Source organism: Emys orbicularis, chromosome 18 (assembly GCF_028017835.1).
Source record: "Emys orbicularis isolate rEmyOrb1 chromosome 18, rEmyOrb1.hap1, whole genome shotgun sequence".
Classification (NCBI taxonomy): Eukaryota; Metazoa; Chordata; order Testudines; family Emydidae; genus Emys; species Emys orbicularis.
Genome location: NC_088700.1, coordinates 18,090,142 through 18,162,230, shown reverse-complemented (window position 1 = coordinate 18,162,230; position 72,089 = coordinate 18,090,142). Strand labels below are relative to the sequence as shown.

The 72,089-nt window shown below is 44.1% G+C and overlaps 1 protein-coding gene across 1 annotated transcript; it reads right to left on the bottom strand.

Annotated features, from left to right (window-relative positions):
* Positions 1 to 30,322: 30,322 nt before the first annotated feature.
* On the bottom strand, positions 30,323 to 52,202 carry TNFSF15 (TNF superfamily member 15). The gene is made up of 4 exons (XM_065418949.1): positions 52,005 to 52,202; positions 39,377 to 39,428; positions 36,980 to 37,021; positions 30,323 to 30,750 (listed from the first exon to the last, which is right to left on the bottom strand). Exons 1-4 carry the CDS (start codon positions 52,200 to 52,202, stop codon positions 30,323 to 30,325), a joined length of 720 nt encoding a protein of 239 aa, XP_065275021.1.
* Positions 52,203 to 72,089: the final 19,887 nt, after the last annotated feature.

Here is a 72,089-nt window from a genome sequence, read left to right as displayed (position 1 = left end):
AGAATTGACTAGAGAATGTTAACCTCACTATATTGCTTTTAAACCAGCCCATAGAACATTGTTTCTCAAACTGGGGTCGCCGCTTGTGTAGGGAAAGCCCCTGGCGGGCCGAGCCGGTTTGTTTACCTGCTGCGTCCGCAGGTCCGGCCGATCGCGGCTCCTTCTGGCCGCGGTTCGCCGCTGCAGGCCAATGGGAGCTGCTGGAAGCGGCGTGGGCTGAGGGACGTATACTGGCCGCTGCTTCCAGCAGCTCCCATTGGCCTGCAGCGGCAAACCACGGCCAGTGGGAGCCGTGATCGGCCGGACCTGCGGACAGGGCAGATAAACAAACCGGCCCGGCCCGCCAGAGGCTTTTCCTACACAAGCGGCGACCCCAGTTTGAGAAACACTGCTGTAGAACTATATGCCTCTTACATGCTATAGGGTTTTTAGGACTAATTTCTACTGAACGTCATTCAATTTCTATAGAAACTTATTGTTTTCATCCTTATGAGATTCCATAGGTTGGTTAAAAATCTCTACTGAATGAATCCCACTCGCTCTCAACTCCTATAGGGTTTTTTAAAGCGCGATCTCTATAGAACCTTATGCGAGCAGTCTGATTCTGAAGGTGATTTGGAAGGGTGACCCTGCAGGACCTCAGTCCCAAGGGGAAGCTGGGACTGAAAGGGTTAAGTTGCTCCCAAGTGCGGGTGTATCGAAATAGTCCTTAACCATTTTGCCTTTTTGACAGCGATGCTTGGAGAGTTCTTCTTTTCTCACCTACCTGCCACGTGTAGCTGTTTCTATTTACCTGTGAGACTTCCTCTTTGTATGCAGAAAAGCAAACAGGCTCAATCCTGGAACATGCTCTCTGTTCCCACTAAAGTCATTCTTTTCTCACTTACACCATTTTAACAGCAGGATCGCTCCGTTTGCCTTCCATGGAATTGCTCCCGATTTACGTTGAGATAAGTGAGATCAGAATCAGGCCCGACGGGAGCTGAAGTCTGGTGTGCTGAGATTTTCAGGAGTGCTCCAGAGAGGTAAGAGCCTAAATCCCATTGAAAATGGAGGCGATTTGGGTGCCTAGCACCCTTAGATTCCATTAAAAATCCCAAGAAGTGCTCAGCACCACATATAAGAACATAAGAACAGCCATACTGGGTCAGACCAAAAGTCCATCTAGCCCAGTATCCTGTCTTCCGACAGTGGCCAATGCCAGGTGCCCCAGAGGGAATGAACAGAACAGGTATTCATCAAGTGATTCATTCCCTGTCGCCCATTCCCAGCTTCTGGCAAACAGAGGCCAGGGACACCATCCCTGCCCATCCTGGTTAATAGCCATTGATGGACCAATCCTCCTTGAACTTATCTAGTTTTTTTGGGGGGCCCTGAGTGAAAGAGGAAAACATTTACTGTAAGTGATTGCATGAGGGGAAAGGCAAGCTGGACTGGAAATAAGATCACATTTTCATTTAATCAAGAATCATTCAGCAATTCCTTTTTGGCCCCCATTTGGTTTGTTCTAGCTTATTAGGATGTAATCAGAGCTGTTATATCCGCTTCCCTCTCTTTATTTTTTGGAAGTGGTTGGCTGAATGTATGGGTAGATTTTACTGCATTAGGGGAAACATATCTGACACATTCAAAGCCCATCTGGATGTAGTTTAAGGCATTGTCTTACACACAGCAATACTAGCATGACACCTCTGGACACAGATAAGGGGAATGGCTTATTGAAAATGACTGAGCACAGGGAACAGAGATTTGGAGTACAAGCCCAGTCCAAAGGCGCATTTAGCATTCCCAAGTGAGAACATGTAAACTTACAACATCATCAGATGGCAATTAGGGAAGGATGAACCTCAGAGGGTTGAAGTTTGGTTTGAATTAGCATAAAATCGAACTACTCTCATAGTGTAGACATACCCTTAGGTTTTAAATAGCGATGGGGAGAAGCTACATTAGGATCTTGATTTGGATTGTGAGTTCTGTGGGTCAGTGGTTTTGATTCAGCTCATTTTAAAGAGAGGGATTGCTGACAAAATGCAGATTGGCATCTGGGTTCAGATATTTATTTCCTCCCTGCCTTCAAGTTATGGATGATTTGAATCCAGCTTTTGGTTTGTGCCCTTTATGTGACCCTTGTGAGAACTTTCTGAGTTTTTTGTTTCATCAGAATTCAGCTGGAAGATTTATGAGAATTAGAAGTTGTTGATGGCTGCATCCACTGTTTTCACGACAATCCTGAACTTTTGCTTCTGCTTCAAATCCCAGTTGAAGCCAAGAATTTCAGGGTATGAGAGAGATAGGATGATTAATGACTTTTTTGAGCCTTAGAAAATGTGTGCTTCAGGTTGTTTTTGAGTTTTACACAAAGGGTACGTGTGGACACCGGAGATTATTTGATCCCAAATGGTTCACCAAGATGGATCCAAGCCTCATAACGTGGATATAGATCTGGATTTCAAACCTCAACATTTGTGTTCCTATTTAGCCTGAAGGACATAAATCCACACCGTGTAGAGGTCAAAGCATAGGGGTTTATTACACACAGCACTGGCGGAGTGTCACCTGGCTTATTAGGCTCAGAGACACTGTCAATCAATTGATTACAATGAAATATATAGATTTTCCATGGGCGGGGAAAAGTGACGGGGTAGGCAGTTTCACACCCCAGGATAGGTTTTGCAGCAAGACAAGATAGCACATTAGCCAATGGTTAAAAGGTTACATAATGTCTCCGCCCATGGTCTCAAATTAGCAAGTTAACATTTAATTAATACTTTGATAAAATGTTATTAGTATAAAATATATATGTTGAATTCTGATTTGGGGTCCATAGGAATGGAGCAACTTCTTTGATTGTTCAACAGGTACATTCCTAGGGGTTAAAGCAAAGAAACAGTGAAAGGATATGGTAATACAGATTGTCTCCTTTATGCCTTAAGGCAGGGCACTGGTCCCTGGGAAGGGAGGTGGAAGGATGCCATATCATTATACTGACATGTGCCAATTTTTCATAAACTCAAGGTTGGATCTGTGGGAAGACCATTTTCCCTTCAGGAGAAACACAATAGGAACAGGGATTCTTTGTTCAATTTGAAACATTGGATGAAACATAATTATTCAGTTATTGCCTTAACATCTGGCATTTCTACTGACCAAGTATATCTTAGCAAAGGCAATGTTATTTTGTTTACCCCAGCTTTCTCTTAGCTGATCACTATTAGCTAGGCCTCTGGTCTCCAGACCAAACTCTGGACTTTGGGTCTGGAAAAGAGCTGGCATAATTCATATACCAGGTTGTTATATAACATGCACATGGATTTTAACCCTTCATAGCCCATTATAAAAATAGGGACCGCTTGCAAAATTTGAATTCATATTACAGGTTGACCTGTCTGTCCAGCCATCTGTGATGCAGTGTATACCCCACACTAGCAAAGAAAGAGTTAACTGGAGCCAGGGAGCAATTAGTGCCCCTGTTGCTCCTGGAGGGTGGGGCCAGGCCTAGTGTAAATTTAGGCACAGCTGGGGAGGGGCTGGGTGACTGAATTAAGGATGAGTTGCAGCTGAAAGGAGCAAGGAAACCAATAAAGGAAAGTTATAGGGCAGTAGAAGGGAGCCTAGAGGGATACGAGCCCTTGGGATTCTCGCTCAAGAAGAGAGCTCTGTCAAAAGACCAGCAAAGATCCTAGGAAGCAAGAGACGTGAAGTAAAGTTAGCTCCTGTGGTGAGCCTGGACAAAAGGGCAAAGCCTCAGGCAGGCAGCCCAAGATTTGGGTTTCTGGCAGAAAACATGGGGAGAGGCAGACAGGAGCTGTGCCTCCAGGGAGCGAAAGCCTTGGTAGATACTGCTTGGTACAGGAGCTGGAAAGAACTCTGCAGAGCTTGGGAAAGGGTGCAGAGTCTGGAGGAGGGAGTATGGAAGGGGCTGGGTAAAAGGGCCTAAAGACAGTCTGATTTGGGAAGTAGTCCAGGGAGGCTGCATTGACTCTGAGGGACAGACCTTAGCTGCTTGCTACAGGGTTCTTGGACTGGAACCCAGTCTAGAGGGAGGGCCTAGGTTCCCTTACTGGCAACTGAGAGAGGTGGCATGAAAGCTTCCTGATATAAAAGGTGTAAGGACCATTGACCATTGGGCTGGTGTAAGGACAATGGACTACAATTTAGTGGGATTCTGTTACACCAGATGGGGTGAGAATGAACGTGACCTGACTGGAGGCCATGTGATGAGAAGACACAGACCACTGCAGGGCCAAAGCAGCTGTTGGCAGTGGGTGCCAGAGGAGAAGCCTGCTGTATCAGACCCAGCAAGAAGGGGGTGTGCTAGCCAGTGAGTCATTCTTCTATACCCTTCATCTACTTGATCTAGTTAACCTGTCTAGTGCCCAAGCTACTGTACTATCCTTTCAAATCCTACACCTCCACACTAAAGTTCAATGAAGTTTGAATCCAGGCCTATAGTTTAGACCACGTCTCCAGGTCTTCTTCCAATTTTATTTGCTCAGGAGAATATTTTCTAGTAATCAGAAGTCCAAAACAATAGAGTATTTTAAATGCACTGTTGAAACCATGTTTCTGAGCTCATGTTCTCCCTTTCCATCTGATTACAACTTTCTTTCTCTTGCCTAGAGACGTGTCTTGAGTTTCAATTGACTAAAAAAATAGTTGAAACAAAAAACGTAATTAATGAAATAACAGCCCCTTTAATTTGAAATGAATTATTTTACAATAATTAAATGACATGGGCCACATCATATCTGAGAGCCAATCAGAAGCACAAAAGCACGTTCTATAAAATTCCTAGTCAAGCACCAAACTAATGTAATTAGCTCAGCTGTGTGTTTTGTCACTGTCTTCCTGCTAGATCAACGGCGTGAGCAGATAGGCCAGCAACTAATTTAATTTAATGGAATCATTTACTTCTCTCAGAACTAGGCCATGCTAATTTCTGCTAAAAACAGGACTCACGAGAAAGTTGGTAGCTTTTCTCTTTCAGTTTTTCTATTCCTAAATGCTGCAGGATCCTTTTAAATGTTAAAGAACATCCAACCAACAGATCTTCATAAATTCTGCTGCTCGGTGGGGTTTGAAATCCTAACAAATTGTTTCCACTCTAATCGAAGTTTGCCAGGATTGTCCTGGATAGAACAAATCAAGGCCAGATCAGCGGCTGTAGTTCAGAGTAGCTCCACTGCCTTGGGGGGAGGGATAGCTCAGTGGTTTGAGCATTGGCCTGCTAAACCCAGGGTTGTGAGTTCAATCCTTGAGGGGGCCACTTAGGGATCTGGGGCAAAATCAGTACTTGGTCCTGCTAGTGAAGGCAGGGGGCTGGACTCGATGACCTTTCAAGGTCCCTTCCAGTTCTAGGAGATGGGAGATATTTATTTATTTAAGTGTGACATACAGGTGGAAGAGAATCTACTGAGACGTATCAGAGGGGTAGCCGTGTTAGTCTGGATCTGTAAAAAGCGACAAAGAGTCCTGTGGCACCTCTTTGTCGCTTTCTACTGAGAAGATTACTCAATAGTTCTCTTCTGTGATGGAATTGAATAGGTGCCAGTCTCTCTCCTGTCATTTGTGTTACTTCTGATGCATGATTAATCCCTACGTGGGATGAGCTTTGCAACCGGAAGGGAGAGGCAACGCGGGGTTTGACTACAAGTTTGATGCTTTGTCTGGATGGCACATGCACAGTTTCGCTCTTAGGTGTTAGCCGTGAGTTTCTTTGAGGAAGCTTGTATTGGGGAAACTGAACAGATCACAAAGCAGGGTGCTCACTGCTGCCTATGCACTTGTGTCTGTGGTGTCTTTGTTGTTTCAGCCAGCACTTGACACTTTCTCTTCAGAAGTTGCTAAGTGTGGGACTAAAATTAACCCAAATCAGCTATTTAAAAAAAAAACAATCAGGATTGAAGCTGGGTGAAATTTTTCAGATGAATAGATTATTTGCTGATAAATGCAGTTTCAGGGCAACAAAATCATTTGGAATTCAGCCAATAGTTTCAGTGAAAAACATTAAAACTTTTCATTTAAAAATCTTTTGTTATCAAATTTAGCTAGATGTATTTATTTTTTTTAAAAAGGGGTATTCCAAGTGCTGACATGTGGCCAGCATTCCCTTTGAACAAAAAGAATAGGGACTCTTTGGGACTTTTTTCATTGATTCCAGTGGAGTTATTTCTGATTTATTTATACTGGAAGCAATGTAAGAATGAAGCACATCAATTTCTGTGGGACAGCAACTGGATGCAGAATTTTTCTGCAGTGGAGACCTCTAGATTGCACGTAGGTTTCCTTTGCAATAAACTTATTAGGCCATATAATTCCATCCAGTTTTTCAGCAGAACTCATCAGGGAGGTCAAACATATAAATGGAAGTTATATAGAATAAGGTAGGAATGTGCAGAGTATCTTTTCAGGACTCTGACTGAAGGACAAAGAAAACTCTGCTGATGAAATGGTGGAGCCTGTGAATGAATTAAGGAGGGCGGTACAGAGACAAGGTGGGTGAGGTGATATCTTTTATTTCCATTAGTGAACGAAACAAGCTTTCAAGCTTATACAGAGCTCTCCTTCAGGTCTGGGAAACTAGCTCAGAGTGTCACTGCTAAATACAAGGTGGACTAGATTGTTTGGTATAAGTTATTACCACATGTTTGAAGGGATCATTCAAGATGAAGTGGTGTGTTAATACTCCTCCAGTCATGGGGAGGAAAAGAAGGTGGGGAAGCAGCTGGAGGAGGCTGGTAGTGCATTACAGATTGATGTAATAAACCATAAATCAAGTGTCTCTATTCAGTCCATGATTTTTAGTGTCTAGGTAAGTTATTAATTTAAGCTCTCAGGAAACCTGCACAACACTTCCAAAAGATGAGCCTTTGAAGATGAGGACTGAGAAGTCAGATGTAGAGTGATCACTTTGTGAATTTCTCATAAACTCCCTGTAGAATCATAGAATATCAGGGTTGGAAGGGACTTCAGAAGGTCATCTAGTCCAACCCCCTACTCAAAGCAGGACCAATCCCCAGATAGATTTTTGCCCCAAATGGCCCCCTCAAGGATTGAAATCATAACTCTGGGTTTAGCAGGCCAATGCTCAAACCACTGAGCTATCCCTCCCCCTGTAACTTGTGTTGTTTTAAACAGAACTGGACAAAGCCCTACAGACAATACTTCTTCCCATTTCTAGATCACATCTCAGCTAAGGGTCTAGGAGGAACATGGAGCACGAAGACATGAGGTGACTTGCTGAAGGTCATTCAGTGAGGGAGCTGGGAACAGAGCCTCTGAGCCCTAGTTCACAGGCCGCTGGGCTAATCATTGTGCCACATTCCCTCTCACTAAAAGAATCAGTGTGGTCGTGTGTCTAGGATGCTGGACTGAAAGGAGCTGTAGGCCCAGACCCGCAAAGGGATTTAGGCAGCACCATGATCCACAGAGCCCCCACTAGCTGGCGCCTAAACTCACTCCGCACCTAAATTTTTGCTGTAAGAGTAACCCCTGGCTAAGTTTCTGCCTCTGGGTGCACACATGGCTGATTCACTCTAGGTGCCCAAACACTGAAGCCTCAGTGTGATCCTCAAACATGCTGAAGATATGTTCCATTGTCTATTTGCCTGTGGGGCCCAATCTGGCACTGGCATTACTGAGAGCATGACTACCAAATTGGGGTCCATTCAAAATCCAACTGGTGTTGATGCCACCCCCTGAGTCTCGCCAGCCCAAGTCAGCTGACCCGAGCCAGCCATAGGTGTTTGTTTGTTCTGTAGATGTCCCCTCAATGTACATAGCCCACACAGGAGAGTAAGGGAGCCTTGTTCCCCTATACAGGTGTAGAGTGCAAGGGATGATCTTACCCAATGTTTGCATGTCAGAAGGCTGCCAAATTCCAGCCTCCAGCCTGCCCCATGCTTTTGCTGAGCATGGCAGAGATCTGCTTAGCAGCAGGGGGAAATCAGCAGTCTGTGCTTTAGTTATCAGGGGGCAGGGCAAGCAAACACACACACCAGAATTAGACACAGCAGGCAGTATCATCTCTGAGACATCCTCAGAGGCAATGTGGGTTAAGCAAAGTACCAGCCACTCAGAATGCTACAGGGAAGGGGGTTAGATAAGTACCTTGATATTGTGCAATCGAGCCAGATCCAATGCCGTTTGAGGTCAATGCAGAAAACTCCCATTGGCGACAATGGGCATTGTATCAGGTCTGTAGAGAAGATCTGGATTGTAGTCCTGGCTCTGCCATTGGATTTAGTGTGTGACAGTCCTTTATCTGTTCTGTACCACCATTTCCCTGTTTGCACAACTGGGATAATGCTAAGCTACATACACTAGCTCAGTGTTGTTGGGCGGGTTATTCAGCGAATAATCACACAGCTTTTTGAACAAGCAAAGTAGTAAGTGCTAGCACCATTCCAGTATACTGGTTATAACAATAAATCACTGGAGTTTGGTCTCCAAGAGCAGTTTTTGTTGTCACCTAGACCCTGCAATGGAATTACAGCCTTATTATGCACAGCTGGCACGACATTGCTCTCTCTACAAATTCAAGGATCTGTGACAGATGATAATACAAAAACTCAGATCAATAACAGTAAATCAGACTACCCAGCTTGATGATGATGCTGTTTTAAAAAGGGACCAAAGGCTTTTATTAAATCAAGAAACTGAGATAGCTTAAAAATATCTAAGAAACTGAAAGCAGGATACATCACTGCTCCTGTGACTTGAGTGGCAGCTGGTGGTGGTTTTGTGATAGGCGGGGGGGAATCTTCACTGAATTTCTGACCTTTTGAAATGTTAGGTACACTTGGGTTTCGCACGTGTGTGTATGTTTGGGTGCAAAATTTACTAAATGTCAGGCTTTTGGCCTTTCTTTTTGTCCTGTATCTCTGCCACCTTATGTGCGCTGGGTGACGAAGAACTTCCTTTTATTTGTTTTAAACCTGCTGCCCATTAATTTCAGTTGGTGGCCCCTAGTTCTTATATTATGGGAACAAGTAAATAACTTTTCCTTATTCACTTTCTCCACACCACTCGTGATTTTATATACCTCTATCATATCCCCCCTTAGTCTCCTCTTTTCCAAGCTGAAAAGTCCCAGCCTCTTTAATCTCTCCTCATATGGGACTTGATCCAAACCCCTAATCATTTTAGTTGCCCTTTTCTGAACCTTTTCTAATGCCAGCATATCTTTTTTGAGCTGAGGAGACCACATCTGTACGCAGTATTCAAGATGTGGGCACACCATGGATTCATATAAGGGCAATAAGATATTCTCTGTCTTATTCTCTATCCCATTTTTAATGATTCCTAACATCCTGTTTGCTTTTTTGACTGCCACTGCACACTGCGTGGACATCTTCAGAGAACTATCCATGATGACTCCAAGATCTCTTTCCTGATCAGTTGTAGCTAAATTATATTGTATGTATAGTTGGAGTTATTTTTTTCCAATGTGCATTACTTTACATTATCCACATTAAATTTCATTTGCCATTTTGTTGCCCAATCACTTAGTTTTGTGAGATCTTTTTGAAGTTCTTCACAGTCTGTTTTGGTCTTAACTATCTTGAGTAGTTTAGTATCATCTACAAACTTTGCCACCTCACTGTTTACCCCTTTCTCCAGATCATTTATTAATAAGTTGAATAGGATTGGTCCTAGGACTGACCCTTGGGGAACACCACTAGTTACCCCTCTCCATTCAGAAAATTTACCATTTATTCCTACCCTTTGTTCCCTGTCTTTTAACCAGTTCTCAATCCATGAAAGGATCTTCCCTCTTATCCCATGACAACTTAATTTACGTAAGAGCCTTTGGTGAGGGACCTTGTCAAAGACTTTCTGGAAATCTAAGTACACTATGTCCACTGGGTCCCCCTTGTCCACATGTTTGTTGACCCCTTCAAAGAACTCTAATAGACTAGTAAGACACGATTTCCCTTTACAGAAACCATGTTGACTTTTGCCCAACAATTTATGTTCTTCTATGTGTCTGACAATTTTATTCTTTACTATTGTTTCAACTAATTTGCCCAGTACTGACGTTAGACTTACCGGTCTGTAATTGCCGGGATCACCTCTAGAGCCCTTTTTAAATATTGGCATTACATTAGCTATCTTCCAGTCATTGGGTACAGAAGCTGATTTAAAGGACAGGTTACAAACCATAGTTAATAGTTCTGCAATTTCACATTTGAGTTCTTTCAGAACTCTTGGGTGAATGCCATCTGGTCCCGGTGACTTGTTACTGTTAAGTTTATCAATTAATTCCAAAACCTCCTCTAATGACACTTCAATCGGTGACTATTTCTCAGATTTGTCACCTACAAAGGACGGCTCAGCTTTGGAAATCTCCCTAACATCCTCAGCCGTGAAGACTGAAGCAAAGAATCCATTTAGTTTCTTCACAATGACTTTATCATCTTTAAGTGCTCCCTTTTTATCTTGATTGTCCAGGGGCCCCACTGGTTGTTTAGCAGGCTTCCTGCTTCTGATGTACTTAAAAAACATTTTGTTATTACCTTTTGAGTTTTTGTCTAGCTGTTCTTCAAACTCCTTTTTGGCTTTTCTTATTACATTTTTACACTTAATTTGGCAGTGTTTATGCTCCTTTCTATTTACCTCACTAGGATTTGACCTCCACTTTTTAAAAGATGCCTTTTTATCTCTCACTGCTTCTTTTACATGGTTGTTAAGTCACAGTGGCTCTTTTTTAGTTTTTTTACTGTGTTTTTTTAATTTGGGGTATACATTTAAGTTGGGCCTCTATTATGGTGTCTGTGAAAAGGGTCCATGCAGTGTGCAGGGATTTCACTAGTCACTGTACCTTTTAATTTCTGTTTAACTAACCCCCTCATTTTTGCATAGTTCCCCTTTCTGAAATTAAATGCCATAGAGTTGGGCTGCTGAGGTGTTCTTCCCACCACAGGAATGTTAAATGTTATTATATTATGGTCACTATTTCCAAGCGGTCCTGTTATAGTTACCTCTTGGACCAGATCCTGTGCCCCACTCAGGACTAAATCAAGAATTGCCTCTCCCCTTGTGGGTTCCTGTACCAACTGCTCCAAGAAGCAGTCATGTAAAGTATCAAGAAATTTTGTCTCTGCATTTCATCCTGAGGTGACATGTACCCAGTCAATATGGGGATAATTGAAATCCCCCACTATTATTGAGTTCTTTATTTTGATAGCCTCTCTAATCTCCCTTAGCATTTCATAGTCACTATCACTGTTCTGGTCAGGTGGTCGATAATAGATCCCTATGTTATAGTCTTATTAGAGCATGGAATTCGAATCTCTATGGATAGTATGGAACATGTGGATTCATTTAAGATTTTTACTCCCCGTGAGGCAGCTGGCATGCTAATGAGTTCATTTCTAGTGAATCTCTGTTTCTGTGCTTTAATAAGTACAGTAATTACAGAATCCAGCCTGAGGCAGATGATGATAACTCAAGAAACAGAGAAGGATGATAGCAATCAAGGAACTGGATCAATATTATTAAATGAAGAAACCAAGAAAAACCTGTTTCTCAATGCTTGCTTCTCCCCTGCCCCATCCTTACTGTAGTGCTTCCAGAAGCAAATGAGTTTCCTTTGGTAGAAGAGGAGGGTGGTCTCTGAATTCCAAGTTGACAGATGGATGCAATCAGACATGAACACAGGAAGGAAGGAAGGCAGACAGACACTAACATAGACGCAGAGTGACGCACGCAGGCAGAGGTAACGAGGAGATGGAGATGTATCTGTTGCCATCATAAGGCCATACTTCCAATATGAGCTGCTTATTGTGCAGTCACAAACTATGGGTACTTATTGTCACGCTGTCTGGCATTCACAGCTGTGAGTCACTTCAATCGCAGGTCAGACTGTCTGAAACAGGACAGAGCCCCACCCCCCACCCCCAGCTGGTGAAACATTCTATAATCAGATTTCACCAAGCCAGTAACAAATGTGAACTCCTGGATCAATACATGAATCTTACCATGGAGTCATGGACAGCCCCCTTAGGCTCTCCAGCCTATCTTACCACCCAGATAACTGGACTTTGTGATACTGGTCTCCATAGCAACCATCACCTCCCATTAGGTCACTCCCAACCCCACAGGGTTGGTCACTTACCCCAGGTCAATGGATACTCTTGATCTCACACCAAAGACAATGCAGGCAGCCAATGTCTCTAGTAAACTAACTAAAGGTTTATTAGCTAAGAAAAATAAATGGGTTATTGAGAGGTTAAAGCGGGTAAAATACATTAACAGGTGAGTCTAGGTTTGTAAGTCCAAAATGATAGCAGACATGTAGTAACTCTCTCACGGTTACCCAGAATAACTTTGGGGATCTCTGTCTTGCCTCTGGAATGCTTCCCTGTGAGTGTCCAAATAGGTCAGAGATACAGGATCGTTCTCTGGAAAGCAATCTGGCAACTGTTTTCATTCACAGCATTGGCCTCTCCTCTGTTGACTAAATGCATATTGAGTCTGTGAATTTCCATGGTCGAACACAATGACCCATGCCTTGAAGTTAGCAACATTCTTCATTTTAGAACATAAGAACATAAGAACGGCCGTACTGGGTCAGACTAGAGGTCCATCTAGCCCAGTATCCTGTCTACCGACAGTGGCCAATGCCAGGTGCCCCAGAGGGAGTGAACCTAACAGGTAATGATGAAGTGATCTCTCTCCTGCCATCCATCTCCACCCTCTGACAAACAGAGGCTAGGGACACCATTCCTTACCCATCCTGGCTAATAGCCATTCATGGACTTAACCTCCATGAATTTATCCAGTTCTCTTTTAAACGCTGTTATAGTCCTGGCCTTCACAACCTCCTCAGGCAAGGAGTTCCACAAGTTGACTGTGTGCTGTGTGAAGAAGAACTTCCTTTTATTTGTTTTCAACCTGCTGCCCATTAATTTCATTTGGTGGACCCTAGTTCTTGTATTCTGGGAACAAGTACATAACTTTTCCTTATCTACTTTCTCCACATCACTCATGATTTTATATACCTCTATCATATCCCCCCTTAGTCTCCTCTTTTCCAAGCTGAAAAGTCCTAGCCTCTTTAATCTCTGTTCATATGGGACCCATTCCAAACCCCTAATCATTTTAGTTGCCCTTCTCTGAACCTTTTCTAATGCCAGTATTTTACATTTCCAAAGCTCCAGTTGTGTTGGATGGGTAAAAGTAATTACTGGGATACACGCTATGTAAATTGTAATAGCACACGACAATCCTTCATTAATTTTCATGAGGTTTACACATCAAGTAAATCCTCATCTTAATACTAAAACACACTTTTGATCTAGGGTCAGTTAAATCCAGGGATATACATAATGTAATGTGATAGCAATCAACAGGCTATAGATAGGCGAAAATGATACCTATTAACACATATGTGAGTTGGTCTATGCCTACTAGGACACTTAACATTTCTTTGATATGCACACGCAAGTGAATTAGCCTATGGGTCTGATCTCTTGGCCTGTCAGCATCACACTTGTACCCATTATGCAAGCACCAAATCTCCTCATATGAAAACACAGCATCAGAATGTTTCTAACTTACACGCAGCTTCCTGGGGTCCCCATAGACTCCAGCATCATTCTTGACTTTCCCCTAAACTGGAGGTGGGGAGCAGGACCAGTGTAGGATCTGTACACAAGTTTTATCTCAACCAGGGACTGCTGTCAGCAGGGCAAGTTCTGTTGCAGTACCAGGGAGGCATAAAAGGCCTTGGTCTGACTTAGGGGCAGTCCCTTGGTATCACAAGCTCAAGAAAGTGGGATACTTTCTCACCTAGTTCTGTAAAATACTGTGGATCCGTAGACACAAGAGTGAACCTCCAGACTGAAAGATCTGTTTTCACAGCTGTGGCCATGCAGAAAATTGGGAGCCTCAAGTTTACATTTGGATTCAGTATTTAGGGGTGGGGGGTGGCTGGACTTTGCAAAGCTATATAATGAATCTCCAGAGATACCTCATAAATTGGGCCACCCCCACTGTACTCCAGAATGAGGGATTTGCTTTTCAGTTAATAGGGAGATATGGTTGAGGGGAAGGTCACTCGAGACACACATTGCCGTTGCTAGAGAGTTCTGGTGATGACTGTTTGTTGTAACGCTACAGGGGACGTACGGAGTGTGTGTGTGTGAATTCCAAAGAGTGTTAAGCTAGCTCCTGAGGGGTTCTCAGTTGTCTTCTGACTAGTTCATCATGTTAAGGTGTGGCTGTTTATTATGAATCTGAAAGATGGTTAAATGATTAGGGTGCTACCATGGAACTTGGATGACCTCGGCTCTGAGCAGTCCTCTGCTTATCGGCATCCAAATATTTGCATAGGAACAGAGTGCTTATTTAAAGGTTATCTCAATTTGAGACATCTCTCTGGCCAGAAAACTAGGAGCTCTCAGAAGTTCTGGTCAGTTTGTGGGAATCTCAGTTCCCCTTCTGTAAACACTTCCCTACCTCACAAGTGTTGGGGGACAAACCCATTAAAGATCAGAAATGCATAGATGCTGTGGTAATGGGGATAGCGGGGGTGGGGAATGTAGCTATCTTACACAGTTAGTCAGCTCCTTTTCTAAGTAGCAAGTGCTTCATGAAGAATTTTCATTATTCATAAATATTCGCCAAATAGTTTGGATGAATACAATTGAACACCAGATGTTGTCCGCAAACCACTCACATCGGCTGTTTTCTACTAGTGATTTATGCACTGTGATTGGCCACCTAAGTCACATGGTACTGTCTTAGTTTCCCTGACTCGGATGAATGAAACACTTCAAACACAAGGATGACAAAAAGCGAATAATGAGTAATACATTTTCCAGTGTGAAATTCTGAATGAATAAATATTCATGCTAAAATTCTTGACTCTTCCAAGATTCATGGTGATATCCAGCCATCATCTGAATAATCTCAGATACTGAATAATATGATGCCAAAAATCAAAGCAAATGAAACTCAGTGCTTGAATTTCTAAAATATTTGTGGCTCAATTAGCTCCACTGAAAAGCTTTGGAGTATTGCAGGTGAAAACATGATTATTAAGATAGGGAGACAGCATCCAAACAAAGTCTCTCTATGCCAAGATTTACACGCATGGAAAACAACATGCAAACCTGACCTGATTTACGGCGTGTTTTGCATCTTTTAGCTGAAAATGGACAATATTTTCCTGCAGCTCAGCTAAGTAGGGAACTTACAATAATAATGTTCACATACAATGTTAGTGGGTAGACATAGTTTCAGTGTGTGGGATTGTCAGGGCAACCCTCCAAATTCCCTTTCTGGCTCAGCTTTGTAAAGAAATGGTAGCTCTGTTAGACAGTGATTGCTTTCTGATTTGGTTCCAGTTATGCTGGGAGTATCACGCTCCTACAGAAACAAGTTGAACGCTAACTTCCCATGATGGAATCTCCTGTAACTGCCCATAATGTCATGCCCCAACATGAAAGGTGATGATGGGGAAGGAAATGAAAAATATTCATTGTCATTGAAGAGCAGGTTGTGGAAAAATGATGGAAAAAATGAGAAAGCAAGAACCAGCCTGGCTGTACTGCATTTTGTTCCTGTGTCTCATCCCTCAGGGGTTAGTGGCATGTTGGGAGACCCTTGTTTATTTTAGATGAAGGCAAAGCAGGAAAAGCTTAAATGGTTTGAATACAATGGTTTTGGGATATGATTTGATAAAGGTCTGGAGGCAATTAGAAAAAGCACTAGAAAAAGCATCTAACCTTCAGATCCTTTGTGTGTCCCTGATTCTGGGTTCAGCTGGGGACTGGTTCAACACCTTGGAGTAAATTCAAGCAGCCTCGTGGCTACAGTAATTTATGCCAGGCTGCCTACAGCCCCCATGAGTTGTTTTGGTAATTGAGGAGAGCCCAAGAGCAGACATTCCCGAGCTGCACACCTACACTGGGTGGGGCTGGTGAGTAGGTTGTGGGCGACAGAGCAGATACACCACCTGGGGAGGTGGAAGTCCCAGATGGCCAGATCCTCTGGTTTCTCTCTGGACTGCTGTGCTCGTTTGGATCTGATTAATGCAGAGGCCTGTGTACTGATTGCATTACTCTCCCATGCTTAATTCATTAACTTTCCCCCCGCCCATACACACAAGTTTAGTTTAAATGTTGCTGCTGCAGAATTTCCAGTCTTCTGCATCAGAATGTTGCAAGATCCAGGAATTGCACTAAGTCAGAAGTTAGCTCCATATGTTGTGGTTACATCACCATCTTCAGCTGGGAGACCCACACCATCATTTCCGGTTCCCAGCCTCCACAAACACAACCACTTTCCTGCTTGAAGATCATGCCAAGCCCTTGAAAAGGAAGGACAAAACGTATCCCTTCACATCAGTGCAGTTACATCGTTGACATATTGATCCATACTATTAATACATATCTTATCTGGGCAATTAAGGTTCATGCGGCTGGCACAGTATGGTACTTTTCTAGGAGGAAGTCACCTGGGAAATTCCTAAAGGTTAACTGCATACCATTTTGGACAGTGATACTCAGACCAAGGTTTGCCAGTCGCAAGTAGTTTTAATGGGTCTCCTGCGGCTCTTTGCAGCCCATGATATTAAAACACTGTGTAAATTAATTATTAACCGATCAGGGTGCTTTTAGTATGTTATTAACCAATTATAGTTGATACAATAATATTTGGTCAGTCATTTTGCTGTGAGAATATATATAAATAGTAAATGAAGCAATGACTTCACACTACAGTGGCTCTTCTGGGTAATGTTGATCGCTAATTTGGTTCCTGAACCACTGAGGTCTGAGTATCATGGATTTAGGATAATAGAAAAGTAGGTCTGGAAGGGACCTCAAGAGGTCATCTAGTCCATCCTCCCCATGCTAAGGAAGGATTAAGTACACCTAGACCATCCCTCACAGATAGGTGTCTAACATGCTCTTAAAACCCCCCAATGATGGGATTCCACAACTTCCCAGGGTAACCTGTTCCAGTACTCAACCATCCTTGTAGTTAGAAAGCTTTTCTTAATATCTAACCTAAATCTCCCTTGCTTAAAAGTGAAGTGATTACATCTTGTCCTGTCCTTAATGGACCTAGAGAACAGATGATCACCATCCTCTTTCTAACAACCTTTTACATATTTGAAGACTGTTCAGTTCCCCCGCCACCACCTGTTGTCTCTTCTTTAGACTAAACATGCCCAATTTTTTCAATCTTTCCTCAGAGGTCAGGTTTTCTACATCTTTTATCACTGTTGTTGCTATCCTCTGGACCCTCTGTAATTTATCCACACTTTCAAGTGCAGTGCCCAGAATTAGACCCAGTACTGCACCTGAGCCCTCACCCGTGCCAACCAGAGTGGACCTGTTACCTCCCATGCCTTACATACAACATTCTGGTTAATACATTCCAGGAGGACATTTGCCTTTTCAACAACACATTGATGACTCATATTTAGTTTGTGATTTATTATAACCCCCAAATCCTCTTCTGCAGGACCACTGCCGAGCCAGTGATCGCCTCGTGTGTATTTGTGCCTTTGATTTTTTTTTTTTTAGTATAGCACTTGTCCGACCCATCATTTGTATTTTTTGTTTTAAAGAAAATATCTAATGTGCCCTTTACCATGTGCCTCCTAAAAACAACCAACTCTCTGTGACAGTCAACTAGCTTGGAGAGTTTTTTCTTTTTTCTTTTTCAATACTACTGCTACTACTAATCTGATCTCTTCTTTAAAAAGAACTGGAAATCCTATTTTTGAACTACAGATATTAGATCAGATTCTCAGCTGGTCTGAATTGGCACAGCTCTGACTTCTGAGGCTACTCATGTGTGTAGTTAAGCACATATTTAAATGCTTTGCTGAACAGGGATGAGATTAAGCATGCGAGTAAAGTTAACAAGGTGCTGAATTGGCGTCCCAATTAAAACCCACATGCTATGTTTCTTATGTGTCCAGTCACAACTGCTTGAATTCTGAATATCAAATATTCACAACAAAAGTGTTTGTGAATGAGCCACAAGATCAAAGGGCCAAAGCCACAAACAGCTGCATGGGAGTAAATTTAATTTAACTAAGAGATGGTAGAGGGGTGACTTGATTATAGACTATAACAGGGGTCGGCAACCTTTCAGAAGTGGTGTGCCGAGTCTTCATTTATTCACTCTGATTTAAGGTTTCGCGTGCCAGTCATACATTTTAACGTTTTTAGAAGGTCTCTTTCTATAAGTCTATAATATAGAACTAAACTATTGTTGTATGTAAAGTAAATAAGGTTTTTAAAATGTTTAAGAAGCTTCATTTAAAAGTAAATTAAAATGCAGAGCCCCCCGGACCGGTGGCCAGGACTCGGGCAGTGTGAGTGCCACTGAAAATCAGCTCGCGTGCCGCCTTCGGCACGCGTGCCATAGGTTGCCTATCCCTGGACTATAAGGACCTACAAGGGGAACAAAACTTTGATAACGGGTTCTTCAGTCTAACAGACAAAAGTGTAACATGATCCAAAGGCAGGAAGTTGAAGTCAGACTGGAAATAAGATTAAAGTTTTTAACATTATAATAAATAAATGGAGATATCCCATCTCCTAGAACTGGAAGGGACCTTGAAAGGTCATTGAGTCCAGCCCCCTGCCTTCACTAGCAGGACCAAGTACTGATTTTGCCCCAGATCCCTAAGTGGCCCCCTCAAGGATTGAACTCACAACCCTGGGTTTAGCAGGCCAATGCTCAAACCACTTGAGTTACTAATGACTGGAATAATTTATCAAGGGTTGTGGTGGCAATTTTAAAAACATGACTGGATTACCCCCCATCTCCTCCCCTCCAAAAGACATGCTGTCATTCAAAGAGAAATTAATTTAGGGGAATTCTACCACCTGGGGTATACAGGAGGTCAGATGAGATCACCACAAGGGTGCCTTCTGGATTTATAAGCTTAGTCTGTGAGTTTAATGTGCATGAGCACCTGAGCCCTGAAAAGCTCCACACGACACCCATTCTCCCTCACTGACTTTAATAGGAGTGAGTTGTATCCTGTGGGCACAGGTGCCGGCTTTCTAACTTCCCCTGCTCAGCCCCAGACCCTACCCCCACTCCAATCCTTCCCCCAAGGCCCCACCCCTGCCCTGCCTCTTCCTGCCCCATTCTTGTCCCCTCCCCCAAGCGTGTCCACCCCCAATGCCTCCTGCACACCACTGAACAGTTGATTACCGGTGGGCAGGAGGTGCTGGGGGGAAGAGGGAGAGGCTGATTGGCAGGGCCCACCAGTGGGTGCTGAACACCCATTATTTTTTTTCTGTGGGTTCTCCTGTCATGGAGTACCCATGGAGTTGGTGCCTATGCCGGTGGGTAAAGAACTGGCCCCATAGTGTTGTTCTCCGTTTGTCCATCGCAGAAGGATGAAGAGATGAATTGACTCTATGGGGCTCCACATCTCTCTCTCTCTCTCGTGATTCTAGCTCCTCAGCTGGTGTAAATTGTTCATTGACTTGATGGAGTTATGATACTTCAGTCCAACTGGGGGTCTGCCCCAAGGTATTTCAAACCTGCTGCTTAGATTCTTAAGCCATCCACTGCAGTGAAGTTTGGATGCTCTGTTGATTTCCCCCTCCCCCCTTAACTAATTCAGTAACAGTGGGGAATAACCTTATCATTAGAAAATTCCACCCGTTGCTCTATTGTTCTTACCAGAATCGTTTCATCTTTTTGCCGTAGGCCCAGATATTTCCCCTTGATTTGCATGTGGAATTCCCACTTCCCGTTCTTCTTCAAATCATTGAACCATTGGTGAGATTTATGGATGTGTGATGTTATCTGCACTTAACAATCCCTCTTTGAAAGAGCATGACAAATGGGCCAATGTTCTTTCTCACCCTACACTGCCAGGAACCAGTGGGAGTGGTGGATCAGAGTCAAGAAAATCTAGCAAAGGAAAATGTGGTTGGATAATGGGAATGTTTTATGAATATCTATCTGGTTTCTACTAGACCGTGGAATTGTTCCCAAAGGATGTCATTGGATCCCCATTACCTGTGTCATTAGAAGACAAAACATTGGAGAATATTATCATGTCTTGGCAAGGGATGGTCTAGGTGGCCTAACAGGTCTTTTCCACTTCTCATTTCTGCATGCATGTAGAAATAAGTCTTTAATTTCCATTCAAGGGCAATACTTGATGTCAGATGGAGCCACACACATGCATTTATAACACTTCCCTGAGTGGGTCATCAGCAGGAATTGAACCTAATGGGCTAACTCTATTAGATGGCTGCTGTTAGCAAGCTGGTATCCTCTTATATTATCCGCTATAGGAAGATAAAGGAACCCTTGGCCAGCATAGTATGTGACCGCAGCCTCTCTGATTTCAGGGCATTGGTGTTTCTACCTTACTGGGAAGGTAGGAATACCACTGGGGCTATAGTTACTACAGTGCTGTGGGATATGATTCACAGGATTTTAATAAGGAACAAATGGAAAAATGACTTTGCAATGGATCTGGTCAAACTATTTATTACAAATAATATTAGTTATGATTTTAGCCCCAGTTATTCTAGTGACTCATTCACAATCAACCTTGATGTTCTTGGGTCATAACTAAGGCTAAAATTTTGTCATGGATATTTTTAGTAAAATAGACAGGTCATGGGCATGTGATACAGGAGGGCCAGGGAGCAGTGGGAGAGTGGTAGAAGGGAAGTATATAAGCCTTAGGCTAATTAAGGCGTGGTTCCCTGTAGACTAGGGAGGGTTGCTACAGGTTAATTGGAGCACCTGTAGTCAATTAAGGCCCTGTTAGCAACCTAATAAACCCCCCTGCTTCAGGCAGTCAGGGGAGAAGGAGGAAGGAGAGAGGACTGGAGCTTGGAGGTGTGCTGTGAGACTTGGATGATCAGAAAACCGGAGTAAGGGAGACCCTGCCCCAGCAGGGGAGGGAGACTCCCTCGCCCAGTGTTTAAGGACCGAAGGTACCCCACCCAAGGGTGAAGAAGGTAAGAACCCGCAGGGGTTGAGAGGGGCTGGGACTCAGATTGAGGAGCAGACCCAGACCCCTCCCCCGCTTCCCTCCTTTACCACCTTCCCGGGCCACTAGTGGAGCCCTCGGTGCCCCAAGAGCAGGGGCAATGGGTGGCATCTTGGCCCCCTGCCAAGAAAAGCGCAGGACACACCATACTACATTGGCCATCTTGTCACAGGCAGTAAAGAAAAATGGGCCCAGACAGGTCATGGGCAATAAAGAAAAAATCATGGAAGCTGTGACCTGTCCCTTTTACTAAAAATATCCATGATAAAATGGGAGGGGGCTGGGCAGCTGCAGGGTGGCTGGGAGCTCTCAGGCCCCCCCCCCCACCTGTGGGGGCTCAGAGCTGCAGAGGTCCCCCTGCCCTGCTGTGCAGATGGGGCTACCCCCACTGCCCATGGTGGTTCAGAGCTTGGGGGCCCACTGCCTCAGGCGGCACGTGTACTTCACAGCTCCCTGCCACTGCGGGAGGTGGCGGGACCCTGCAGCTCACAGCCACCGGGGCTGAAGTCACAGAGGTCTTTGGAAGTTACAGATTCCGTGACTTCTGAGGCCTCTGTGACAAAATTGTAGCCTTAGTCATAGCCACTGTATTTCCAGTCCCAAGAATTCAAACCTCATGAGTCAGGGTCCCAAACTTCATGTAATTAGCTTAAAAGTCATGAAATAATAATAAGGGTTTTATTTATTCTAAGGCCTTCTAGCTTGAGCCTTTAGGTCACATTCACTTCACTTTTTCAAACCGTCCTCTGCAGCCATGAGGGCTAGAAATCTAGGGCTTCTCTATGCAAGGACACTCCAGAAAGTTAACCTGAAGTTAAACTGGATTGGTTAAACTACGTTAATCTCCTGTGTAGATGCTCTTATTCAGAATTAAATCGGTCCTAATTCATTAGTTTAAATCATTTGGAAGGGGTTTAATGCAGCTTGTTTAATCCACTTTTTAAAAGCTAGTTCAGATTAAGTTTCTTGAGCATCCCAGTGTAGAAAAGCCCCCCCACCCCCTTTAAATGGCAGATGAGATTTTCATGCAGTCTCTTAATTCAAGCATCTATGGTTTTATGAAAAAACACGAACTATAGTAAGATTGGTGGTAAAATCTGACAGCACCATATTTATGACTAGTAAGCATTTGTAGTAAAATTCACCCTGTTGAGAGACAGCACAAACTCTATACACAATTTAATAACCAATTAAAACTTCACAAGAGGGTTTACATGGAGCTAAACTGGTGCCTAAGCCCTGCTGGTGTCCCTCTGCACAGTAGTGAATTTCACCTTCACTAAATTATTTGGATGAATAATTTGCAGACTGTAGGTTGCTCATGAACTCTGCACTTTGACTATTCACCATTCATGTTGTGCAATAGGTTACCTAATTTATATAGTTTTTGCTCCCCAACTGGGTGACTCACACATTTGAGAAATGAGAATAGTGAATAATAGTGCATGGCCAGTGGGAATTATGTGTGCTAAAACTGATAACGTTAGTATTCACAGTCATTTGCATGACTGCATTATGTTGCCCAAAGACTTTGGAATAACAATAGGTTTCAGAGTAGCAGCCGTGTTAGTCTGTATCCGCAAAAATAACAGGAGTACTTGTGGCACCTTAGAGACTAAGGTACTGGAATAACAATGACTCTTTGAATCAAATTCCATGCTTTTATTCCTGAAAAAAGTAACAAATCAGGCTTTTAAAAATTATTCAAGCAACTATAAATTATATCATCCTGCATGTTTCAAAGCCACATTTTATTATAGCTGTTGAATATGATAGATCTAAAGATCAATTTTATATTGTGTCATTATAACAGTTACATAAAGACTAAGACATAATACCAGTTAGTTAAATATAGTATCAATAAATATACTGTGTGCACTTTCAGGAGGTTTACTGACGTTTTAATATAAAACTTTTTAAGATCAATGAAAGCACGTCGTTTGGGGAGCACTAAAATGACAGGCCCTGGAATGTTAACATAACTTTTATAACGCTGCAAGAATCAACAGAAATTCAATTTCTCGATTTATAGTAAATAATAGTGTATAACTTGCTTGTTACATAATGCCTTTCATGGTATTCTAAAACCCTTTGCAACAATGAGTTACAAACTGATGAGTTAGAAACTGACGAGGCATAGCCAATTGTGGTGGCCATCTTGCATTCAGCAGTGATTCATGGATTATCTTGGACAGTAGAGGCCAGGTCTTCTGAAGCCCCCAGCATGTTTGGTGCACACTGGGTGCTGAACTCCTCTGTGGCACTACGGGAGCTGCTGAGTACTTTGGAAAATGTGGCTTTTATTTAGGTGCCGAAGTGGGAGCTGAGCTTTCTGGGAAATCTGCCCCCACCTGTGCTTGCTGAACCATGAATATCTGACCACAGGGGCTCAATCCTGCAAGGTGCTTAGGACTCCTCAACACCTATTGGAGAGGGTGGGAATTGGCAGCACTCAGAAATGCCGCCTGACACTGAAAGAGTGAGCTAAGAAGCTGTTTAAATGAGTGGCAATATTGACGATGACACTGGGGCTGTCCCCTATTCTTCTCAAAAAGTGCCAAGGGATCTCCCCACCTGGGCAGCAACTAAGGAGGGGCTGAGTAGACCTTGGTTGACCAACTCATCCAGTAGTGGTTGACTGCAGTCCTGCAGATTTAAAATCCCATCTCTCCCACGGGGGAATTCCCTGCCCTACTGGGTGAATTCCATGGAATAACATTGATCCTTGTTGTTGCCTCTTTTTGACCTGAGCAGTTAGCCAAAGTTTGGGGCCTGGTGCAGATGATTAATTGGAAGTAGACAGTGATGGTGGCTAGTATTTTTCCAGTCTGGTTTACTTTCAAGGAACGTACAAAGTCCTGCTTCTCCAAATACAGGAGGAACCAAGCACACAAGCAATAGTTTCTTAGCTTACAGCCCCAGACCTCTTTAACCAACATACTCCAAACATTCTCTCTAGCTTTTTCCAGGATCACATTATGCTCAAAAGTTACTAATTGGTTTTCTTGCCTCTGCCTCTCTCTGTCCTGTATTCTCCCTTCCCTCACCCTATCTGCTTAACCAAAACAATACTCTGCAAAAGCCCTCCCCCCTCTAAGTCCAAAAACTCCGACGTGGGTTCACAACCCCTTGTCTTAGGTGGATGGCTTGTAAGTATTTTATCCTGATCAGAGGTGCTGGAACTAGGAGTGCTGGGGGCGTGGCAGCTTGAAGTGGTAGAGGGTTTTCAGTTTGGTTCAATGGCTCTCAGCACCCCCACTATACAAATTGTTCCAGCACCCCTGATACTGATAGTTATGGCCGTTGAGGAGTGTGTTAACACCCAATCTCAGAGGTTTGTGATGCAACAACCACCTCTCTGCACAACTTTTCATGAGTGCTGTACCCGAATATTTGGATTCTAATTTCTAACCTGCATTGTTAAATCTATTCACCTAAATTTGGGTTATTGCTGATTATGTAGCGCATGACATTTAAAAAACTAACTTTGTATTTGTGGATAATCTAAGCACTATACCCAGATGTTCAGACACTCTTTTCCCAACCTATGTGCTATATTCTTTTTTTTAATATTAGCTTTAATAAAATGTTTAAATCTCTCAGCATCACATTCTAATAAAATACCTTCTCTCCCTTCAAGGCAGGTTTGATCTGAAAGATCCAGGACTGTATAGTCACTGCTCAGTCAGTAGTTTAATAGTTTTCTATCTAACCCTTTGGAGGGAGTGAATTTAGTGCTGGTGAAAGGCACTGGGCTGATAGAACTGGAGACTGATGTCACTGCAGAATGGTGGTAGCAGGGCTAGTTGTTGCCTCCCTCCTCCCCCAATTTGCCACTGGTATAGAGGGACCACATCTGGCAGTAAGGGATAATTCATTCTCCATGGCTCACTCAGTCCTTGGGTATTCTACTGAGTCTGCCAATCATAGAACACCCATCTTAATGTCACAGAGGAGGAAACACAATATAAAAATGTTTTTCCCTTTTAAAAGACTTCTCAAGCACAACTCTTAGTTAAACCAGAGCTATGGATGAGCAGAGGACCCCACCAACCATTTCTGAACCCATCTTAAAAAGACGTTCTGGTTTCAAAGGCAAGAAGATTTTAGAAAGCCTGGAAATCAAAAATGACATGTCCAGTGGGAGAGACTTCTTGTCTCTGCTGGTAGAGAGAGAACGCTTCCATATTGTCAGAGGAATGATGAATAAAATTGGCCAGGATGAAAGAAGAAAACCAAAAATGAGAGAATGTTACCATTACATTCAACGAGTCTAATTCATTGCTCAGGATAAAAACTCAGCTAAAATTGCTCAGAAGAGCTCCTCTCTGCTGCCTCCTTCAGAACATCTGACCCTCTCTTTTGGCTGAAGCTTGCACATGAAAGCTTTAAGCATCCAATGCATGTTTACATACATTAAAGCCAGCTATGATTAAAGCAAACATTTGCTTTCAGGCAGGCAACCGATCAACGAATAAATAAACCATAACAGCCTGAAAGTTTCTGCCGAATCTAAGTGAATAGACACGGTACATTGGAGTAAAGTTTCAGTGTGTCATCTGATGAGCACTGGTTTTCCACAGGTTTCCACAACTGCTTCTTCTTTTAGTGTTTAAAAACAAAACAAAACAGGAAACAACTGTTTCCCCTGACTGAAAGTAGATAAGAAACCCAGAAAAATCTGACTTCGCAAAGTTTCTTACATTTCGAAAGGCAGACAGAAGCATGTGAATTTTAGTTGTCCAGTTATTGTCAGGTAACAAATTATAGATTCCCCAACTGGGAGACCTGCTATAGCTTTACATTTTCTGGTTTCTCTTGTACTGAGTTCACTTTTGTTTGGGCATCTTTGTCTTGGGGGCATGTTTTCTTATTTCAATGCACTTTAAAATGATATTCACCAAAATCTTTGTATGTTACAAAATGTTGCTTTTTCTTATACAGGATCTACATGGTTTCTTTCATATTAGCCAGCAAAATCAAACAATTCAAATGGCTGAGTAGCCAATGGCAACTGCATTTTCACACAGAAATCAGCTCAGAATTACAGTTGCATATAGTTCATTTTATTTAGTTTTATTATAAAACTTTGGAAACAGTAAGCCAAGTCTACTCTAGTTGAAGGAAACAGCTTGTACTATAAGATAATAGTTATTTATATGAAAATATATTACTATAGCAAAATGCTATACTGGTCTCTAACACCCACATCGGGCAAATATTTGTGACATTCAATCTGATTCTTTTAAAGAATGACATTTCTCCTTAGTTCTCTTTTGAAATGATGGGCCAGTCAGGATGTTAATGAAACAAAGCACATTGTGGGTTGGAGGGAGACACTGTCAAGGTGAAAAATCAGATTTCTTTAAAAATTTGTCATAATCTATGTTTCTAATAACACATAATTGTGATTTAATGCCTTGATCCTTTCATCTGATCTCTGCAGGCACTTCCTTATGGCCACGGAGACTCCCTTTGCAGTCAGGGGTCTTCCCAAGAGAATTACCTTGCAGGATCATGGTCTAAATCATTTAAAAAAACATAATTTCTTTTTCACTATTTGTGGCGGTTGTTTCCTTTATGCATTTCACTCACTGGGCTGTTCAATTTCATTTTCTGCCTGTCGGCCCCAGTCCTTCAAACACTTAAGTCACATACCTAGCCTTAAGCATGTGAGGAGCCCATTATCTTTAATGGAAAGACTCATGTAGTTATAATTATGCACACCTAAGTGTGTGCAGGACTGGGGGTGATAGTCAGTCTCATTCTCTGTTGCTCGTGCATTAGAACAATTCTGATGTCTGTGGGTTTCCAAATCTGTGAGGGGATGATTTAAATTAGAAAAAAATATTTCCATTGAATCGAATCAGAAAATCTTTTAGAAGAACATTATTGTTCATATTCAGTTTTGTAAAACAAAACAAAAAAAAACTTTTACAAAATCCAAAGTTTCAGCTCAAGCTACTTGACAGTGTCTCAAAGTTTCAATCAACTTTTAAAAAATTTGTTTTCCATTGTACTTTTTACATGCTTTTTGCAAGCATTCTGAACTGCCTGGATCTGATTATCCTCTCAGTGGAGATACTCCTGATATACACCAGTGGAAGTGAGATCAGAATCAGTTCCTTTTTATACATACTGGTCACCATCATTGTTACGGAAGCACAAATAACAGAGAAAGTTTCCACTGGAGATTATGTGCAGGGTTAATATGCCACCGCCACTTTAAAACAAGTGACGGGAGAAAAATCACTTACGTACATAAATGTGATAGCACAAAGAGGAGTTGCATATGAAAGCTTACACTAAGTGGACTATAAATACAGACTCCTGGAAAATAAATAAATATGGGTTTGTTTTGTGGGAGTGAGGAGTACTGACAGCTAATCTGGGACTGCGGCTGGTAATATTTTGGGCTGTGAAATGTATGATAAATATACACTGGAAAGAAATTGTATGCGTCTCATGTGAGGAAAGACTTATTATTGCTCTAGGACTTCCTAGAACATGAACAGAATATATCTATATATAAATATCTCCAATAGTCTTTTTTTATATACCATGTACTGTACGTTTCACTCCTTTCCCTTAAACTCATTTTACTATGATTTAGTGCACCAGGCATTAAGAATTGATGACTTGATTTTGATAGATTTCTACACCTGATTGAAATATATATTGGGATTGCATCATGATCAAAGAATAATGCCACAGCACCCCATTCTAGAAACAAAGAACTCTGTGGATTTCTATAACTGTCATAGGACTGCTTGGATTTTGCCTTCATGGACACACTTCACAGAAGTGCTAATATCAGGCTGCTGAAAATTACCTGTCCTGGACAGGTGCGCTGTGATGAGAGCATCTTAGCTTAACAGTGGTACCTTCCTTGGGCTTAACTCACAATGAGGCAACTAGGAGGAGAAAAGCAGGAGGCAAAAAGAGAAAAGACCAGATTTTTTTAAAAACTTGGAAGCTGGGAGCATGGCAATAGCCTAGCTCTTGTGGGGCATGTTCAGTGCTTCTTAACTGTTTTTGGATGCATCAGTATCATGGTGATAGATGCCTTCTAAGATAGATATTAAGAGAGCCAGGTGATAGGGGGATGGGAAGGATGGAGGAGTGGGCCATGGGAGGGTTCTTCTCTTACAAAGGGGTTTGCAGTAAGAAAAAGATGGAGAACCTTTGCAACCAACTTGAAGCAAAGCCCGTTTTCCAGCACTAATGTGCTTGTACAGAGACATGGAGGCAATGCTCAGACCATGATACTGTTGCATCATTTTGTCTCCTTCCATGCATCTCTCTTTCCATCTCCCCCACATCCGCTTGTCTCAACTTGCCTTGGCTCTTTTCTCTTCCTCCCCTATACTGCACTCTTGTAGAGCCTATATTCTATTAATTTTGTCAGATACATTAATGCAACAATAAGCTATCTCCTGCTAGAAGGAGGAATGCAATGGAGAGAACAGACTGGCTTCCTTGCCAGTCTAGCTGCATTATATATGTTGTGTGTGTGTGTGTGTGTGTGTGCGTGTATATATAAGGACCTTAAATTTGAACTCATCAACTAAACCTTGTCAGGATCTCTAGAATTCTCTAATGTGTGTGATTCCCAATATTGGTTTATGAGAGGCATGCACTTGCATTGGAAGGAAAATATATCTCAGCTACATTTAGCAATATGCAATCCAGCAAAGCACTCTGAGTACATATACAACGCAGTGTCACTTTCACTGATCACATGGAAAGACATGTTGAAAGTGGAGGAAGTTCCAGTGAGAGAGAGAGTGTGTCTAGCTGCAAAATTAATTCTTTGGGTTCTTTACATGACTGAACTTGGGGCCTAGGGGCACTTAAGAATATAAAGCTTGAGTCTATTAGAACATGACTTGAATAGTCATCAGTGAATTGTTTATCACGGGAGTGGCAGGAAAGCCAGGGGATTTCCCTGAGAGCCAGTATGACCTAGAAGACTGAGCAAGAGACTAGCAGTGGAAAGTTCCTGAGTTCTGCTCCTGGCTACACCTCCTACTCCCACTGTTGCTGTGACATCGACCCTGCTCTCTGTGTAGAGGAACCACTAGGTGCTAGCCAGCCTAGTGCCTAGAAAAAGTTACAGCAGCCTTTCCTTTCAGAAATCACTGCCGGAGTGAGCATCTGGGTATGGGGGGGGGGAGGCATTTGGTTTTCAATATATGGAAATTTCTAAAATGTTGTGGTTTCTTTCCTCAAAAAGCTACCAAACCAAACCAAAACATCACTTTTGAGGGAACATAACACATTTTCAAAATGGTCCCTATTCTGAGTGACTACACTTATCTGCTGTACAGCAGGTTGAAAGTTTTCAAAATTTGAAAATTTTCTGAAATTTTTGCTCAAAATTTCAATAAAAATCTCATCCCCTCCTGCCTCCCCCCCAAGATTTCTCCTCCTGACCCAGTTTTCCAACCTGTTCTAATATTAGGACTTTTTTCATAGTGAGATGAATTTTTACAATGAAACATTAACATTTTGCGTGCTCCAGTGTAAAAATGGACAACCCATTCGAAATGCTATAAAAAGAGCCATTTCTGGGCAGCAAATGGATCCAGAACAACATAGCCCACAATTTCTGCAAAATTTCTTGGGAGAAAAAAATATCAGTAATGTTTTTGTTTGTTGGTTTGTTTTGCAAACTGCAAGAAATTATTTTAATCTACTTCCCAGGGCAGTTGTTAGGGATTAATTAAACAGTTAATGATTTACATAGTGCCTTGAAGATTTACGTTTCTATATTAGTACAAAGTACTGAGCAAATCTATTTTTAAGAGAGTGCCAAGAAGTAATTGCCTGTTGAAAGGGGCGATCTGAAGAAAGATCAAACAAAATTACGTTGGAAAGTTGAACAGTTTAAAGTGGTTGTTTAAGGCAAAGGGGGGTTGTTTATTAGAGGTGGAATATAGGTTTAATTGATTTGTTTGTTCCCCGTCACCTATAAACTATTTATGCCCCACTTGTAGGTATTCAAGAGGTTCCTAGCTTTAGCATGGAAATGTATTTTTCTCTCCTCTGCCTCCCTATGTTTTTCAGTGGTTTGGTGTGGTGTGATCTATTTGGTGATGTGTCGTTTAATTCAACTTTCCTCCCCCCAAGGATAATGATGGGCACCCAGCCACACAGGTGAAGGAGAATACAGGTAAGGAAACTGCTTTTGAGAGCACAGATGCTCGGCACTAGGACACCCTGATCCTGCACTCACTAAAATCATTAGCAAAACTCCTGTGTGACTTTAGTGATACATTTGATTCAGGACCCTAATTAGGAGCAGTTGCTGTCAGAAGCCTACAGTAAAAAAGCACCAAAGAATGTTTTGTCTTCTTTAGTGTAATCCACCCATTGGATTTCACTAACATTGACCATCAGCCTGTCCCCCTCCTCCATGAAAAGCACTGCCCCTAAGTAAATAGGCTGGAACCAGTTGTTTCCCATCTCACACAGAGTCTTGGTGGCAGTCAGTAGTTGGGTAGGCTCAGGGTAGCTGTCCGTGACTTTGGTGATGGTCTGCGTTATGGAAACTGGTTTACTGTGATTTGGAGTGGGCCCTCGGAAAGTGACCTGAGAGTAGATGTAGTAATCCCCGGCCTTTGGAATCATCAGTGACTTGTTGGTGTAGTTCATGTTGTTCTTGGTGAAGGCTAAGCCTCGCTCGTGTTCCCACTGGAGAACTGGCAACTGGTTTCCCATCGGGGGAGAAATATCTTGTTTCTTAACTGAGGAGGTAAAGGAGAAAGGAAAGAAATCAGTTAGTTCACCTGTTCAAGCAGGATGTGTGGCAGTGAGCATAACTCAGGTGATGGAGTCCTTCAAAAGAAAACAACCTGCCAGCACATTCTCTTTAGTAAGGGCTCACTCTGATGTGTATTACTGTAGTGCCCAGAGGCCCCACATGAAATCAGAGCCCCACTGGGATAAGCACTCTACATACACACTGTAAGGGTACGTCCACACTACCCGCTGGATCGGTGGGTAGCGATTTTTCTATTGGGGATCGATTTATCGCGTCTCATCTAGACGCAATAAATCGATCCCCGAACGTGCTCCCCGTCGACTCCGGAACTCCACCGGAGCGAGAGGCGGAAGTGGAGTTGACGGGGGAGCCGCGGCCGTCAATCCCGCGCCGTGAGGACGGGAGGTAAGTTGATCTAAGGTACGTCGACTTTAGCTATGCTATTCTTGTAGCTGAAGTTGTGTATCTTAGATCGATCCCCCGTCCAGTGTAGACCAGGCCTAAGAGACAGTATCTGCCCCAAAGAGCTTACAGGCCAGCTAGACAAGGCAAACAAAGGGTCAGAGGAAAGGAATATTATTACTCCCATTTTACATATGGAAAACAGAGGCACAGGGCGATTATGGCCAGATTTTCAAACACAACTAGCCATTTTGGGTGCCCACCTTGAGACGCTGTAAAGGGACCTAATTTTCAGAGAATGGACGCCGGGGCCCCTTTAAGGTGTCTCAGTTTGAGCACCCAGGAACTAAGCCACTTGGTGTCATTAGACCTGATGCCGCACAGCAAGTCTTTGGCAAACTGAGACTAAAGCTCAGCTCTCCTGAATTCTAGGCCAGCACTTACCCACAAGACAATCCTTCCTCAGGGTGCAGTCTGGTCACATCAAAGGGGGAAATTCACTCCAGTGTGTAGAAGGATTTGCCCCCCCCAAGGCCCAATGCACCATTTCACACCAGTTTCAGGTCTATATCAACACATCATCCTAAAATGCAGCCAGCTCTGGGGCACCTGTGTGAATGATTACAGCAACTGTACATAATGGTGCAGGACAGTAATCAATGAGACACCCCATATCCAAGGGACCCTTCAGTCTATAATTACCCTAACTTATATTTAGGCAGGACAGCCCTTGAGAAAAAGTGACATGGAATCTTTTCTGACCACAAATGATCAGCACCTTGGTGTTAATCTAATCCAAATACACCTCTACCCCGATATAACGCTGTCCTCGGGAGCCAAAAAATCTTACTGCATTATAGGTGAAACCGCGTTATATTGACGTTGCTTTGATCCGCCGGAGTGCACAGCCCGCCCCCACCGGAGCACTGCTTTACCGCGTTATATCCGAATTCGTGTTATATCAGGTTGCATTATATCGGGGTAGAGGTGTAGGTGGCAACTCCACCTGCAAACACTGTCCCAAAGTCATGTGGAATCTAGGTAGATTATCCTCCTTGCGTGTCCCATACAAAACTATTTTTGTGACTTAAACCTATCTCTAACTATGAAGGGTTCAGATGAGGTTTCCATTGGGGGCAGATTATCCCACATCTCCCTACTGTGGGGTATCTTGTACCTTCCTCAGAAGCAGCTGGGGCCAGCTGCTGTCAGAGACAGCACACTGGAGCAGATGGACCCCAGGTCTGATTCTGTCTGGCAATTCTCGTGTTCTGGTTTTTGCAGAGTTTGGAGGGAGGAGATGAGGCATAGTGGGACTTTTACCCTTCCTGTTTTGATCATCTCTCTTCCCCCATTTGTAATACAGCTCAGGCAAGTAGCTAGGAAAACAAGAGCCCTATATTTTATTTATAGGAGTGATTTCTGCTGGGGAACAGCAGTCAGCTTTCCTAGTAACTGTGTTTGTCACAAAAAATTGTTGTGGTAAAGTGGCAGCTGAGAAAAGTAAAACATCTGACTTCTGTGGGCAATAAAAAGAAACATACAAGGCTACTGATAAACAAACAAGCAAGACAGAGGCAACTGATTTCCAGGAGATGAGACCTTTTCTTTTGTGTGAGCGTGGGTTAATACTGAATGTTTGCTCTCTTTCCATATCATTCAATTTTGGGGGAAGTGGATGAATTAGGTACAGGAAAGAAAAACTTTGGAATTCTTCCAGACTTAAGTGCTAAGTATGCCCTGTGTGGTACGGGATGCAACAAGATCACACACAATTACTACGAGGAACAGGATTAAGGGCGTGTGGCTGAGAGATGCCTCAGCTCCTGTTAACGTCACTGGAAGTACTGGGGGCTCAGAATAGGTAGGTCTACACAGCCTGCAGAAGCAAACCTCCCAGCCCACATCGACAGATGGGCTAACGGGGCAGGTGATAGCACTCTACAAATATACGTGTAGACAGCGCTTTGCAGTCAGGGCTTGGGCTCTGAAGCTTGGGCAGGGGGGTGGGCTTCGGAGCCCAAACTCCAGCCCAAGTCACAATTTCAAAGCACTGTCTCCACAGTTTTTTAGAGCACTAGCATGAGCCCTGCTAGTCCAGACCTGGGTTGGGAGACTCACTGCCCCAGGCTGTGTAAACCTACCCAATCTGGTCTGAAACCCCATTTCCAGAACATTGCAGCAACTACTGGCTAGCACTGTTTTTCTCCTCTGGTAATATGTAATTCATAAGCGGAGAATGAGCCGTAATGCCTGGCGTATTCGCTGAGCAATATAACGCTATGATGGCGGGAAGTAGCCTCTGCAATAATGGATTTTGAGCTCTAGTTCATTCTAACTTTTCTCCAGAAAAAGGTAAAGCACACAGATGTGTGGGGGAAGACAAGTATTGCAATAGCATCTGGCGTGGAAGGAAGGAAGAGTGTTCTCAGATCTTTGGCTCCAGCTGTATAGAAACTGAGGTTAGGGGAAGCAAATGGCTGTCTGCTACCTCACACTTCCCCAGGGCTTCCTCGGGGTGTTCAAACCCTGGTATGAATTAGAGCAGCCTTAGGCCTTGCAATAGCCCCTCCCCTCCCCGAGGGCTAATTCAGCAGCTGGGGATGCTGGAGTGCAGTGGTCTCTATGTATGCAGCTCCCTAGCATGGCCCCTACACTGGAGTGCGCCACATCAGCTGTGCCTGGTATTTAGGACAAATTTAAAGCTCCTCTGTGCTACTGTAGCAGCTCCAAGCAGCCTCAGAATCTGGCCCAGAATCTGTAAAATTAAACTGGATTTACTGGGGACAGATGTGACTCTGGTAGGCCCTCTTTCTTATTTATCTGAGGCTGTGTTTACGCTTAAAATGCCACAGCAGCTCAGCTGTAGTATTTTAAGTATAAATATGTATTTTACCTAGGGAGGTGGTGGAATCTCCACCCTTAGAGGTTTTTAAGGCCCGGCTTAACAAAGCCCTGGCTGGGATGATTTAGTTGGGGTTGTTCCTGCTTTGAGCAGGGGGTTGGACTAGATGACCTCCTGAGGTCTCTTCCAACCCTAATCTATGATTCTGATTCTATTCACTATAGCACTAGATCATCACTGTAGTTAAGCCACCACCCCAAGAAGTGCTAGTTAGGTTAACAGAAGAATTCTCCCATTGACCTAGCTCTGTCTAAACCAGGGGTTAGGTTGGCATAACTACATCTCTTAGGGGTGTGGATTTTTCACATTCCCGACGGATACAGCTATGCCAGGTAAGTTTTCAATGTAGACCAGCCCTTTGACAATCATAAAGTGAGTGTGACTGTAATGTGTGTTACCAAAGTGGCCTAAATCAGGCTCTGGAAGTTCAGTGGTCACCCTTAAAAGGCCAGCTGTTCCCAACCAGTAACAGGACAGTCGTTTCCTAAACTGACTTAGGGAAATGCGAAATGCTCAGATACCACCACACCGTGATAGCTGGTTGTTAACAATTTAGTAGTGACTATCATTCCTCCCCCCCAAAAGTGATCAGAATGAAGGGGGTGCAATAGCTCAGTGGTTTGAGCATTGGCTTGCTAAACCCAGGATTGTGAGTTCAATCCTTAAGGGGGCCATTTAGGGATTGGTCCTGCTTTGAGCAGTCGGTTGGACTAGATGACCTCCTGAGGTCCCTTCCAACTCTGATATTCTATGAATGCACTTTCAGTGACAAGGGTAGAGATTAGGGACAGGAAAAATAAGAACAGACCCTATGGCTCAAATCAAACTTTCCCAGAGCTTCGAAACAGACAGGAAAACATATTTGTCATTTTCCTTTTCTTGTTCCTCTCTACTTGGAGGTACAATCTAGTGAATGTGCCCAAACGGCAGATCAAGGAGGACCAGAAATCTTTGGTGATTTCCAGCTAGATTTTGTAAATTCAAGGGATTGAAAGAAACTTTATTCAACTGTTGGGTGGCTCCCTGAAGTAAAGAGAACATCACACAAGCGTTTGAAGTTAATTAATCAGGAGTACAGAGCTACAGTCTTATCTTCTGAGCCAGCAGTCATGCAGGAGGGGCTGTCTCTTGCCTAGTGTCTCTTGCTACTATGTCACACTGGCTGTGCACCACAAATGACTGTTTTATCAATGAATGGGACCTTGTTCTCCTGCAAATCTGCACTGTCGTGTTGAAAAATTTGGAAAGGTTTGCCTTATTAGTAAAAGGCATGGAAAAGGGTCAAAAGACACAGTCGAGCATTAGCCAGGAACTTAAGGACAAACCCAGAGAGCAAAATCCTGCTACTGAGAGCTATAGGAACCTAGGCCCTGATTCAGTGGCGTGCTTAAGCACATGCACAACTTTGCACATTGACTTCAATGGGGTTACCCGCATGCTTAAAGTTACTCGTGTGCTTTGAGTGCTTTTTGGAATCACGGCCAGAGTCCCCTCCGCTGGGTCAGGCCATGGCAGAGGGAAAGGGAGTGGAACTTGGAAGTCGTCCACAAGGTTCTCGAACCATCACAGCCGTGCCAGCCGCCATTCTGCCACTGACTTTCCCCATTATGTCCTTGCCCCTGGGTTCTCTCATCTGGGGGCTGTAGAAATAGTTTAGAGCTCAGTTCTGCCCCTCCCTCAAAAGGGTGTACTACGAAGGGGTTTAGAGCATGCCGAGAGTCCCTTGCCCCTCAGCCCATCTACAGAGCAACCAAGCATCATCCCCTGGTCTGGTACCTTGACACTGCAATAAAAGACCCTCCGCATGGCCGCGGCTGGCCCGTGTCAGCTGCCTTGAGCTTGGAGGGCTCGGGCTGCAGGGCTAAAAATTGCAGTGTCAACGTGCAGGCGTGGGCTGGAGGTTGGGATCTGAAACCCCACAATGGTGGGGAGGAGAGGGGATTGGTTCTCAGAGCCTGAGCCCACTGCAGTGTTTAGCCCCATAGCCCAAGCCCTGTGTGCCCAAGTCCATTGACCCGGGCTCTGAGAGTCGGTGCCATGGGTTTTTTATTGCAGAGTAGATGTACCTGACAAGCTCCATGAGGGCATGGCTGGGAGTAATGCTGGCCACACCTGTTAAGCAGGGCGTAGCAAAGAGCACCCTTCAGCCTGCTCCCTCAGCCTTTCCCATTGCTTGTGACACCCCCCACTCCTGCCCTTGAGAAAGGCATAACACCTCCCGGCACCTCCCCATCCTCAGCACTGCTCAGACTCGGGAGAGTCACAACTGAACTTAATTCTCCTCTTGCACACGCTGGTCAATGGAGTTATACTGACGGGGAAAAGGTGTAAGTGAAGAGAATAAAGACTGTGATGCTTATGGAATATTAAAGGTCTGGTTCTCCTGTCCCTTAAACTGCTCTAGCGCCATTGACTGACAGGTGTGGGGTTACTCCTGATTCACATCACGATGAGACTACAACTAGGCCCTTTATGTTTAAATATTCCCGTTAAGTACAGCAGAAGAGTAAAATACCAGGCATTGATTTAAGCACCAAGATAATTCTAGCAGTTGCTAACAGCTGCCAGCCCGAGTGTTCATTTTGTAAGCAGCCTTTTAAAACCATAAAGAGAATCTTTCATAAAGTGCCCAGCTTTGCAGACACTCTGTATGAACACAGGGCCAGATCCTCGCCTGGTATAAATCAGCATAGCTCAGTAAGGCTAAGTCAAGTGATACCCGCTTGAGCTCTGGCCCAGAGAGTGTAAACGGGAGATGACTTTCTTTCCCCTACATTTCCTGCCTTGCAACGTCTGACTGTCAGTTTCCATCAGGCATGTGCGTTTTGGAGCTGAGCTTTTGTGCAGTGCAAATGTTAGTGACAACAACCCAGGGAGGCATATTATTTTTGAACAGTTACATTACCTGTCAGGTGTGCTCTTGGCTTTCCTGCACTGGATACTAAAGCTGTAATTAAAAAAAAAAAAACATTTGCAAACATCCGAGTCTGATTGATTCTTCACAGAGAGAATCTGTGCAGTCCCTCTTCATTTCCGCCTGGGTCTGTTTTACGAGTTATTTGTCTAGGCTGGTTTTTTTTTTTTTTTTTGTGGCAGGCAGGAATGTAATTTTGGACAGCTGATGCGATCACTGAACAAGCACCAGGACATGTCAATTGCACTGCAAGGCTTGTGAGAACTTGGCAAATCCTTTTAAAACAAACACTGCCCTCCCCCTCCCCACCCCCGCGAAAAGCAAAGCAAAAACCTCTTCTTTGAAGTAGATTTCAGCATGCACCAGGGCATCCTTTGTCGTTCTGCCATTTCAATACTAATATAGTCAGATTGTCCTCAAAAAGCCACAGGGCAGGTTTATCCCTACACCAATGCACAGAGGAGGAAGTCTGCACATCCCTTATTCAGGGCGTGCAGCACCAACCCAGCCACTCCCCCTCTTATGCCATCTTTCTGTCCCCCCAGCCCTCCACTGCTTCCTCAAGCCTGCCTGGGCTCTGCCACAGCCGCACCCTCTCCTCCTCCCTTCCTTCCCCACCTGGCCTCCCATCCACACCTCTCTCCTCCAGCCCAGCGCTTGCCTATGATTCTCCCTGACACTCCCTGCACTGCGTGACCATTGCTGAGGAGGCCTCTATAGACCTCCTATGTTGAAAGGAGTGGGTGGGGGAATGGTGGACTTTGGTTTCTTTGCACCAGCTGCACTGGCATGAAAGGGACCACAGGGCCCCTGTGAGTCTGGCCCACAGAGCAAGAGTAAGCTGGGGTTGGCTTTCACGTGCAGCTACATTTTCCCTGCACAGAGTCCTTAGCAGCACTAATATCATAGAATCATAGGACTGGAAGGGACCTTGAGAGGTCATCTCGTCCAGTCCCCTGCACTCAAGGCAGGACTAAGTATTATCTAGACCATCCCTGACAGGTGTCTGTCCAACCTGCTCTTAAAAATCTCCAATGATGGAGAGTCCACAAACTCCCTAGGCAATTTATTCCAGTGCTTAACCAGCCTGACAGTTAGGAAGTTTTTCCTAATATCCAACCTAAACCACCCTTGCTGCAATTTAAGCCCATTGCTTCTTGTCCTAGCCTCAGAGGTTAAGAAGAACAAATTTTCTCCCTCCTCCTTGTAACAACCTTTTATGTACTTGAAAACTGTTGTCATGCCCCCCTCAGTCGTCTCTTCTCCAGACTAAACAAACCAAAATTTTTCAATCTTCCCTCAGAGGTCATGTTTTCTAGACCTTTAATCATTTTTGTTACTTTTCTCTGGACTTTCTCCAATTTCTCCACATCCTTCCTGAAATGTGGTGCCCAGAACTGGACACAATACTCCAGTTGAGGCCTAATTAGCACGGAGTAGAGCGGAAGAATTACTTCTCGTGTCTTGCTTACAACACTCCTGCTAATACATATCCACAGATAACACCGTACAGGGAAGTAGATTCAGATATAGATTGTTATCTACCCCGAGCCTTTCCCTTCATTTATATTTTCTATTGACTCAAACCTTCACTCTCGGCCCAACCCTTCAGCTCTAACCCTGCCCAAACTTCCAGGGACTTTGATGGGATTGCAGGAGCGTGTGCCGCAAGAGGATTTAGCCCATAGCATTGCAGATGAGCTGTGCTCAGGAGAGGGTTTGCAAAGGTAGCTTTAAGCCACATGTACACCCTGCGGCCCCCAATTCTGGTTCCTTGTGGATGCTGGACTATTTCCTGCTATAGACTAGAGCAGTGGTTCTCAAACTAGGGCTGCCGCTTGTTCAGGGAAAGCCCCGGGCAGGCCGGGCCGGTTTGTTTAACTGCCGCGTCTGAAGGGCGGCCAGCACGTCCCTCGGCCCGCACGGCTTCCTGCAGCCCCCATTGGCCTGGAGCAGCGAACCGTGGCCAGTGGGAGCCGCGATCGCCTGAACCTGCGGACGCGGCAGGGTTTGTGGGTGTTACAGTTACACATGGGCATTTTAACCCCTTGGAATCCTGGGACCTACTTAGTTGTTAGTAGAGAAGGCAGCTGTCTCTATTTGATAGCCCTGGGAAAGTGCATTTCCGTATAGTGGAAAGAGAAGGAGGGTGAGGTAATATCTTTCATTGGACCAACTTCCTTGGTGAGAGAGCAACTCTTTCAAGATATTACCTCACCCACCCTGTCTCTAATATCCTGGGGCTGACCCAGTTACAAAAACACTGCCATTCAGTACTGCTCCTACACTTAGCTGCCGTGAGGAATTTGCAATAGCAGGTACCACCCCACCTGGACACATGAGTGAACAGAAGCTTTTATAGAAGAAGGAAAGGACTGGCAAACTTACAAATAGGTGATGTCTGTTGCTTTAGGAATCTAGACATGCTTTCATCTGCAACCTGTGAATAGATTCACAAGCAGTTAGTGTTCAGTTGATTGAGACAAGACAAATCATGGAGTATGTAATATTTGCAACAAAAGCGTCTATCAAAGCCTTTGACAATTGCCTCAGGAGACAGAAGAAGCAGCAATATTTGTTTACAGCTGAACTGAGCCTGAAGTACAAGCCCCAAAGTAGCTTTGGTTGTTGGTGCAAGAGCCTTCTCCTCCGCAGCTCCTGTTAGTTTGAAACCGCCTTCCAATATCCCTCTGCCTCACACACACAGGCCAGATTCCCGGGTCTGGCCGATCTGTGCTAAGCATGGGACCTGGGATGGGAGAACATTACTTCCAAGGCATCTTCCTGCTTCCTGGCTCAACCAGAGCCTGAAATGGCCCATAGAATAACTCAGGAAGGCCTAAGGGCTACTCTAAGTTATGCCACACGGAGCAGTCATCTGGGGACAGTTCTGCCAACCAGGGAGTGTGGAGCACAACTCCATCCAGCCCCACTCCCTCCCATCCCCAGCCTACCACTGAACATCTCCTACACATCAGGGAGGGGAGCCAGTCATGCAGAGGTGAAACAATGCACAGAGGTTAGAGCTGGAAGCCAGGATCTGACCCTGACTCTTTCTTATCTGAAAACATAGTGGGCCTGATCCTCAGCTGGTAGCATACCTCCTCTGAACAGGGGTACATTGATGTACAGCAGCCGAGGATCTGCCCCATAATTTCTCCCTTACTTCTGTACCTTGCAATTTCTCTCTCCCTCTGCTCTTTATTGTGTGAATCTGTAACTCTATCGTTTCATTCTCTAAGGCACTGGGGAAAGAGTTTGTGTGAAAGACAGATCAGTAACGAAAAGGAGCCGAGAACTCTCAGTGGCAGAGAACTAACCTTGCAAGTAAACAAGCACTTGACAGAGGAAAGGTCAGTTTTGTTTTTTTAATCACTTGCTAAATCACACTCTCTATCTGAGAGCCAGAGTCCCTGTGACGGGCATTCAGACTCACACAGCAAATATTGCAACATAATATTGACTCGGTCAGTGCCAAATACAAAAAGCATTTATGCAAAGCAGCAGGAAGGGCGGTTACCACTTGCCAGTCCTGCCAATGGTGTTCGCTTTTCCGATTCAAACCCACAAGAGTGCATGCATTCTTGCAAGACTTTGGTTCTTATCAGCCAGATTCTCAGGTGATATAAATCAGCATAATTTTGAAGCCAATGGAGCTAGGCTGATTGAGGATCTGGTCTACAGTTTGTGCATGTGCACCCCCCCGCCCCAAACCTTAATAGCAGTGCCTAGAGGCATACAATACTTACAAAGCAACAGAGAGTCCTGTGGCACCTTTAAGACTAACAGATGTATTGGAGCATAAGCTTTCGTGGGTGAATGCCCACTTCGTCGGATGCATGAGTGGGCATTCACCCACGAAAGCTTATGCTCCAATACATCTGTTAGTCTTAAAGGTGCCACAGGACTCTCTGATGCATTTTAAAGATCCAGACTAACACGGCTACCCCTCTGATACAATACTTACAGTGGTTCTCAAACAGCGGAGCATTTGCTGATGGTCTACGGAGAACCAGCTCAGATGATGCTGACTCTTCTTGTTTCCAGCTGCTAAACTGCATCAACACATTGCTTCTGCCTGCACTCTACACTCAGAGCCGGCTCCAGGCACCAGCGAAGGAAGCAGGTGCTTGGGGTGGCCAATGGGAAGGGGCGGCATGTCCGGGTCTTCAGCGGCAATTCGGCGGCGGGTCCCTCAGTCCCTCTCTTCCTCTTTCAGCTGCCGCCGAATTGCCGCCAAAGAATGAAGCGGCGTGACTGAGCTGCCGCAGAAGTGCCGCCAATCGGCTTTATCTTTTTTTTTTTTTTTGCTTCGCCGCTTGGGGCGGCAAAAAAGCTGGGGCCGGCCCTGTCTACATTAAAGACTCTTCTAATATTATTTCTCCCCAATTCCAGTAGCTGCTACAGAAATGGCAAAAAAGGCGGCCTATGCAATAATGAAAGGGAGAGCAGGTGTCCAGGAGACAACAATCAGCTAGATCATCAGCTGGTGTGAATCAGTGTAATACACTGATTTACAGCAGCTGAGGTGCTGACCCAACTCGCTCTGTTAAAATGAGGGCTAGGCAAAAGTGCGAGAACCCCTGCAGTACAGAGTCTGCTGGGAGCCTACTTATGTTGTATGCTTATGCACTTTGGGGACCAGACTCTCACTCGGTGTAAATCAGAGTAGATTTCATTGTAAATGGGTTTCAATGGAGCTCTGCTGATTAACTCCAGCTGAAGATCTGGCCAATGACAATTACTACTAGAAAACAGTGATAATATTTAATGTGTATATACATATATTATCCAGCTTGGATTATTTCTCTCTCTCTCTCTCTCTCTCTCTCTCACACGCACCCACCCACCAGCTGCTTCTGGGGGAACAGGACACATGCTGCATGCCAACATGGTCTAGATAATACTTAGTCATGCTAGGAGTGCAGGGGACTGAACTAGATGACTTCTCAAGGTCCCTTCCAGTCCTACGCTTCTATGACTCTATGGGCAAAAGGTGAATGAATGGCTGAGTTAGCTTTGTGGCAGACGGACAATATCCTGAATTAACTTTACTGAATTAAGTTAAACCTCGCTGAATTAGTTTTAACAGCTTTGGGGTCCATTGTTTTAAAAATGCAGTTGTGTCTGTGTTATTGTGGAATTGTATGTTTGTACCTTCTCTAGGAGGTTGACTCACTAATGCAATGTCTGGAAGGTATTAGGAACTTCAAAGGGCTTTTTGAAACAATACCTGTGAAATGGATTTCCTAGGAAGTACCTGGGGGCAAAGGAAATGCAAATGACCCACCTCTAATCCACCCTTTTGAAGCTATACCTTCCTGAGGAGAAGCTACTGTATATTTATTACCTGCTCTAGGAAACTCCAGATCAAAGACGCCTAAACAGTATACAGGGTGGACTAAACATAGGGTGACCAGATAGCAAATGTAAAAAATTGGGACAGGGGTGGGGGGTAATAGGTGCCTATATAAGAAAAAGCCCCCAAAATCGGGACTGTCCCTATAAAATCGGGACATCTGGTCACTGGAACTAAACATGTTATGAATGGGCTAGTTCTGAGCTGAGGCTGTGATGAATTTGAGACCACAAAGGAAATCCCTTGGGTGTGGTGCTGAAGGACTGCTCCGGCCAGATATCATGTTCGAATTGGGGTGATGTCTGCTAAGCTTATTAGCATTGGTGTAGGGGCTTTTTTCTTTTTTTTTTTTTGTAACGGTTTTCTCTGTAGTGCTTTTACCTTAAGAATAAAATAGGCTTGTATTAGAAAGAACTGCCTGTCAACTTATAACTGCGGACAATCGCTCTGTTATCAGTCCCTGAACAGAAAGCCAGCACGTGCTGGGGCAGCCGGTGTCTGCTGAGAATAACAAAGTGAAGGCAGGCAACTGTGCAGCCTGGAAATACCCTGCTCAGAAGGGAGTGAGACATGCCTCTCCGCCCCCCCCCCCCAAAAAGGCAACAGCTGGGGAGCTGGAAGCCTGAGAGTGGGGGCCCTTGCTGCACCACTGAGGGGAAATACAGGCACAAGTTGCCTTGAATTGAGTTGAACCTGGTGTGTGCTGCATTGAGGCTTCAGATTTTAAAACTGATGCCCAAAGCTGAGGGGCGTGTGTGGTCTAGGTCAGGAGACAGCTAAACCACTTATAAAATGGTAATTTCCCAATAGTTAAATTACATAGAAAAGAAAAACATTGCAACAGAAAATTCCATCCCTTCCCCAGCTACTCCGCCTCTGCCCCTGCCTTCCCGTCATGCCCCCCAGCAGAGCAGCATGATCTAAAAGACCCTTGTGAAAGCTGCAGGGCACAGTCTGCAAGATAGGAAGGAATCAGGAAGAACTCCCCTACTCAGGTTGACCTTGAACTGTTTGAGATGGGGCAGCTGCTCGGTCCTGCATATTGCATGGTCTGCAAGAGCTCACAAGATTGCTGGGATGTTTGAATACAATTGTAATTTATGATGCAATGCGCAGCATCACGGTCAGCTGAATGTGTCATTTCCCTGGAGGGACTTTACAAGGCCATAGTGCGGGAATTCCGCTGGGAACGTTCCTCCCCCATAAAATGGACATTAATGACCATTTTAATCACTTAAATGTCAAGGTAGTTACATATGCCATAACAAAGCTGTGTTCGGCCCCGATTCAGCAAGATACTTCAGCACACACCTAACTTTAAGCATGTGAACAGCTCTATTTATTGACTTCAGTGGGACTACATGCTCAAAGTGAGATCCCTGCTTATGTAGTTTGCTCAAGAACCTTACAAAAGCGGAACCCTCGAGATTTAATTAGAGCTGATCGTTTCCCTGAAAAGTTTTGACTTTTTGTCAGAAACGTAGAGTGGTTTTGGGACAAAAACTGTGTGTGGGGGGGAGGGGAATGGCTAACAACTGAAATATGTTTGGCTGAAAATCAAAACAATTTCTATTTTAGGCCAAAAGTTTTAGTTTTCCGAGGGGGGGATCCCCAATGTGAATAACATGGAGAAGAGAAGCAGTGGTGCCTAGTGGATAGAACACTTGGTTGGGACTCAGGAAATCTAGGTTCTATTTCTGGCTGTGCTAGTGGCCTGCTGGGTGACCTTGGGCAAATCACTTCCCTTATTTCTGCCTCGGTTTCCCTAACTGTGAAATGGGGATAATGATATTGACTTGCTTTGAAATCATATGATGAAAAGTGCTAGTTCTTTTGAATAGTTTGTTCATGTATATACTGCTTAGTAAAGATCAGTTAGGCTGAAAGATGCTATTTAAATACAAGCTGTATTTTCATACAATAAGGAGGTATCATTTATAGACCCCATAATGAAATACTTTTAAAAATTAGTCCTTTTAAAAATTATACTGGAGAGGTTTCTTATTCCCCATTCTTGATTAGGTTGGTATTTTTCAGAAGTCCTCGGCATCACCCTAACCATGCTGCCACTGAAGTCTGTGGAAAAACGCCCATTGATTGCAATGGGAACACAGTTAAACCAGCCTTGTGTGTTTCTGAAAAATCCCACCCCAGAGCTGATTGGAAGACAAGGATCTCCCGAATAGAGCTGATTAGGCCTCAACTAGAGTATTGTGTCCAGTTCTGGGCACCACATTTCAGGAAAGATTTGGACAAATTGGAGAAAGTCTAGAGAAGAGCAACAAAAATGATTAAAGGTCTAGAAAACATGAGCTATGAGGGAAGATTGAAAAAAATGGGTTTGTTTAGTCTGGAGAAGAGAAGACTGAGAGGGGACATGACAACAGTTTTCAAGTACATAACAGGTTGTTACAAGGAGGAGGGGAAAAAATTGTTCTCTTTAATCTGTGAGGATAGGACAAGAAGCAATGGGCTTAAATTGCAGCAAGGGAGGTTTAGGTTGGACATTAAGAAAAACTTCCTGTTAGAGTGGTTAAGCACTGGAATAAATTGCCTAGGGCGTTTGTGGAATCTCCATCATTGGAAATTTTTAAGAGCAGATTAGAGAAACACCTGTCAGGAATGGTCTAGATAATACTTAGTCCCACCATGAGTGCAGGGGACTGGACTAGATGACCTCTCGAGGTCCCTTCCAGTCCTATGATTCTATGAAATGGCAGCGTTAGTTCCTGTGAAGACTGTGGTATGCAAAAAGCTGCCACAGGCTTTCAATTCCAAAAGTGTCCAAAAGTACCATTTATAAACGTTTAACATTTAAATAAAAAGAAAACAGCTAAAGATCCCCCTCCCACACATCTTGTTTTATTGTACCCTTTTGAAAGGGGGTGTCAACATTACAAACCTGAATGCAGTAAAATAGTTAGGAATGGTGGGGTCATAAAGATTAATATGCAGCTGTGTTCAGATCACATCCGTCTCTCTTGCTCTTTACACAAGAAGAGAAAAAGCCTTTTTGGGGCCAGATTCTGTGCGTGTTATATGGGTGTGCATATGAGTGCAAATGCATGGGTAATCATAGACATGCAAGGCTGGAAAGGACCTCAAGAAGCCATCAAGTCCAGCCCCCGGTCCTGAGGCAAGACCAAGTATACCTAGGCCACCCCTTAAAGACCTCTAATGATGGGGATTCCACAAGCTCCCTTGGAAGCCTGTTCCAGAGTTTAACTACCCTTATATGTAGAACGTTTTTCCTAATATCTAACCTTAATCTCCCTTGCTGAAGATTAAGCCCATTACTTCTTGGTCTACCTTCACTGGACATGGAGAACAATTGATCACCGTCTTCTTTATAACAGCCCTTAACATATCTGAAGACTGTCATCAGGTGTCCCCCGCCCCAGCCTTCTCGTCTCAAGACTAAATATGTGTTTTTTACCCTTTCCTCATAGGTCAGGTTTTCTAAACCTTTCATCATTTCTGTCGCTGCCCTCTGGACTCTGCAGTTTGTCCGCATCTTTCCTAAAGTGTGGCACGCAGAATTGGACAAAGTACTCCAGCTGAGGCCTCACCAGTGCTGAGTAGTGCAGGACAGTTACCTCCTGTGTCTTACATACAACATTCCTGTTAATAAACCCCACAATGATATTATCCTTTTTTGCAACTGCATCACATTGTTGACTCATATTCAATTTGTGATCCACTGTAACCCACAGTTCCTTTTCAGCAATACTACACGTTAGACAGGTATTCTCCATTTTGTAGTTATGCATTTGACTTTTCCTTCCTAATGGCAGTACTTTGCCCTTGTCTTTATTTAATTTCATCTGGTTGATTTCCTACCAATTATCCAATTTGTCAAGGTTGTTTTAAATTCTAATCCTGTCCTCCAAAGTGCTTTCAACTCCTCCCAGCTTGGTGTCATCTGCAAATTTTATGAGTGTGCTCTGCGCTCCATTTCCAACTCATTAATGTAAATATTGAATAGTACCAGACCCAGGACTGATCCCTGTGGGACCCCACTAGGTACACCCTCCCACTTGGACAGCGAACCATTGATAATTATTCCTTGAGTCCTGTCTTTCAACCAGTCGTGCAGCCACCTTACAGTAATTTCATCTAGATCACTTTTCCCTAGTGTGCTTATGAGAATATCATGCAGGGCTGTCTCAAAAGCCTTACTAACATCAAGATATATATCACATCTACTGCTTCCCTTGGAACCACTAGGCCGATAATCCTGAAAAAGAAGGAATTTAGGTTGGTTTGGCATGATTTGTTTTTGACAAATCCATGCTGGCTATTCCTTATTATCCTCCAGGTGCATACAAACTGTTTAATAATTTGTTCCAGTATCTTTTCTGATACTGACCAGTCAGGCTGACTGGCCTATAATTCCCATGATCCTCTTGGTTCCCCTTTTAAAGATAGTTATTATATTTGCCCTTCTTCACTCTTCTAGGACCTCACCCATTTACCAGGAGTTCTTGAAGGTAATTGCTAATGGTTCTGAAATTGCTTCAGCTAGTTCCTTAAGTATCCTAGGATGGATTTCATCTAACTTGAATACATCTAACTTATCTAAATTTTCTTAACCTGTTGTTTCCCTATTTTGCTTTGTATGCCTTCCCTCTTGCTGGTAATATTAATTCTGTTGAGTATCTGGTCAGCATTAAACTTTTCAGTGAAAACGGAAGCAAAATGGGCATTAAACACCTTTTCAACTTTCTCAATGTCATCAGTTATTAGCACTCCTTCTCCTCTAAATAAAGGACCTACATGTTCCTTTGTGTATCTCTTGCTTCTAATGTATTCAAAGAACCTCCTCTTATTGCCTTTTATATCCTTTGCTAGGTATAACTCATTTTGTGCCTTAGCCTTTCTGATTTTGTTCCTATATGCTTGGGCTATTCTTTTGTAAGCCTTCTTAGCAACTGTCCATATTTCCACTTTTTGTAGGATTCATTTTTGATTTGGGGGTCATTAAAATGCTCCTGATAGGAAGAATAGGAAGGGGCCAATATGGTTCTATCTTTCCTTCACATTGGAATAGTTTGCAATTGTGCCCTTAATATTGTCTCCTTAAGAAACTGACAACTCTCCTAAACTTCTTTTTCTGCTAGACTGTCTTCCCATGGGACCTTCCCTATCAGTTCTCTGAGTTTGTTAAAGTCTGTTTTTTTCTGAAGTCCATTATCCTAATTCTGCTGTGCTCACTCCTTCCTTTCTTTAGAATAATGAAATCTGTCACTTCATGGTCACTGTCACCCAAATTGCCTTCCATCTTCAGATTCGCTACCAATTTCTCCCTGTTAGTCAGAATCAAGTCTAAAACACCTGTCCCCTTGGTGACTTCCTCCACTGTCCGGAACAAAAATTGCCCACAATACATGCCAAGAACTTACTGGAGAGTTTGTGTTTTGCCGTATTACTTTTCCAACAGTTGTCGGGTTGTTAAAGTCCCCTATTGCTACCAGATCTCATGTTTTGGATATTTCTTTTATTTGTTCTAGAAATGCCTCATCCACCTCCTCTTCCTGATATAATATATGCACCAAATTTATTTTGTGTCATTTCCAGGCATGGAATATTGCCTAAGCTTGACCTGTGCTGTAAGGACCTGATCCGACTCCCATGTAAGCCAATCAATAGACTCACTGACTTTCATGGGAGTTGGATCGGGCCCCAAGGGAAATGCATGATACCTGCGTAAAGCTGGAGTCATTACTATCCAGTTGGGCAGTGGTGATAATGCAGGCAAAGTTTGGGAGGTGAAAACCACACACCTGGGGCCAGGATGTGAGGCTTCTCCTCAGCCCACCCACAGCCGTTCCTCCAGCCTATGTACTGGGGTACTGGGTAGCTGATTCAGCCTCCCTCGGCCACTTGCACAGTATGTTGAGGCCATTGGCTTTGCATAAATGTGGTTCCTTTCGGCTCCTCTTTTGACCCTCATCACTGGCCTCCCTGCTGGCCAGTGCAGATCTGGCATGGAGAGATCCATGCCACAGCTGGCGGCTTTGGAGGCCCGTCTGCACTGCTGCAGCCCACTCCCACAGTCGCCACTTGAGTTCAAAGTGGGCTGCAGACCCTTGTCCCTTCTCCATTTGGGTGAATTTCCCTCTAAACTTGATTCTGCCTGCCTCAGGACGCCTTTGACACACCTGTCCAAATCTCAATGCCATCAATGAGAGTTAAGTGCAAAGAACAGCAATTAAGACTTTGCTACCCATTTACAGAAGATTAACTGAGAAGACTGATAAGGCAGCAACCTACACATTCCTAGCTGCTGTGTCACTCCACTAGTCCGCTCTAGGGCAGGAACTGTGTGCTCAAGTTATATTCTAAATAAACTCAATGAAATGGAATTTGGCCAGGGAAACAAATGTGTTGTTGAAGCCACCACACCGCTAAGGGACAGCGGTACAGTTGTTTCAGAATTAGAGCACAAAAGAAGTATCTGTTATTTTGAAAAGCGGGTGGGTGTTGATGGTGGAAGGCAGGCAGGAAGCTCTGGAGCGTGAACCCCATAGTTCTACACAGACCAGGTGCAATACAATGAGGAAAGCAGAATTTCCGGTTTGCCCATGTTGTCCCTATCATGTGCTCTATCCCAGAAGGGCTGCCTCTAAAGATCAGGCAACAGTCTAAGCTTGTCTCGGGCTGGAATATGACTTTAGGCACATGCATGCGCGAGGGGTGGCATGTAATCTGCACCAGCCCTGCAGAAGACCTAGGAGAGACACTCCTTTGTGGCACAACTCCCTCACGCACTTCCCTCTAGCTCCTGAGGGAAAAGAGTTACTGCTAGCTTATAACATGGCAAAAAATGCACGCACGCCCTCAGGCCAGCTCAGCCAAGCAACCCAGCACTGTTGTGGAGCAGAGAGCAGGCTCTTCCCATTGTCCTCTCCACTGGTCTCCTCATCACCAATCTGCTTGAGAGGGCAGCAAGCAATTATGCGGCCACTGCTGATTCCTATCTGTCCACCTGCTTTCAGGGGCAATCAGTGGGAACACAGCTTCAGCTTATTCCTACATGCCCAGACCCAAGGTCAAGGGAACCTGTGCAGAACTGTAAGTGGTTGGGGATAGGCAGGGGCTCTCGCTCCCTTCTAAGAGATCCAACCACCATTTAGCCTTCACTCCTTTTCTTCTCAGTTGGGACTGCTAATTATGATGGAGAGTGGTCTGACAAAAAGATGCCCTTAACCAGCACAATCTGAAATTTTTAAAAGACCAATGGGAATTAATTAGATCAAAAGGGATTTTTCTGTTTTTTGTTTTTTTTTAAATTGTTTAGAAAAGAAAAGACTTTGTCTGATAGCATTCCAATTGGAATGAAAGGAGCTGCTCCTATGAGTAATGGCTACAGGATGAGGCACATACGAGGAGCCCAAATTCAGTTCAGAGCACTGGTTTTTGGAGCATGAGAAGAAAGTTCTCAAGGAAAGTCAAACACACCCATAACTATTTCACGGCTGCTAGTCACTGCTGACTGACTCAGTTCTCAGTGGAGCAAGTGAAAGGTTTATTGGGTGTAGTAAATAATTTAGCAGGATAAGTATGTTCCGCCCACTCCACTTGGCAGAGACAGATGACACATTTCCAGCTATGATGATTTTTTACTTTTGCCTACTGGGATTTTCATTTGATCATAACAGCCAGTTTTTAGAGTAATATCAAGAGACATGCATTAATTTCCTTTCATGTACATGTATAAATAATAATTATATTATTATATTATTATAATAATATTGTCCAGAATGAAGCAATCCTTAACGCTTACAAAGCACCTTCTATCTGAAGATCCCAGAGGCATTCACCAGCATTACTTCATTAACCTTTACAACACACCTGTGAGCCAGGTAAGTATTAATCTCATTTGACAGATTATTTTATTATTTCAGTTGTGGTAGCATGTAGAGGCCCCGACCAGGATCTGGACCCCCATTGTGCTAGGTGCTGTACAAATATATAGAAGGACACAGTCCCTGCACTGATAGGCGGACATTATAGGGACTAAAGTCAGCAGTAAACTCTGCCCAGATACAGAAGTCCACCCATTCAGAATTCAGTGTAAGGTGTCGTGCCAAGTAATGTTGTGCTAAGTAATTATTACAGTAATGGGCACTATAGAAACCACTACAGCAGACAGTGAGAGGCATTGAGAGGTTCAGTGACTTGCCAAAGTCACGAGGCCACATAGTGAGTCAAAGTGAAAGCCGGAAAGAGAACTGCTGATTTAAGAGTTGCGTGTTTTTAAGCAGTATAAAACTGCTTCTCCGTATACAAACATGCACTCACACACATTGTACAGATGTGGATATAAATAGGAAATCTGCCTTAAGCATTCATCTAAGCAACCAGCAAACACAGTAAGTAAAGAGGGTCTAGAACTAATATTGTGTTTGACACCCTGGAGAGATTATAAAGTCTTTGACCAAGAACTGTATGTATTAGAAATAAGCCCCTAGCTCTGATTTCACGGTGTGTGTGTTTGTACATATATCTACACAACTGCATGTCAAAGAGTGTAAAAACCTAGTGGCAAAAAGTTTGCCAGAATAGAAATAAAGCTCGTATTCAGCATATTAGTGCCTCTTGATCATTGTTGTTCATAGTATTCATTCAATTAAGACTTTGTTCATACAAATTAGCAGAGAGTGAATTTCAAGCATAAAGCTGAAATTCATTAAGGTCTCGCTCCTGCAAACAATCAGACATCTGCTTACCTTTAAGCAGGTGGGTAATCCCATTGACATCAGGGGGAATATGCACCTGCTTAAAAAGCTGCTGTGGATGCCAGCAGCCTAGGGTTTAAAGACAAATACCTACAGAGGTATGCATGTGGAGATAGATGTCCAGCTGTTTGTTAGAGATAGACCTGAAACTGTCCCCTGAATCCAATGCTCCTGAACATTGGAAAACTTTTGATCAGGAGTTAGATGAGGATTTGAATGTTGGGATTAGGGTCACTCTCAATAATTAGCCCAGACTGGACCCTCATATGTAAGCATCCCAAATCTCAGGGAAATCTGAATTCACATGCGACTCTGGAGCTGAAATGGGTAGTTCTCACCCATCTGATACACACACACACACACACACACACACACATATATGGGTATTTGACACAAACACAACCCACACATAGAGGGATGGACACACGAATGACATTTAGCAGGTGGCTGGTGAAATAGGGTCCTTTCAGCCTGCAATGAGAGACGAGAGAGCTCTCAGCTTGAACCAGAAAAAGGGGGAACGGAGATGGTCAGCCAGATCCCCAGCTGAATTCAATGGCACGACCAGCAATTTACACTAGCTGAGGAGCTGGACCATAGAGTTTTCTTTAGTCTGCCAGTTAGGATTTAATATTGTTCCTGCTCTTCTGACCCTATTCGACTCAAGGAAGAGAAATGGAGAAAAATCTGCCTATTAAAAAACATTTCCTCCTCCTTCCTCACTGTGTGCATGAAAGAAAGAAAAAGCAAGCAAGCAAGCAAGAAACAGTACGTTTGTTTAACATTCTTCCTTAAAATTGCAAATCCATAAAGCAAGAAGCCACAAACTCTTTCTCCAAACCCAAATATTTAAAGAAACTCTCTTCTCTTTTTCTTAACCTTTCCTTAAGATCACCAAGAAATGGCACTTTCTTACCTGAGCCGGGCCAGATTTATGGGCTCTGAGATTTCCAACCAGCAGATAGGTTGTGGGTAATGCCAGGACTAGAACAGACAGCAAGCAAAAAACCACAGCACAGCGTATTTTCTTCAGATCCTCCCTGACACCCATTCCGGATTCTTGATTGGTCATATGAACTGCTTCCTCCAGGGATATTTCAGCAATGTGTGGCATGCCTTTGACTGGCTTGTGCACCTCTCTCTCTGAATAGAATCTGGGAGGAGGAAAATCTCTTCTGCTTGCTGTCCTGCATGGAGACCCCCATTAAATAAGAGCTCACTTGAGTGTGGGATGGCTCTGCCCCCCTACACACACATGCACCCTCCCTCCCATGGAATGCACCGCCTACATAGAAATCCAGTTCAGGGAGACAGACAGAGCACCACTTTTGCTAAGCTTGGAGAGGTGCACGTACTATGCTTGTGTCAGTTTTTCCTCCCTTTACAGAAGGAAGTTAGGAAAGTCCCAGGGGGTGGAACCAGGATAAATTAAAATGGATCAGATTAAAAGCTTTTCCACCCAGCAAAAGGGAACATGAAACCAATGGGAGTGAAAGTGAGAGATGAGAGAGATCAGCACAGAAATAATATACTGTACTCAAAAATTACAGAGTATACAAATTTAATTAAAAAGAACAGGAGTACTTGTGGCACCTTAAAGACTAACAGATTTATTTGAGCAGAAGCTTTCATGGGCTACAGCCCACTTCATCAGGTGCATAGAATGGAACATATAGTAAGAAGGTATTTATACATACAGAGAACATGAAAAGGTGGAAGTTGCCATACCAACTCTAAGAGGCTAATTAATTAAGATGAGCTATTATCAGCAGGAGAAAAAAAAAAACGTTTGTAGTGATAATCAAGATAGCCCATTCCGGACAGTTGACAAGAAGATGTGAGGATACTTAACATGGGGAAATAGATTCAATTTGTGTAATGACCCACCCACTCCCAGTCTCTATTCAAGCCCAAGTTAATGGTATCTAGTTTGCAAATTAATTCTAGTTCAGCAGTTTCTCATTGGAGTCTGTTTTTGAAGCTTTTCTGTTGCAAAATTGCTACCTTTAAATCTGTTAGAGTGACCAGAGAGGTTGAAGTGTTCTCCTACTGGTTTTTGAATGTTATGATTCCTGATGTCAGATTTGTGTTCATTTATTCTTTTGCTTAGAGACTGTCCGGTTTGGCCAATGTACATGGCAGAGGGAGTGGCTGGGTCATTACACAAATTGAATCTATTTCCCCATGTTAAGTATCCTCGTACCTTCTTGTCAAGTGTCTGGAATGGGCCATCTTGATTATCACTACAAAAGTTTTTTTTCTCCTGCTGATAATAGCTCATCTTAATTAATCAGCCTCTTAGAGTTGGTATGGCTACTTCCACCTTTTCATGTTCTGTATGTATATATATCTTCTTACTATATGTTCTATTCTATGCATCTGATGAAGTGGGCTGTAGCCCACGAAAGCTTATGCTCAAATAAATTTGTTAGTCTCTAAGGTGCCACAAGTACTCCTGTTCTTTTTGCGGATACAGACTAACACAGCTGCTACTCTGAAACCTGTCACTAATTTAATTGAGGATAGTCACATCAAGCAACTCTAGGAAGGAGCGGGGCAAGTGTCCTTTGATTGTTTAGGGACAGGTAAAGTGACTCTGAGGCTACGTCTTCACTATGGGGGGAGGGTCGATTTAAGATACGCAACGTAGCTGAATTCGACATATCCGAGCCGACTTACCCCGCTGTGAGGACGGTGGCAAATCGACCTCCGCGGCTCCCCCGTCGACGGCGCTTACTCCAACCTGCGCTGGTGGAGTACAAGCGTCGATTCGGGGATCAATTGTTGCGTCCCGACGAGACGCGATAATTCGATCCCCGAGAGATCGATTTCTACCCGCCGATTCAGGCGGGTAGTGAAGACGTAGCCTGAGAAAGGGCTTGATCCTGAGAAATGCTGAGTGATTCCTAACTTTGGTGGGAGTGTGCAGGGTGAGTTGTGCCCATCTGGAGGTGCTCAGGCAACCACTCCCAGGATCCAGCCCAAAACAAGAGCTGATTTGGATTCCTGCCTGTTTCTGAGGTGAAACCAAACTTCTTTGCAGGTTGGAAAAATGTTGGGCCAGTTTCTATGTTTGAGGGGTTCTTTTCAGTGCAAATTCCCAGGTGCCTGTTGTCACTGGTTAGGAAGGGAAAGGAGAAGGGTAGTGTCTCTGCTACACACTGCATGCTTTAGTGTCATCTTAGTTTATTGGTCGGCTGATATGGTGATGTCAGCTGAAAAAAGGGCTAGGGGCCCAGTCCTGGGCCAACAGGAGTTTAGTGATTGATCTCAGTGGGAGCAGATCAGGATCACAGCTAATAACCCCAATAAAATTAATAAAATAATATCAGGCCATATGGTGTGATTTAAACAGTCCCACCTGGAAGCGGGGGGGGGGAGGGCATTGACCCTCAGGGAGATCCAGGAAGTGCTTGGGAGCCACAATCCCTCTCCAGATTTTCTGGAATATTGAAGGAATTGCACATGCTGTATTTTACTTTGGGACATGTGTGCCCATCCTTCCTCCTTACATTGGCATGACTTGTCAGGACATCCTTAAATAATGGGATTGCTGCCGTGCCTGATTTCTGTATGCAAATACAGAGCGAGGCTGCTGCTGCTCCCCTCCCTCCCACTGCATGCGTCCATGCATGATTTAGAAACAATCAATCAGAGGAGAGGCAAAGGAAGACTGCAGATTAGCAGCTTCAGCAAGGGCCTGATCCTGATAAGAGCTGTATACCTATAGTTCCCACTGAACTCCGTGCTCACCCCTTCTAGATGAAACCCTTGCAAGGAGGCAGAAAACAGTGACAAATCAGAATCTCCTTTTAAATATTGGTCTGTGTGAGTTTAGTGCATTGAAGTTCTCAACGGTAGTGCTATATTGTGTAGTAACTGGGGGCTCGGAAATGATCAGTTATTACTATTTAAGAATTACCCAGCCTTGTAGAAAAGATAGAACGGAGGGCTAAAAGAATAAAAATCTGAGATCTAATGGCTAGATTTCTGCAAAAGGAAGCTCAGAGTTGCTTCAGCCTTTTGCAAGAGCGTACCGCTGGTGTAATGAATGCGACTTCCCCTTTATCGCTGGCTGTCAAAAAGTAAATGAATTAAAAGTCCTGATAAATTAATATCGAACATTGATGTTATATGATGTTCCAGATACAGTAGTAAAATAGGGAACATGATGGAATCCAATATTATAATTAAAATGCATATGAAAGGGAAGTCAATTGTAAGTGGTACAGCTTTGGGCAAAATATACAAACTTTCAAGAGAGGGTTTTCCTTATGAACAGTCCTGTTAGGAAAGAAAGGGGTTGCATTCATACTGATTTCTTTTAGGTTAAGTGATAAAGTGAAGAAGTAAGGCTAATGTTTGCAGTCAAGCATGCTTATGCTGTCAAGTTAGTGGAATACACCTGTGCTGAACGGGGTACTAAATAAAAGGAATTGAAACCAAATAGTGTGTTTATATGGACAATTGACCATAGAGTAGAATAATTAGAAATGTAATTGTTTGGTTAATAATCCACAAACTCAGCCAAGTCAGGGTTGGCAACCCTCCAGGATTGTCCTGGAGTCTTCAGGAATTAAAGATTAATCTTTAATTAAAGATTATGTCATATGATGAAACTTCCAGGAATACGTCCAACCAAAATTGGCAAGCCATCCCTACCAAGGTCCCACCATTGCAATTAAAACAAGGAGAACCGCTCCAGCTGTTCTGGCTTGTTGGAGCACAACAGTTCTTGAAGGGACTCTGCATTGTATAATGAACTGTCGAAACAAGTTTAAAAAACAGTGAAGAATATGGAGGAACTTTGTATAAATTATATTAACTTTAAACTGGACATTTCAGCAGCTAGTGGAGTGTTGATGGAGAAACTGAAAATTGAGCAAGCATAACTTACAAGAACTCAAAAATTGATGTCTCATTCCCTGATGGGATGGTGAGAGAGGACAACTCTCCTTTTGGTTGGACCTTTTGAATCTTCAGAAGTATAGGTCACCATCTGATTTGTCCAAGCCAGCACCGTCAAGAAGAGGAGTCAAGTTGGATCACCCAGCAGAAATTGGATAAAATGGTCCATCTCCTTCAGCACATTGCTTTCTCAAAGCTGAAGACACCTGGAAGAGAGAAGACTGAGGTCCTCGGCCAGCCACCTTTGAGTCCTCCTGGTGACACCTACAATATTTATCTTGGATAGGAACCTTCAAATGTCTCTTTTTATTTTCCAGCAATTTGGGTTGCCCATTAGCACACTGGGAAAAGACGATAGTTGTGTCTGTCCTTCACTCCACCAGTTTTTGCAGTGTCAGCTCCTGCTCTGAATGATAACTGAGCTGAAAGCTGATGGATGAACAAGATCTCATGATAAGCAACACACAGACTTCCTCTCAGGTGATAACCCATATCAGGGAATTGATTCGTTCCTGAAACTGAGTACCTAATTAGCAAGGAAATGTAAGTGCTTGTGTGTCTACTGTGGAGATTGTCACAAACTTCATGTGTAACAGGTGTCAGTCAAGATTGTTGTAAAGTAACTTTAAAACTGAACAAGTTACTTTTGTTAACTAAGAGGGAGAGCTCAGTGGTTTGAGCATTGGCCTCCTAAACCCAGAATCGTGAGTTCAATCCTTGAGGGGGCCATTTAGGGATCTAGGGCAAAAATCTGTCTGGGGTTTGGTCCTGTTTTGAGCAGGGGGTTGGACTAGATGACCTTCTGAGGTTCCTTCCAACCCTGATATTCTAAGATTGTAGAACTGTACTTGTGTGTAATTAATGGTTTCATACTGCTTTTCAGGTTCCAGGTGCACTCGGTCTGTATAGTCTGTCATAAATGTTGGAGTTTTGTGGGATAGTTAGGAAAGTTAGTCAAATCCTGGGGCTAATATAATTCACTGGGAAATAGGTAACAAGGGTTGACTACTATAGATCTGTTGTGTAGGAGACATTGGTGAACTGGCATATAAGTATCTGACCAAATTATCTTGTGATCTGCCTTTGGATTATTTTTCCTCTGTTCTGTTAGCAACACAGGAGTTGATCACCAACTATCACAAGTGAAGCCCTATTCTGTGGGACTCAGTCAAAAATCTAAACAAAGTCACCTTCCCACGGCAATAATTGAATGTGTTATTTTCTATGGCGGTTGTGTGATTTGATTCTGAAACCCTGAATGGTTATATCAACCAATTTTCTAGTTCATGTTAGCCAAATCGATACCTATAATATGTATGTATACCAAAAGATTTTCCATTGCATTTTCACTTTTTCACAATTTATCTTTTTTTCTCAAAAAATATATTGGAGACCATTTTTTCAAGATTATCACTCTCATTTTGGTAGGAAAAAATCCACTTTTTCCTATTTTTTTTATAAAGTTTTTTTTTTCTGTTTGTTCCCCCCCCCCCCCCCACCCTCCCCACTGGAAAAAAAGTTAAAAAGTGAAAGAAAGTAGGAGGAAAAAAACTAACATTTTCATTGACTTTTTTTATTCTCCTTTTTCCCAGTAGGAAAAAAAAATTGTGCGGGGGAAGGTTTAAAGAGTGAGTCAAAGTGGGATTGTTCAGGGAAAGTGGAAGTGTTCAAATACTTTGCTGAACATTTTTGCATCAAAATTTCATTGAAAAAACAAAATAGTTCAAATTTGCCCTTGAAAAAATTGTAATCAGAACCCATTTTTCAATGAAAAAAATTCTGGCAATAAAATTTCAGCCAGCTCTACTCAGTAGCTATTTGGGGAAGTAAAGATTATAATTTGCCCTCTTACAGGTAATCCTGTGCTGCCCTTTATACTGGTGAAAACTAAAAATCCTACTTTGTACAGAATACATCATTTAGGTCCTAATTCTGCACTGAGAAATCCACAGAGTCTGTCTGCTTCCCTCTCACTGCACGATGCCTGCATCTGTAACTTTCACTCCATGCATCTGAAGAAGTGAGGTTTTTTACCCAAGAAAGCTTATGCCCAAATAAATTGGTTAGTCTTTAAGGTGCCACCGGACTCCTTGTTGTTTTTGATGATAACCTGTCTGTTCATTCCCTTTGGGGCACCTGCCATTTGTTGTTTTTGTCGTTTTATTGTAATTAATTAAAATGAAAGAAGCCTCTGTGCTGGTCTCAGGCACTCAGAACTAACATAACCTGTGATAGCCTGTTCGTGACTAAGCATTAAAAAATGCCAGTCATGTATTTTTGTTAATAATAAAACAATACAGGAAAGGAGGCAAAGAAAAGTTCACTATCTACACATTCCTACAGCTGACTTGGGTGATAAGAATATATAGCGTTGGCATTTTAAAATTCTTGCTAACATACAGTACTTGTTGATGTTAATTAAAAATAATAATAATAAAATGCTTACCTATCAGTCTGATGGATGTCTCTGCTTTCTATCACACAAATCACTGACGGCAGGGAGATTTGGAGAGAAAACTTTCCTCGTGAATCACTTTCGGCGTTTAATCTCTGACGGTAATTGGTCTTGATCACCATGAGAGCAGAGGATCCAATCTCACAATGGTACATTGTGGAGAAGGGCATCAGGAACCTGACAGCCCATTGTGACAGGTTCAGGTAATCTTCCATCCTTTGTGCCCGAAAGTCTGCAGAAGGTTTGCGTGTTAACTCTTATTTAAGCCCACTGTCAGAAGAGAGATCTAAACGTTTCTCCTGCACATGCACTGACAGATGAAGGATTGGGAGAGATTGTGTTGTGTATGCAGGCATTTGCAGTCAATCACATTTCTCTTTAAGCAGCTAGCCCAAAATAGTAGTTTCTTAATCATGGATTCAGTTTTGTCTTGTGTTTTGAAAATAGTGACGTTTAAGCCCCGAAGGCCTAAATTGAGCTCGTTGAGGCAAGAAAAAATGGCTGCCAAGTAGGCTAATCACTGAAGCCAGGCAGCATCTTCCAAGCAAGAGGACAGTGCAAAGGGGAGTGGTTGGTAAAAAAAACAACATAAAGCTCGCTGCACAGCTCAAAGAGTCATGTCAGCACTTTGCCACGCAACAATCAGTGAACCTCAGTGTGCATTAGTAGCATCAAATGGTCACTTCCCATTTCATCACACGGTAGCAAAAATTCTCGAATTTAGAGGCTGAGCCTTAGCAAAGTTAACCATCTTGACTGCATTAGATAACACTGATGTTAAGTATTCAGGCATTTTTGGGGAAGCAAGGACCTCTTTGTGGAGTCTGCAGTGCACCGATGTGGCTTCTCTTGCTACAGCCTTGATACAAACTACAACTCCACTGTGCTTTCCCGTCACTGAGTTTGCCCCATCAGTGCAAATCCCTACACAGTGGGACCAGTCAATTCCATTCTCACTCATGAAGTTATCAAGCAGTAAAAAAATCTCTTCTTCTGTTGTTCGGGTAGGCAGGGGCTTTCATACATACAACTAACATAAACCAAAAGATTAGTTAGGCTAGCTAAATCCGTGGACTTGTCTAGTTGCAGAGAATAATAGTCACTGTTTCTAATGTGAAAGAGAGACCATTTTAAGCCATATCAGCACTGCACTGTGACACAGTGTTATCGGAGAAGAGTATGGTATGAAGTTTTTCCTGCTTTTCCACGGAGCAATTGAAAAAATGAGTTGGTTTGTCTTTAAATTGATTTTGTTTATGTAGCGCCCCCTCTCCACCCAGTTACCTTCTTTAATGCCAATCTGCTTACAGGTTTTGATGGACAGGTCTGGATTCTTCTGGATCCCACCACCCACTCAGCAGGGTGTATCTTCTTTATTTTTTCCTATGAATTTATTTGGCAGTGCCTCCACCCTGCTCGCTCCTTCCTATCAGGGTCACCAGGGCAGCTTGGGAGGAAAATTCTAACCTCAGGGTAACCCCCACTTACTTGCCAGATAGTTGGAGACTCCCAAGAAATAACACAAATACATACAATGTATTCAACACAGTAATTATATTAAACAGGAGACAAATTTAAAATAACAGGGTAAAACACTATCCTTAGGGTCACTGGTGCCCACACTAATAATACCCGTGACTTTCTCCAGTCATGGGACCTGATGTATGAAATGTAAGATTAGTGTCCCATTGGTACGTGTACTTTGTTGGGGCCCTTCATGACCTATGACCACGATATCTTCTCTGCAGTGGTTTAGCAGTGTGGCTGACTGGGTTCAGTACAACCTAAAGGACTCGCAAGTGGGAGGAGGTGGTAAGTCCCTCCACAGATTTAATATGCAGCTGGTTATAAAATCCCCAAAGCCTCACTCCCTGGCTTGAGGACACAGTTCAGGGAGTAGGGGGTCCCCAAAACAAGTTCCCTGACTGACTAACTAAAAGATGTTCCTGTGGCACCTTTAAGACTAACAGAAGTATTGGGAGCATAAGCTTTCGTGGGTAAGAACCTCACTTCTTCAGATGAAGAAGTGAGGTTCTTACCCACGAAAGCTTATGCTCCCAATACTTCTGTTAGTCTTAAAGGTGCCACAGGACCCTCTGTTGCTTTTTACAGATTCAGACTAACACGGCTACCCCTCTGATACTTAACTAAAAGATGGTGCACTCACAAACTCCATGAATGATCCTCAGGTTCAGAGATGACTCTGGACTCCTCAGTCACTGCAGAGGGGCTGATCTCTGCCGGCCGGGATCCTCTTCAGGCACGGGTCAGGCTGCTTCAGTCCCAGGATTTCTCCTCACCACAAAGTGGTGCACGGCTCAAGGTGCAGATTACACAACTACACTAACATCCAAACTGTAGCCTCCTACCCCAGCGTCCAGACACACACACAGCAGGCAGCAGCCCTGGACTAGCAGTCAGAGCAGAGCTGACCATGTGGTGACTGGTCTCACTTAGGGAGCTGGAGGGCGAACTCAGCCTAGCTGGGGAAGTTTCCCAGCAAAACTCTACAAACTGGGAATCATCAATGGAGAGGGAAAAGCCCAGCTGAGGGATCTGGCTTTCAGGTCCCTAGAGGCCAGTTCTCGTGGGGAACCCTGCATACAGGCCTGGGACTCCCCAGCTCCCCACACAGCCAGTCCTGCCCTTGCCCTGGCTGGCTCCAGATGGACACAAAAAATGGCTTCTCCCCTTTCCTGAACTCCTTGGGAGGGCCTCTCACTCCCTATTGGTTGCCAGGCAGACTCTGAGTCTGCCTTGGCTCCCCCTCCGTACCAGGGACAGTGCGCCTCTCCCTGAGCTGCCGGCAGACAGAGCCCCAGGCATCTAGGGCATCTCCTTGGGGGTTACATTTAGTCTCTAGATGCCAGCAAAGAAGGGATGAGTTAAGACTGTGTGGTTTGATCAATCTTTGATATCCAGTATCCCCATTCCATATAAATCCAAGTTCAATGTAACTTTCATCAGACTTGCTTTTTTTTTTAGCCCCCCCCCATTCTTTGTCCTGCTCTGTTGCATGCTTCCCAGATTGTACTTGTAAATCAGGCCTGGCCTCCTCTGCGTTCGCACCCCTACAGCGACCAGCGGTAGTTGAATGAGCTGAAAATGTGATTGCACGGAGCTCCTGCTGATCTCTATTTGTTCCACCCTTTGCTAATGACCAAGTCTTGAGCCAGCGAGCCATATTTTCCCACTGAATTGAAGCCTAAAAACTCTTAACTCTGACACCAGATGTCAATAGCGGCTTGTGAGAATGAGGCGAATTAGACCTCATTAGCGTTAACCTCGCTAATGAGCCCTAATTGGCCTCACACTTGTAGCGTTTATACGCGTTTATAGTGTTAACCTTGCACAGCAGAAATGAAATGTACACTAAGGCGGCTGTGGTTTTAATTAAAAGGAGATTAAACATTGATTAGATTGCAAGTCTTACTAAATAAAATGCGCTGTTTTCCATTACAGGATTTTTCTCATGTACAAGAGCTCACATACCCCTAGGGTTACGTGTACCTCAGCTTGAAAACCACTGATCTAGGGAGTCAGTATAAATGATATAAATTATAAATGACATAAAGCATCCAGCATAATGGCACCCTGATCTCAGATGGGGGATTCTAGATGCTACCATAATATAATAAAGAAAGAGGGAAATTAACATATTTCTAAGTGTAATAATAACAAGAATAGTACTTTGAATATCTGTGCAATGAATGTGTAAGACAGGGTGGCTGAGGTAATATCTTTTATTTAGGGTGACCAGATGTCCCGATTTTATAGGGACAGTCCCGATATTTGGAGCTTTTTCTTATATAGGCTGCTATTACCCCCTACCCCCGTCCTGATTTTTCACACTTGCTGTCTGGTGACCCTACTTTTGTTGGACCAACTTCTGTTGATGAGAGATGAACTTTCAAGTTTACCCCCAGATCTTCTTCTATTGACTCCATCTGAGCTTCTAAAAGTGTTTTACAAATATGAATGGAATAAGCATCCTAATATCCCGGAGAGGTAGGTGAGTATTATCACCATCTTTCAAAAGTAGAGTGTAAAAGGTCCCTGAAGATCCACACCTTCAAACCCTTAGATATGTACTTATCCTCATGAAAAGCAACAGAGAGTCCTGTGGCACCTTTAAGACTAACAGATGACTAACATGAGTAGTTCAAGTGGAATAAATGGGAATATTTGCTTAAGTACAAACAACTCAAATGAATAAATGTTTGATGGCTGCCACCTTGGTCAACACACCAGGGATTGAATGGGGAACCTCAAGAACTAAAAGCAGGAACTGCTAAAATTTGAGCTAAAGAATCAGTCCTCTGTAGGTGGAACTATAACAGATTCATTTTCTTTGTGGATGGTGCAGAGAATGACTTGTAACACTAACTCATCAATGAGTTACATTTGCAGGATTTAGCCTCAAGGTGACTTGCCTTCGGTCACGCAACAAGTTGGTTTCAGAGCTGTCGAAAGAATACAGTTCTCTAGACTTTCAGTCTCATGTTCTAACCACTAGATCAGATTCCTTCCTATGTGAGAGTCATATGACAAAAAATGAAAAAGGAACAAAAGAACAGGGGTGGAAGAAAGAAAAAGAAATTAAGCAAAAGATTGGTGCTTCTATTTGATTGCACAGGGCATTTATTTGAATGAGCAGTTGCTGAGGTTCTACAGTGGGTTGTGAAAATGACAGAATTAGTTTCCTTTTCTGTGTCACTAGGAATCCCCAAGATGAATCTGATTGAAACAGTTTGAAGAGTAAAATGGACTGAGTTTTCATCCTTTGTGCTGTTTGGCATTTCACTTCTCTTGGAGAAAGGAAGCAGACCCACCAGTTTCATTTTCCTTTCTATTCAGTTTCCAGTTTGCAGTCAGAGAGTGCAAACACGGCCAGGGAATACTGAAACCCCAGCAAGATCATTTTCAATTAAATGTAAAAGAAGGCACAGATCTTCAGGTCCAGCCAAGCTATCCTTGGAGTGTGTGCTGAAGGGGATGGGGGCAAACATGACATTCAGCAGTTCTCCAACCTTGAGGGCAACCAGGGTTGGTTTATGTTCCAGCATAAATTAGAGCAGCCTCTGATTTTTTCTGGTAGTAAATCAAGCCCCTGGGAACTGTTCTAGTGCTCCAAGGGTCTCCAGAGAGCAAATCCTACTTTTGGCGCACCAACTCCCTTCTCCCCAGTACGCTGGGTAGTGGTGCTGGGGAAACCAAGAACATGCTCCAGTCCCACCTCCAACTCAGACCTTTCCACCTCTGATGTTTCATGTACCATTTGCTAGATAATAGCACATAAGAACTCCATGCCTGTGAAATTACTCTAACTCTTTATTGAGAGACCTCTTTGCAGAGATGTTGCAGGTACAGCTAGAAATCCAGTCAAGGGCAAACACTCTGGTTTCCTGTGCCTGCTCCAAACGCTTCCTTCCTGCAACCTGGGCTCCAAGTTCCATGTAGGTTAATATATGGAGATATACCTATCTCATAGAACTGGAAGGGACCTTGAAAGGTCATCAAGTCCAGTCCCCTGCCTTCACTAGCAGGACCATTTTTTTTGCCCCAGATCCATAAATGGCTCCCTCAAGGATTGAACTCACAACCCTGGGTTTAGTAGGTCAAATGCTCAAACCACTGAGCTATCCCTCCCCCTGTTACTTCTTTCCTTCAATTTTTTTCTTGTGGCTGAATGGCTCATCTAGCTCAATAGGCTAGAACCCATTATGGACACAGTGAACACTTTCAAATATATTGCTTAGTGTGCCCTCAGTTGTTGGTAGTGGCTAGTGACTTCTTTTCAATGAGCTGTTCAGTGATTTGGGGTCAGCGCAGATCTTCCATTTTCTCGCCACTACTAGGCTACAGATCTACTCTGGGTCAGCTTCGAGAGGTGTCGTGATGAATGTAATGTAATCTTTGAGGATCTGCCAATTCCTTCTTCATATTTCTCCAGTCTAATATTGCTGTTTATCATTGTTACAGGGGTTACATTGCGACAGGCTCCACAGTCCAGTGGGAATCAAGCTGGTTATTGATCTAATAGCATACCTGCAAATGCGGCCTTTGAATGACTGGCAGCCTTCTTCTGCAGCATGTGTATATTGACAGTTGTTGGGTCTGCTAAAGTCATCCTGCCAATGTCCTCGTCTTCATTGGATGTCCTCAGTTACTGCATGTGCTGCTCCATTTTCCTTCCTGGGGTAAGCTGCAGCATTTGGACACAAAGTACTTCTGTTTCCCACAACCCTGGCCCTGCTACCCATAGACTGGGCATTTTTCTTTCTGCCTTTCTTTGTCTTTTTTTGTGGTACTTATCAGGGCGCTGGAACGAGGGGGCCATGGCCCCCCACCTTTAAAAGTGGAAGGGCTATGCCCAAGGTCTGTGGGGGGCAGGAGCAGGCTTGGGGGGCAGGGGGAAACTGCCCCCCAGCATGAGCCGGTGGAGCGGAGTGGGTCGGGGCCAGGTCGCTCCACTTCCTGCTGTCTAGTGATTGTAGGGCAGGCCGGACCCCACACTCACGGGGCGGCGGGAAGTGGAGTGACCCGGCCCCAGCCCGCTCCGCTCTGCTCCCCTGGCTCCCAACCTTGGGACTTGGGGGTAGGGGGGAACCGCCCCCCAGCACTCACCAGCAGCGCGGCTGGGAGCCGGCGGAGCAGAGCGGGCTGGGGCTGGGTCGTTCCATTTCCCGCCGCCTGGTGAGTGCAGGGTGTGCCCGACCCCTACTGCAGTCCCCCGGGACGTAGCTCAGGGGAAGGGGTGGAGTGGGGGTGGGGCTGGGGCAGAGCAGGGGTGGGAAGAGGCAGGGTGGGGGTAGAGCAGGGGTGGGGGCTTTGGGGAAGGAGTGCCATGATTTTAAAACCAAACTGGCTCTTCATTAGTAGAATTATTTACTGATATGTTAGTATTCCAGCCATGTGCACACAGACTGGCTTCTGCTACCTCCTTCAAACTCTTCCCTCCTTCAGCCTCTGCTACTCTCTCTAAAGCCTATGCAGGTTGCGACACATGACACGCACCCGGGCTTGGAGGAGACACAAAGGGCAATAATGACTCTATATCACCAGGGGATTCCCCTAAGCAAAGGGAATCTCCAGTTACCCTTTTCGGTCAGGCTTCTGTGCCCAGGGCATTAGGGAAGCAACACATTAGGGACAGAGCAAGGGCTGAGGACCTGGGTCTAAACCAGGGGTTGGCAACCTTTCAGAAGTGGTGTGCCGAGTCTTCAGTTATTCACTCTAATTTAAGGTTTAGCGTGCCAATAATATATTTTAACTTTTTTAGAAGGTCTCTTTCTATAAGTCTATAATATATAACTAAACTATTGTTGTATGTAAAGTAAATAAGGTTTTTAAAATGTTTAAGAAGCTTCATTTAAAATTAAATTAAAATGCAGGGCCCCCCGAACCGGTGGCCAGGACCCAGGCAGTGTGAGTGCCACTGAAAATCAGCTCGCGTGCCGCCTTTGGCACGCTTGCCATAGGTTGCTTACCCCTGGTCTAAACAATGAAAACGTTTCTAGTCATATTAACATTTGTGAAGCTCTCTCTCACTCGCCTCCCTGCCCCCAGGAAACCCTAAAATTGGGATGTAAACTACCTGACAGGATCCCCAAGTCCTTTCCTTTATTTAGGGGGGGAAAAGGTATTTATGAGCTTGTCTTCTGAAAGGGACAAGTACATCAAAGCTGCGCAGGCCTCACGCGATGTATCTGCAAAGTATCAACGCCTAGAGAATGGATTCTAAATATACTTTTTTTTTTTTTAAAAGCGCCCAATGAAAACCTACTACATTATCATAAGAAAGCAAAGAAACAATAGTTACTGTCTTCCACACATTCTAGTTTAACCTACTTTGGTCAGCGGTGTTAAGAACCATTCTCATCTGAGCTCAGAAAAGTCAGGGATCATGGGGAAAATTTGTGCTTTTGACCCAGAGAAAAATGTTGCCCTACAGGTCAGAGGGGTTGGCCAGACATTGCTTCTGTAACTGCCCCTTCCCAGCCCAGCCCAGCAGGGAAGTAGGCCTTCATCAGCCACCCTTTGTGTCCAATGAAGTTTGGAGAAGATGATTATGGGCCAGATCCTCTGCTTAGATGCATTGGCAGAGCTGTAGCAATTTACACCAGGATCTGGATCTACTTTCTATAGGCACAGTTGTGACCCACATGAGGTGCTTGTAGAGGGAAATAAAGCCTGGCCCCTATGCCCCATCTTGTGTGAGTGGGTCGGGAATGGACAGTGTGGGCAGAGTTTTGAGGTGATCAGGAAATAACCTGCACCAGATAAAGGCCTGGCACAGATTTTTTTTTTTTCCCTCTTGAAGCAAGTGATGATATGGACTCAGACAATCACACTATGGTCCCCAATCGGCTCCAGTGCATAGTTGCGCTGCCCTTGCTAGAGGCTTGTGGCAAAACCTTTGTATCCTCAAGGGTGAAGATGGGTTGAGTTGGACCCTGTCCCAACTGATTAAATAAACCTCAGGGAGCAAGTGCAAAGGAGAATATTTATTTTTTTCCACCCTCTGCTGCCCAGAGTCTGTATTAAATGTTCCTCCACGGAAGAGCCGAGAGCTAAACAATCTGCTGTGCTGCGTCTGCATTGGCCTGCCTGCCCCATGTGTCTTGTTAGTCCTTCAGAAGTAAATTACTGCATGCGAGCAGAGCTAGTGTTTACTGCAGGCACATCAAGAGGCTGCCAAAGATACACAAAGTGACATCAGTTAGGCATATTTTTTTCGGCCCGGGGGAGAAAAAAACAGAACAGAACAAGAGGATCCAGAAAGCGATTTTAGACATCACAGAAGGGACCAGATGGTTCCTGTTTCTTGCACAGCTGTGTGGGGAGGAGCAAGTAGTCATCTGCTGCAGTTGAAATCCCCTGCCCTCTGGGGAGCAATTCATCCCAAAAGAGGTGGAAAAGGGCAGGGACGAGCTACCCCACTTTGCACTGGCCCCTGGGGCTAACAGGCCTCTGAGAAGGGGGGAGCTGATGCAACATCCTTAAGCGATATTGCAGCCTGCTCCCTGCATGGAGCTTCTTGGGAGACCAGCCTTCCCCAGCTCCCCTTTGGGCAGTGCAGTTGTGCAGCGGCCTCGAAACGCCCAGTATGTCATATAAATTACCTCCCCCCAAAACGCAGAAAGTTCAATCGTACAGCGTGGCAAAGGGACATTAGGAATTAGAGGCCAGGGGCAAAAGATATGCCATTATTTTAGTCTTGAAAAAAGAGAGATGGAGGGGCAAGAAAACACAGGAAAATCGCCCGAGACTCAGTGGAGCTGCAATGTCTGCCACCAGATTCAAACTTTTCCCACAGTCTGATCATATCTAGATTCCTGGTTTATGTTCAGGTGCCTCTCAAGTCCTAAACAACCCACTTGCAGAGGAGAAAGTTCTTGCATCAAGCATCTTGCAAGAGAAAGGAGGCTGTTGAGACATGAGAGAAAGGACTTGGGAGGGGAGCAAAGGAGAACACGTAGTTCAGTGAGTAATCCCGAAGAGACATAGGAATGGGAAGAGTATCTGCAGTTACACTAAATAGGATGAAATTAAGAAGGACTCTTAATCCTCATGATTCAGGGCACAAGGAAATCATTAGCTGAGATCAGGAGGAAATATCCTATTACTTAATATTGCATAACTGGATGCTGTCTGAGAATTTAATGTTCTCCTCTTAAGTTTCCAGCATAGGTCACTGATAGAGGCAGCAAATGGTAAGATATTGGACTAGAGGTACCAGTTGTGTTTTCTGGCATGGCTCAAGAACATTGAGGGCTTTAAAGATTTGTACCAAGAGCTTGAACACGGCCTGGAATTAGATGGGAAGGCAGGCGGTGAATGAGGCAGCTATGTATGTCAGTCTAGGCTGCCCAATAACAGGGTTGATGTATGTTAGATCAATGGGAGATTCCTCATGGCCTTCACGGACAAACCCAAGTAGAGTGTACAGGCCGGCTTGGAGGTGACAGAGGCAAGGGCCATCGTGGCTAATCCTGCTTCTGAAAGAATGGGGAGCAATCTCCTATGTAGCTAAGAGTGGGAAAAGCTGCTATGTGGGGGTCAGAGATGAGTCCAGAAGAAGACAGACACTGTGCGCCGCTGTGACCAGCAGAGGCCAGATGCTCTCAGAGTGGGCAGAGATCCAAAATCCTGATGCTTCCCTCTTCATACCAATATCTCCTACATTTTTACCAGGTTGAGCTCGAGTTGTAGCCTTTGCAACCCACTCAGGCACTGGGATGTTTGAATAATAGCCCCGTAGAGTCACCATGTGAGTTGCTGGCAATGCACCTGCTAGGGTGGGAAACTCGCAGTTTGAATCTCTGTTTTCCTTCCACCAGCACACCCTTTATGCGACTGTTGGCTGCAGTTATAATCAATATACTTGCCCCTACGATACCTACCATTGTAAAATGTGATAGCCAGGGGTTAAGAAATGAGTAAATACAGTTGGATAAATACAAGAACACAGGCAGCTGAGAATGGTGATGGGTGAACCTCAGAAAGTTCAACATCTGGGAGACACACCTAAAATATTACTCTGGATTCTGCAAAACAATCAAATTCTCAGAAAAGCTGTAAGCTCTGTTAGCTGCAAGCCATGAACTGGTGCAGACAGCAAATACCACAAGAAAACTCCATCTGATAGCATTTTGGCATTTCCAGCTTTGATCCATGCTGCAAATCACACATTTCAAAATCTGAGAAAAGTTTTTTGGAGGGTTAGAAATGGGCAAAGATTCTGGGGAGTGGTTCTTTATTTAGCAGATGTTTATTTTCCAACCCCTCACACTGAGGTTCTGGATGTCTCAGTGGAGGGCAACTGCATCTGTATTTCCCCTCACAGGTCCATCAGGGCCACCCACTCTTGGCTTCCAGCTCCCACACTGTTACCTTGATGGGTGGAGACCCTTGTCTCTCTCCCTTCTGACTGGGGTATTCCCAGGCTACACAGTGTTCTGCCTTCACTATGTATTTCCTAGCGAGACAGTCTGCCTAAACAGACCTGCTTGCTTTCTTTTCAAAGACTGGTAACAGAGTGGTTGTTACAGATACAAGTAACCTCTTCTTTGGTCCTCCAGTCTCTGTCTGGGTGGATTTTTGAAATATGAACAAATGTCCAGGAAGTATGGTATTTCCATTCTTACTTCTGTGCTGCTGTTGGCAGCGGTGCTGCTTACAGAGTCGGGCAGTTGGAGAGTGGCAGCTGTTGGCTGGGCGCCCAGCTCTGAAGGCAGCGCGGCCACCAGTAACAATGCAGAAGTAAGGGTGGCATGGTGTGGTATTGGCACCCTTACTTCTGCGATGCTGCTGCTGCTGGTGGTGCTGCTTTCAGAGCTGGGTGGCTGGAGAGCAGCAGCTGCTTTATTGCCTCTTTCCCCCTTCGGCTCTCCCTCCCCGGGCAGTGTCCTCTCTTTGGGAACTCGAACTATGGTAACTGTAGGTTACATGTTCATCAGAGCTTCAGCTCAGAACAAGCATCGAGTCTTGTAAGGCCTCAGTAAGCGAAATCCTTCCAATCCCCCTAAGGATTGGGAGCCTCCCTGGACCAGAAGTCCTGTCCATTTGCTGGCTCAGGAAGAGGGCCCGGAGTCAGTTTAAAACTCAGGCTTTTTATCCAAAAGTCTTTGGCTTTTGATCTCTGGAGAATCTAGGTTGAATTAGTATATGCATATCTCCCCCGGGGGTGGTTTCAAAGACTGGAGGAAGTAAATTAGCATCCCCTCACCCTACAAGAGAAAGTACATATGATGCCACAACAACACATACACAACTGCATTTTGAATACAAAGTACGCCAAAGATGTTAATCCTAATTCAATTCAATGTAATTCAATAAAGTTTATCTTAATTCCCTTAGGTTTCTGTCACCCTGGACAGTGTGTTCTATCGCTGTGTCTTCACTGACACAAAAATGTTCCTTTGATGGTGAGATAACAAACACGTGCAATAGCTATCTTCTAAAATCCTAGGTGGTGATAAGGCATCCACAGCATTTTCTGTGAGGTAGCAAGGTCAGCCCTATCCCCCCTTGTGATAGCCTGTTTAAATGCCACACTGGCTAACAATGGGGTAAGAGGAGCCTGAGCCCAATTAGGCCAGTAGGCGGCACCTGGAGGGGATTAGGCATAACTGATGATCAAACCCAACTGGAGAGGAGCAGCGTTCTGAAGGAAGGAACACAGGGTAGTGAGGGAAGGCCGTGGAGGAGACCCAGATGAGAGGTAGCTGGGAGTTTCTTCTCCTGGACTAAAGGCAGAAAGAAGCCTGAAATTTGGAGCTAATTAGTAGGGACTGAGCCAGGCAGAAGCCTAGGAGTCTGCACCCTGAAATAAAAGGAAGAAAGACACTTGCCGACATGAGACTGAGCCCCAGCAAGAAGCCCTGAAGAAGGAGGGTGCGGGACTTGGGAGGGAAGCTGTGGGAATCGGCGAAAGCTGCTAGAGGCAGGGAAAACCCTGTGTATGGACAGTTAAATGGTGAAGACTACAGGAGATGGTGAGTCTCACTACAGCAGGCAGGAAAGAGAATCTGTTGTGTAATGGAGACTGAGGAAGTACCAAGATGGCAGGAGCTGAGGGGTTCTCACGGTGGTGAGCCCCAGAGAGGCTGGGAATTGAGTGGGACTAGAAATACACGAGGGGGATTTCTTTGAGTGGTCTATGTCAGTGGTTCTCAACCAGGAGTATATATACCCCGGGGGTATACAGAGGTCTTCTAGGGGTACTCAACTCATCTACATCAGTGTTTCTCAGCCTGGGGGGTTGCAGGATGGGTTTAGGGGGGTTGCAAGTACAGGGATGGCATTAAGAGTGGCAAGCAGGGCAATTGCCTGGGATCCCATGCCACAGGGGGCCTTGCACAACTAAGTTGCATGCTTCAGCCCCGCCACCTGGGACTCGGGCTTCAGATAAGGTACACGAGGGAAAAACAGGCTCAAGTATCACACTGAAATGTAAGTACAATATTTATATTCCAATCACTTTAATTTATAATGATATGGTAAAAATGAGAAAGTCAGCCATTTTTCAGTAACAGTGCGCTGTGACACTTCTTTGTATCTTTGTCTGACTTTGTAAGCAAGTAGTTTTTAAGTGAGGTGAAACTTGGGGTATGCAAGACAAATCAGACTCCTGAAAGGGGGACAGTTGTCTGGAAAGGTTGAGAACCACTGGTCTGTGTTGAAGATCTTCGGTGGGGACCCATAGGTCTTAGTGACTGCCAGGAAGAGGGGTTGAAGGACAGGGGTACTGGAACAATTTGTTTAGTAGGGGTGCTGAGAGCCATTGAACCAAGCTGTAAACCCTGTATGTAATGGAAACCACTTCAAGCCAGGTGGTGCGGCAGCACCCCAATTCCAGCACCTATGCTGAAGGGACTGAACTCTGGCTATTATTTTATGTGGACTTGGGCCTGGAATACCCCAGAGGGGTGTGGAACCAAATTGTGTCCTGGCCAGAGGGCTAAGTCACCATCACAGGATTGGAGTGACCATCAACAGGGGGTGAAACAGAGCTGCTATGCCACACGCAGCCACAAGGGGGCATGCCTTGGGTAAATACACTCTTCTACCCCCACTCCCCCGCAGCTGGGGTTGACCTCACTTTATTTACATCACAGTAAAACTAAAGTGTCT

Bases quoted from the DNA above. Each gene is read 5' to 3' on its own strand.
- TNFSF15 (XM_065418949.1), bottom strand. From the start codon at position 52,202: ATGCCACACATTGCTGAAATATCCCTGGAGGAAGCAGTTCATATGACC. The intron at 39,429-52,004 runs GTAAGAAAGTGC...ATCTATTCACAG, and splicing joins ATAAATCTGGCCCGGCTCAG to GTTGCAGATGAAAGCATGTC. The intron at 30,751-36,979 runs GTAATGTAACTG...TTACCTCCTCAG, and splicing joins GCCAAGAGCACACCTGACAG to TTAAGAAACAAGATATTTCT.